The sequence below is a fragment of the Chiloscyllium plagiosum genome, unplaced genomic scaffold (genome assembly GCF_037043375.1).
Source record: "Chiloscyllium plagiosum isolate Xiang-an unplaced genomic scaffold, Cpla_swu_hap1 HiC_scaffold_11, whole genome shotgun sequence".
NCBI lineage: Eukaryota > Metazoa > Chordata > Chondrichthyes > Orectolobiformes > Hemiscylliidae > Chiloscyllium > Chiloscyllium plagiosum.
The window spans coordinates 8,640,440-8,712,528 of record NW_028270149.1 but is presented as its reverse complement, the minus strand read 5'-3'; positions in this window follow the sequence as shown (position 1 = coordinate 8,712,528).

Genomic DNA, 72,089 nt, shown 5'->3' with positions numbered 1-72,089 from the left:
GTTTAGCCCTGATGTGAGGTTCGGAGAGATGATGCAGTTAACATACACAAGAATGATCACAATCAGAAGGGGAGGCAGTGGTGCAGTGCTCATGTCATTGAGCTGGGAAAGGCTATAGTTCTGGGCACATGATTTGAAACCACCATTGCAGGTAGTGCAGATTCATTTATGTAAAACTTTGGAATTAAAAGCTAGCTTAACAGTGGCCACGTAACCACTATCATAACAGCAGAAGAACTAAGAGCAGGAGTGATCCATCGAGCCTGCTTGGCCATTCAATAAGATCATGGCTGATCTTTTCATGGACTCAGCTTCACTTACCCGCCCTGTCACCATAATCCTTAATTCCTTTACTGTTCAAGAAATATCTAACTTAGCTTTAAAAACATTTACTGAGGAAGCCTCAACTACTTCACTGGGCAGGGAATTCCACAGATTCACAACCCTCTGGGTGAAGAGGTTCCTTCTCAATTCAGTCTTAAATCTGATCCCCCTTATTTTCAGGCTATGTCCTCTTGTCCTAGTTTCACCTGCCAGTGGAAACATCCTCTCTACTTCTATCTTATCTATTCCCTTTATAATTCTATATATTTCTTTAAGATTCTCCCTCATTCTTCTAAATTCCAAAGAATATAATCCCAGTCTAATCAGTCTCTCCTCCACAAGCCAATCCCCTACCACCACCCCCCACCCCCATCCCCTAACTCTGGAACCAACCTAGTGAACCTCCTCTCCACCCCTTCTCGTGCCAGTACATCCTTTCTCAAATAAGGAGATCAACACTGCATGCAGTCAATCATTTTGTAAATACTCCAACATCTCACATTTTATAAACTTTACCATGAAAACTGAAATAAAACTTGAGTAGTCGGTAGACTGGGGAGAGCATTGACAAATGGAATTTAATCCTAGTAAATGCAAAGTATTGCATTTTGGGAGGTCTAATAAGGGGAGGACATATACAATGGGTGGTAGGTCTTGAGGGAGTACTGAGGAACAAAGGGATCTTGATGAACAAGTCCCTGAAGCTGTCAGTACAGGTATGATGGTGATGAAGGTATACAGGATGCTTGTCTTCATCAGCCAGGGTGTAAAATATAGGAGCAAGGAAGTCTTGTTACCAATTTATAAAACATCAGTTAGGTCACAAATGGAATACTGCACATGGTTCTGGTCACCACACTATTGCACTGGAGGGGGTGCAGAGGAGTTTCACCAGTGTGCTGCCTGGAATGGGAGGTCTCAGTTATGAGGAGAGACTGGATAGGCTGGGTTTGTTTTCCCCGGAGCAGAGGAGGCTGAGCAGGAAGTCTGCTTGAGATATACAAAATTATGAGAGGCACAGACAGAAATGAGAATCTTTTTTCCCATGGCAGATGTGTCTAGACCAGAGAGAGTATGTTTAAAGTGAGAAGTGAGTTGGCTAGAGGGGATCTGATAGAAATATATTTCACCCAGAGGGTGGTAGAAATACAGAATGTGCTGCCTGAGAGGTGGGAGCAGGTACTCTCACAACATTTAAGAAGCATTTGGATGAGCCCTTCAAATGCCAGGGTGCAGGTGGCAATGGACAATGTGCTAGTAAATGGGATTAGTGTAGTTTGGTGTTTGTTGGTCAGCATAGACATGGTGGGCTGAAGGGCTTGTTTCTATACTGTCTGACTCTACTAACTCCATGATTCTATGACTCTGTTTTCTTTTTGATAACCTCTTTATTTTTGAAAATATCACAAATGTCTTGCCTCTTTCTACTTTTCCAACTGAAAAGCCCCAATTTTGTGATATTACCTTTTCCTTTAAGTAAACACTCTATTAACCTAAACCAAGTGAGTCACAAATCTGAAGTGTTTATTTCTGTTCTTTTTCTAAATGTGTAAGTTTTCCCAGCTTTTTATTAAATCTTCACCAACTCAGTCTCTGCATGTAGTGATAGGTGATTTTTCTCTTCACCTTTCAGTTGGATGCATATCTTACAAGCCAAGATAGCAAAATTCTGGAAGCACTTTAGCCTTGGATCAAAAGAGAAATGCAATCAGTTAACTCTCTTCAAGTCGGGAGGTGTCAAGCTTCTTGAGTGTTGTTGGAGCTGCCCCCATCCAGGCAAGTGGGGAGTGTTCTATCACACTCCTGACTTGTGCCTTGCAGTTGGTGGGCAGGCTTTGGGAGGTGAGTTACTCACTGCAGTATTCCCAGCCTCTGACCTGCTCCTGGTGCACTGTGTTTATGTGATACTCCACTGAGTTTTTCGTTAATGGTAACCCCAAGGATGTTGGTAAGAGGGAATTCAGGGATGGTAACACCATTGAATGTCAAGGGGCGATGGTTACATTGACTTGTAAAGGAGATGATCATTTCCTGGCATTCATGTAATGCGAATATAACTTGTGACTTACCAGTCCAAGTTTGGATATTGCCCAGATGTTGTCACATTTGAACATAGGCCACTTTAGTATCTGACAAGTCCAAATGACCCTTCTTCAGAAGTGACATGAAACATTAACTCTATTTCCTGCCCACAGCTGCTGCTCGACCTGTTCAGTTTCTTCAGCATTTTTCAGCTTTATTTCAGCTACTCCCTTTCTGTTGCCATTTCCCCATCTCCCTGCATTTTTTAAAAAAATATTTCTTTAAAAATTCTTCTTGAATTCTCTTGGATACCCTTGATTGTATCTGTCCTCAGTAAACCTTTGGGCAGTGCAGCACAGATCATATCCATTCCCTGAGTCAGAATATCTTGTTTCTTGGTGTCAGTGGTCTTTTATTTTTGCAAATCACATTAAATTGCTACCTTCTGCATCCTACCTTTTCCACCAGTGAGAAAAGCATTTTTCTCTGTCGATTCTGTGTCAAACCCACCTAATTTTGAAAACGTCTATCAGATCTCCTCTCCACTTTTTCTTCTTCCAGCTGAACAACACTTTCTTTCCAAGGCATTCATATAAGTGAAGCTCCAACAGTTTTCCCATCAAAGCCATAATACAACAGTCAGTAACTGCTTGTGTTAAAAGACATTTTACACAGCAAGGGAAAGAAGTAAAATTATTTCCCTCTGGTGCTAATTTCTCTGTCTAAAAGATACTTAACAAGTCCAAAGTCATGCAAAGTTGGACCGTAGGTCAAATTCTTACTTTCTCATGCTGCGCATGACCTACAACAGCCCAGCTATTATAGACACTTCAGGTAGTCTCAGTAGCAGATTGTATTTTCTGATTTTGGCGTAATATATTGACAAATGTTTAAGATTGATGGAGTTAAAAACAACTTAAGCACTAATGCGTGGAAGGAAGGAGATTCAATTAACTTAAGTACTGCAGTTCACATCTAAATTTGAAATGGTATATGCCATCAGCGCTGCAGCTTTGCTTAAGAATAGTGTCCAGTAGTGCCAACAGATATATCAATATGTTTCAAACTGTTTGTGTAATGACTATCAGTCTAATCAATGCTGCGGAGAGTGCTGGTCTTATTTTGAGTTTTCATGCAGTCATTCTTCTTGCTGTTCAACCTGCTTTTGTATGAGATGTATTTCTCTACGTCAGACAATGCTAAAAAGGGAAGATTTTGCATTTGTGGGTTGTCCTTCATGACCTCAGCATGGCATGAAGGGATTTACAACTGATAAAGTTGTCACTGTGTCGATGGAGGTAACCTGGCAGCCAATGTAAACACAGCAAATTCCTGCACGTGGCAATGAGACAAGGGATAAATTAACTGTTTTAATGATGTTGTATCAGGCATCAATATGAACCAAAACACCACAGAAAATGCACAGCTTTTCTTCTGTATAGTGCCATGGGATTGTTCATGCCCCTTCAACATGACCTGCGCTCCCTCTATTCTGACTCTTATATATTGCCTCACTGGTCAACTGCTTAAACTCGAACTCTGATACTTCATCTCCCTGCTCGTCATCTCTCTGCTTCTCTCTCCACCTTCAAGATGGTCCTTAAAAGCCTAATTCTTCGAGCCAGCTTTTGTTATCTGTTCAAATTTCTCCTTAAGCATCTAAATTTTTGATGTTAATTGTTCCTGTGAAATCCTTTGGGAACAGCTGGTCCAGGAAAGTTAGCACTCCTAACGGGTATGAAATTTTCGGTGTCTATCTAGTGAGCAACATGGTTGATTCAGGGGTGGATGACTCGAGGGAGAAACACAGGACCATGGTACACAAGGCTACTCCTGGAAAACACAGGCAGGTTGGTAGGCAGATTAGAAAGGTAGTCGTTGTGGGTAACTCAATATTTGAGGGATAGACAGGCTTGTTTGTAGCCTAGATCGTGAGTCCTGAATGGGTGTAAGTGTTTGGGACATAACAGAATGACTAGATAAACTGCTGGAAAGGGAGGGTGAATAACCAGTGGTTGTGGTTCATGTAGCATCCAATAACATGGGGAAGGAGGACTTGCAGGATCAGTTTCAGGAGTTAGAGGAGCAGATCGAAATGTAGGCCTTCCAGGTTGGTAATCTCAGACATACTACTACTCAATCAGGCAAAGGCAAATCAAGTGGGGGAGGGGTCAGTGTGAGGCTTGACGGATGATGTAGAAAGGACAGTTTTAGATTTTTGGGACATTGAGATCACTGCTGGGAAAGGAGAAAGCTGTTGGGTAGAGATGGGTTTCACCTGAGCCAAAATGGAACTAATCTCCAGGCTGAGAGAGTAAATAGTGCAGTGGGAATGGATTTAAACTTGTAAGGCAGGAAGTGACTAATGGGCCTTGTTTTGGAATTACCAGTGAGGGCAAAGAGATAATATAATAAACAGGTAACGAAAGCAAGGGAAGGCTTGAGTGTTGACAGTGAATCAAGAAATGGTGGCCTTCCAATAGGTTGGTAAGAAAAAAAGGTAAGGTTATATTTTATGAATGCAAATTCATGGAGTGTAGTGAAATGATTTGGGGAACCAGAACGTCCAGGGGGATATGACATAGTAGTACTGACAGATATGTAGCTCAAGCCAGAACCCGTCTGAACAATTAACATCACAGTTTATTAGGCTTTTAGGAGAAATATGATTAAAGAGGGAAGACGTGTAGCTGTCTTGGTCAAAGATTGTACTTTTTTTTTACATTCACTCATGGTAGTGGGTGTCGCTGGCTGGCCAGTATTTACTTCCTGTCCATAGTTTCACATTGACAAGGTGGTGGGGAGCTGTTTTTTTTGAACTGCTGCAGTCCATGTGCTGTAGGTTAACCCACAATGCCATTAGGGAAGGAATTTCAAGGTTTTTACCCAGTGACACTGAAGGAAGTGCTATATATTTCCAAGTCAAGATGGTGAATGGTTTAGAGGGGTACTTGCAAATGGTGATGTTCCCATATATCTGCTGCCCTTATCTCTAATGAAACTGGTTGTCAGCTTGGAAGGTGCTGTCTCAGGAACTTTCCGCAGTGCATCTTGCAGATAATTTACACTGCTGCTACTGAGTGTCAGTGGTGGGGGGAATAGATTCTTGTGGATGTGGTGCCAATAAAGTGGACTGTTTTGACCAGGATGGTACCAAGCTTCTTGAGTATTGTTGGGGGTACACCCATCCAGGGAAGTAGGGAGTATTCCATCGCACTCCTGACTTGCGCCTTGCAGATGATGGACAGGTTTTGTGGAGTCAGGAGGTGACTTACTCTTTGCCTCTAACTTGCTCATGTAATCACTGTGTTTATGTGGTGTGTCCATTTGAGTTTCTGGTCAATGGTAACTGCCAGGATGTTCTCAGTGGGGGATTCAGTATCGAGAGTGTGGTGCTGGAAAAGCACAGCAGGTCAGGCAGAATCCGAGGAGCAGGAGAATCCATGTTTCGAGCATAAGCCCTTTATCAGGAATCCCGATGAATGGCTTATGCTCAAAATGTCGACACTTCTGCTCCTTAGATGCTGCCTGACCTGTTGTGCTTTTCCAGCATTGCACTCACAAATTCAATCTCCAGCATCTGCAGTGCTCATTTTCTCAGAGTGGGGGAGTCAGTGGTTGCAACACCATTTAATGTCAAGGGGCAAGAGTTAGATTGTGTCTTATTGGAGATGGTCATTGTCTTGCATGTCTGTGGTGTAAATGTAACTTGGCACTTGTCAGCCCAAGCCTGGATATTGTCTAGATCTTGATGAATTTGAGCATGGACTGCTTCAGTATCTGCGGAGTCACGAATTGTGCTGAACATTATGCAATCATCAGTGAACATACCCAAATCTGACCTTATAATGGAGGGAAGGTCATTGATGAAACAGCTGAAGATGGTTGGGCTAAGGACACTATCCTGAGGAACTCCTGCAGAGATGTCCTGGAGCTGAGATGACTGATCTCGAACAACCACAACCGTCTTCCTCTGTGTCAAGTATGACTCCAACCACCAGAAAGCTTTCCCCCGATACCCATTGATTCCAGTTTTGTTAGGACTCCTTGATGCCACACTCGGTCTAATGCAGCTTTGATGTCAAGGACTGTCACTCTCCCCTCCCCTCTGGAATTCAGCTCCTTTGTCCATGTTTGAACCAAGGCTCTAATGAAGTCAGGGAGCTGAGTGGCCCTAGTGGAACCCAAACCGGGTTTCACTGAGCAGGTTATTGCTGAGCAGGTGCTGCTTGATGACACTGTAGGTGACACCTTCCATCACTTTACTGATGATCGAGAGGAGACTGAGGGGGTGGTAATTGGCTGGGCTGGATTTGTGTTGCTTTTTGTGTACAGGACATACCTGGGCAATTTCTCACAGTGTCATGGAAATGTCAGCGTTGTATAACTGGACTGGAACAGCCTGGTTAGGGGAGCAGCAACTTCTGGAGCACAAATCTTCAGTATTATTTCTTGAATGTTGTCAGGGCCCATCGCCTTTGCGGTATCTAATAAGACGGCAGTTCCAGCCGGAGCTCATTCATTTTCTCTTTTCTTTCTCCTTCTTTTCCTAGCTTCTGTAGTTTTCATCTCCTGTTCTGTCTTCTCGGGCTCTCAGCCTCGGACACCCACCCCTGGCCTCTGACTCTCACCCTCGGAAGTGGGGTTGTCAGCAGCCCAGTGTGGAACGTGGCAGCAATCAGATCACGTTAAGTCCCCTTGTGCTGGTCTGCCATGGAGAGCCCTTGGAGACAGACTGATGTTTGCCTTTTTTAACTTTGCTTCTTGTGTTTTTGACCTATGGTACAGCTGTAATGTAACTTTGTTTCTTCATTTCTCTACTCTGAAACTAGATATTGTACCTGGATACTCTAGAGCTATGATGGTGCCATGTGTTAGTGCCTTTGTTACACTGTAACAGATCTATAAGTGAAGAAGTTGTGCCTAGGTGGCATTTGTTCCTAAGGTGGCATTGTAAGTAATGACTTAGAAACTTTTCACTGTAGTCATTGGAGTACAAGTGACAATAAAGCCAATTAGGTTCAATCCAGCCTCCTACTGTTTCTGGATATCAAGTGGAGTGAATCAAATTTGCTGAAGATTAGTATCCGTGGACCAGAGGAGGAGGTCAAGGTAGATCATCCATCAATCCATCCTCTGATTGACATTTATTGCAACTGCTTCAGATTTATCTTTATTTTTATCCCAGCCCTGGAAGGGGACACAGTCTGTATGGTTACAGAGCAATACAGTCCCTGAGCTAGCATCTGTATGGTTGGAGGTAAGAAGCAGGAAGGGAACAGTGACCTCGGTTGGGTATTAATCTCCAAATAGTCGGGTGGAAGTAGAAGAGAGCATTTGAAAGCAGATTACGGAAAGTTACAAGACAAATAGTGCTGTGATCGCTGGTGATTTCTATTCCTCTTAGGTAGACAACTGAAAAGATAGCATTTAGGACACGAAATTCCCATAAGATGTGAGGAGAACTTTCTGGAACATTGCATTTCCAGTAGTACCAGGGAGGGAACTGTGCTGGATCCGATTCCAGGAAATGAGGTAGACCAGGTGAAGAATGTCAAACCGGGGGAGCTTTTGGGAAATAGTGATCATAACATGTTAAATATGCAAAATTATTTTAAATATCAGTCAATGATTAAGATCCAAGACTAGAAAACAGCTGAGTTTTAGGGGCTCTCAAAGTTGAACTGGAGCAGATTGGATGGAAACGCATTTTGGTGGATCAAACCACGAATGAAAAATGGGAGACTTTCAAAAGCGAGGTAAATAGGGTGTAAGCCAGGTAAACATTCCTGAGAAATAAATATGAGGTACCCAGTACCCTGGATGGCTAAGGGTATTGATGAGAAGATAAGGATGAAAAAGAAGGGACCCAATGAATTCCAGAATAGTAGCAGTGACAGAAATCAGGAAGAGTATTTCAAATTCAGGAGAGTGGTTAAGGCTGGAATAAGGCAGGCTAAGACGAAGCATGAAAATTGGATGGCAAGCTGTGCTGAAACAAATGCAAAAATATTCTTCAAACATATTTATAGCTTTAAATTAAGGGGGGATAGGTATAGGACAGATGTTAGGGGTAGGTTCTTTACTCAGCGAGTCGTGAGTTCATGGAATGCCCTGCCAGTAGCAGTGGTGGACTCTCCCTCATTATGGGCATTTAAGCGGGCATTGGATAGGCATATGGAGGATAGTGGGCTAGTGTAGGTTAGGTGGGCTTGGATCGGCGCAACATCGAGGGCCGAAGGGCCTGTACTGCGCTGAATTCTTCTATGTTCTATGTTCTAAAGTTAGTGAGAGATAGAATGGGCTGAAAATGCGTTGCTGGAAAAGCGCAGCAGGTCAGGCAGCATCCAAGGAGCAGGAGAATCGACGTTTCGGGCATGAGCCGTTCTTCAGCCCTTCTTCGGGCTCATGCCCGAAACGTCGATTCTCCTGTTCCTTGGATGCTGCCTGACCTGCTGCCCTTTTCCAGCAACACATTTTCAGCTCTGATCTCCAGCATCTGCAGTCCTCACTTTCTCCTAGGGATAGAATGGGGCCCGTAAAGAACAATCAGGGTAGGCTGCTCACTGAAGTAATGGGTATGGCAGAGGTAGAAATTAGTACTTTGATTTTTGTCTTTACCAAATCAGGAAATGGTGACAATTGCCCGTTTGAAAATGTAGTGGTCAACAACTGAGCAGTATGGTTATAGATAAAGAAGAGGTACTAAAACAGGTTGGTAGCTCTCCAGGTAAAGAGCTCTCTATTCCCACATTGTTGAGAGAGGTAGGGGAGTGAATTGTGAAGCCATTGACAGAAATTTTCCGGCCCATCTGAACACAAGTTTAGAGCAAATGTGATACCATTGTTTAAGAAAGGTACTACAGACCTGTCAGCTTAACATCAGTCATGGGACACCTGATGGAGACAGAATACAGAATAAGGTAAATATACAGTTAGACCATCAACATGGCTTTGTCAAAGGCAGGTCGTGTCTGACAAATTTAATTGAGTTCATTGACAAGGTGACACAGGCAGTGGATAAGGATAATGCTGTTGACAGTGTATATTTGGAATTTCAGAAAACATTTGATATGGTATCACATTTGCTGTTGGTCAGCAAATTTGGAGTGTTTGGGATTGATGGCTCCTTTGCAGCATGGGTTCAAAGATAAATAGAGACAGAAAACAAAGGGTAGATATATTAGGTATTTCTCAGACTGGAGAGGGGTTGAGAGTGGGGTGCGTCAATCTTGGGACCTGTGGTTTTTCTGGTTAATATAAGTGATTTGGAGATTGGTATTTAGGGCAAGCTTAGTTTGGTATTGCCTCTTGGCATCCCTGATGGCCTTGCTAAGGTCATGCCTGGATTGCCTGTACAGGCTAGAATTGCCAGACTTGTAGGCCTCAGACCTTGACTCTAGTAGGGAGCTTATCATGGCTTCCAGCTGGGGACCATTTGGATTAACTTCTTAATCATGAGGTCTTCTACATACTTACTAATGAAGTCTGTGATGGTAGTGACATACTTGTTTCGGTTTGCCACTGAGTGTTTGAATATGGACCAGTCCACCAACTCTGAGCCATCCAGTAGAAGCCCTTCCATTCCCTCAGACCAACTTTCTGAGCCTGGTCGCCAAGCTTCATTTCTTGCTTCAGAGTCAGGAGGAGGAGAACAGCATTGTGATCTGATTTTCCAAAATGTGGAGAGTGGATGGAGGGTAGGCATCTTTGATGATTGTATAGGAATGGTCAAGGATGTTCGGATTTCTGTTGGGACAGGAGATGGGTTGATGGTGTTTGAGTAACACATTCCTGAGATTGGCCTGGTTGACTGGCTCTGCTGAACAAGGTATTCTGTTTCCAGTAGCTGGTAAGTCAGTAACGGGGGGTTATGATTTCAAGATTGCCAGCAAGAGAGTGAGGAGTGGAACGAGGAGACACCTCTTTAGATTAGATTACTTACAGTGTGGAAACAGGCCCTTCGGCCCAACAAGTCCACACCGACCCACTCCCCTAAATTTACTCCTTCACCTAACACTACGGGCAATTTAGCATGGCCAATCCACCTAACCTGCATAAATTTGGACTGTGGGAGGAAACCCACGCAGACATGGGGAGAATGTGCAAACTCCACACAGACAGTCGCCTGAGGTGGGAATTGAACCCGGGTCTCTGGCGCTGTGAGGCAGCAGTGCTAACCACCGTGCCGCCCCTTGCTTTACTCAGAGTATTATTCAGGTTTGGAATGTGCTGCCTGAGAGAGTGGTGAAGGTGGATTCCGTAGGAAGTTTTAAAAGAGAGCTGGATATGTATTTATGGGCGGCACGGTGGCACAGTGGTTAGCACTGTTGCCTCACAGCGCTAGAGACCTGGGTTCAATTCCCACCTCAGGCGACTGACTGTGTGGAGTTTGCACATTCTCCCCACGTCTGTGTGAGTTTCCTCCGGGTGCTCCAGTTTCCTCCCACAGTCCAAAAATGCGCAGGTTAGGTGGATTAGCCATGCTAAATTGCCCGTAGTATTAGGTGAAGGGGTAAAATGTAGGGGAATGGGTCTGGGTGGGTTGCTCTTTGATGGGTCGGTGTGGACTTGTTGGGCTGAAGGACCTGTTTCCACACTGTAAGTAATCTAATCTAATCATATTCGAAAGTGATGATGTTAGAGGGCCAAGGGGACAGGGCAGGAGAGCTGGGTAGCTCTTTTGAAAGTCTGTACAGACACAATGAGTCAATTGGCCTTCTTCTGTTCTGTAAAACTCGCTGAATTTAAAGAACTTGACGTTGTTTTCCTTGGAAAGGAAAAGGCTGAGATGAGATAACGCATTTCAAAATCTTGAGGGGTCTGGAGAGAATGGATTGGGACAAATTGTTCTCATTCATAAATGGATGGAGAACCAAGTCACAGTGAAAGAAGCAAATGGGAGGTGAAAGAAAAAAAAAACATTCACTGAGTGATTCATCAGGATATGGAATACATTACCTGGAATGTGTGTTATATTTATTGAATCTGAGTTAACCTCGCTCTCTTGCCAACATTCACTCTGAAGACTGTCCTCAACAAGAAGAAAGGACATGGGTGTCAATGTCAGGGTCAACCAAATGTGCTCTCTTCCACCCTGCTGCCATAAGATTAGCACAGCAATTCAGATAGAAATGGATTCCCAATGAGATCGACTTCCTGTCGAATCCGGAGACAGAAAGTAACGAATGAATGTGTTGGTAAATAAACTCCGCAAAGTGGCTGAAATATTGGCACAGTTGCAACTGAGTGGAAATTGGATGTTGTGAAAATTTACTTGTGTGAGGAAATTAGCAGAATGAAAAGTGCTTATCTAAGGGAAAAGCAATGTGCTAAGGATGCTGGAAATCTGAAATAAAAACTGAGAGTGTTGGAGAAACTCAGCAATATCTGTGCAAGGAGAAATCCTGGAATTCCCGCTCCTCTATCATGGTGGGTCTACCTACAACACATGGACTGCAGTGGTTCAAAGACTGCAGCCCTTCTCAAGGAACAATTGGGGACGGGCAATAAATGCTGTCCCAGCCAGAGATGCCCACATCCCATGTGTGTATATAAATAGAGTTACCAATTTGAATCCAATACAAATTTTCTTCAGAACTGGAGGAAGCGGGAAAACATTGTTTATTCAAATCCCTTCAGTTCTGAGGAAGGATCATATTGAATTGTAGCATTAACTCAGTTTTGCTCTCCACAGATGCTGCTGGATCTGTTGAGGTTCTCCAACAATTTCTGTTTTCATTTTGTGTTCCACACGGTTACAGCAGGATAGATTCCTGTGTTATATAAAACTAAGAGACAGACAGAGAGAAGGCTTGGTGCCTTATCACCAAGAAACACTCTTGCTTTGAATCCAGAAACCCAAAATTTCCAAAACAATGTAAAGCAGCATATAAAACAGTAATTGGTGCTCCTGGAATTTGAGGAAATCACCTCCAACACCCGAAATACCTCAAAAAAAAGAAGCAGCTGTTGCAGCCAGAAATTTTTCCTGTCCTCCATCTTGTGAGTTAGTGACGGGTAAGTTGTTGTAGAGAACCCTGAGGGATTGGATGTACATGTGTTTGGAAAAACAAGGACTGATTAGGCATTGTTATCATGGCTTTGTACATGGGAAATCATGTCTCACAAACTTGATTGAGTTTTTTGAAGAAGTAACAAAGAGGATTGATGAGGGCAGAGTGGTAGATGTGATCTATATGGACTTCAGTAAGGCGTTCGACAAGGTTCTTCATGGGAGACTGGTTGGCAAGGTTAGATCTCACGGAATACAGGGAAAACTAACCACTTGGATACAGACAGAGGGTGGTGGTGGAGGGTTGTTTTTCAGACTGGAGGCCTGTGACCAGTGGAGTGCTACAAGGATCGGTGCTGGGTCCTCTACTTTTTGTCATTTACATAAATGATTTGGATGTGAGCATCAGAGGTATAGTTAGTAACTTTGCAGATGACACCAAAATTGAAGGTGTAGTGGACAGCGAAGAGAGTTACCTCAGATTACAACAGGATCTTGATCAGATGGGCCAATGGGCTGAGAAGTGGCAGATGGAGTTTAATTCAGATAAGTGGGAGGTGCTGCATTTTGGGAAAGCAAATCTAAGCAGGGCTTATACACTTAATGGTAAGATCCTAGGGAGTGTTGCTGAACAAAGAGACCTTGGAGTGCAAGTTCATAGCTCCTTAAAAGTGGAGTCACAGGTAGATAGGATAGGGAAGAAGGTGTTTGGTATATTTTCCTTTATTGGTCAGAGTATTGAGTACAGGAGTTGGGAAGTCATGTTGCGGCTGTACAGGACATTGATTAGGCCATTGTTGGAAAATTACGTGCAGTTCTGGTCTCCTTCCTATCGGAAAGATGTTGTGAAATTTGAAAGGTTTCAGAAAAGATTTACAAGGATGTTGCCAGGGTTGGAGGATTTGAGCTATAGGGGAAGGTTGAACAGGCTGGGCCTGTTTTTCCTGGACCATCAGAGGTTGAGGGGTGACCTTATAGAGGTTTATAAAATATGAGGGGCATGGAAAGGGAAAATAGACAAGGACTTTTCCCTGGAGTCCAAAATGTACAGGTAGCACAGAGAGTGGTGCCAATTTGGAGAGGTGGGCGGAGGGGAGATTTGGAAACTGGTGAAGTCGATGTTGATGCCATACGGTTGAGGGCTCCCTTAGAGAGAGGTGAGGCATTCTTCCTCCAGTTAGTGGGAGGCTTTGATTTGATGGTGGAGGCGACCCAGGACTTGTATGTCCTTGGAGGAGTGGGAGGGGAGTTGGAGTGGTCGGCCACAGGACTGTGGGTTACTTGGTGCGTGTGTCCCAGGGATGTTCTTTGAAACTTTCCGCAAGTTGGCATACTGTCTCCCCGATGTAGAGGAGACTACATAGGGAGTAACAGACACAGTAGATGAGATGGGTGGATGTGCAGGAAAATCTCAGCCTGATGTGAAAAGATCTTTTGGGGCCTTGGATGGAGGTAAATGGAGAGGTGTGGGTGTAGGTTTTGCACCTCATTTGGCCACTAAGGAAGGTTCCCAGAGTGGAAGGTGGGTTGTTGGGTGGCATGCACCTAAAAAGGGAGTGGTGGAGGGAATGGTTTCTGCAAAATGCAGATTGGTGTGGGGAGGTAAAAATATCCTAAGTGGTTGAAATGGCAGAGGATGATCCAATGTATCCGGAGGTTGGTGGGGTGGAAGGCAATGACTGCGGGGGGTGTCCTTGTAGCAGTTGAGAGGGTTGGGCTTCAAGGGCAGAGGTGCAGGAAGTGGAGGAAATGTGTTGGAGGGCATTATTCATCATTCGGGAGGGAAAATTGCAGTCTTTGCAATAGGAGGCTATCTGGAATGTCCTGGGGCAGAATTGCTTCTCCTGGGAGCAGATATGGCAGAGGTTGAGGAATTGGAAATAAGGAATCACATTTTTCTTGGGGTGCGTGGTAGATATAGCCCAGGCTACTGTTGGGGTTGTTGGGTGTAAAATAGATGTCTGTGTTGAGTCGGTCGCTGGAGATGGAGATGGAGATGGAGCGGTGCAGGAAGGGGAGGGAGGTGTCTAAGATGGTCCAGGTGAACTTGATGTCAGAGTGGTAGATGTTAGTAAAGTTGGTGAACTGTTCAACCTCCTCATGGGAGCACGAGGTGGAGCCGATACAGTCAGCAATGTAACGGAGAAAAAGGTGCCGGTATAGCTGTGGAAGACGGACTGTTCCACGTACCCAACAAAGGGGCAGGCATAGCTGGAGCCCATGCAGGTGCCCATGACTACCCCTTTGCTCTGAAGGAAGTGGGGGGATTTGAAGGAAAGGTTTTGAGGGTGAGGATAATTCAGCTGATCGAATGAATGTGTTGCTGGAGGGCTACTGGTTGGGTCAGCAGGAGAGAAAGCAACAGAGGGTTTGGAGGTCTTTGCCATGGCTGATGGTAGTGTATATAGACTGGATGGTCATGATGAAGATGAGGTGCTGGGGGCCGGATAAATTAAAGTCATGGAGGCGGTGGAGGGCATGGGTGGTGTCCCAAATATATGTGGGGTGTTCCTGGACCAAGGGGGATAGGATGAAGTCAAGACATGAGGAGATAGGTTTGGGGGGAACAGGAGCAGGTGGAGACAATGGGTCGGGTACAAAAATCTGATAAAAGCAGGGAAGAAACTGTTCTTGGATATGTGCGTATGTGTATTCAAGCTTATATATCTTCTGCCCAACCAAGGAGGATAGGAGGGGCCTTTGATTATATTGGTTGCTTTCCCAAGGCAGTGGGAAATATGTATGGAGTCAATGGATGGAAGTTAGGTTTGAGTGATGGACTGGGCTGTGTTTACGACTCTCTGTATTTTCTTGCTGTCTTGTGAAGAACAGTTACTGTACCAAGTTGTGATGCATCCGAATAGAATGCTTTCTAGTATGCAATGATAAAAATTGTTAAGAGTCCTTGTGGAATTTTCTGAATTTTCTTTGCCTCCTGACGAAGTAAAGTTGTGGGTGAATCAAGACAGATCGTTAGTGATTGTCACTTCTAGGATCTTGACACCCTTGACCATCTCCACCTCAGCACCATTGATACAGAAAGGGGTGTGCCCTCCACTCTGCTTCCTGAAATCAATGACCAGTTCCTTTAATTTGCTGATGTTGATGGAGAGATATTTGCCTTTACACCATCCCGTTAAGCACTCGATCTCTTTCCTGTATTCCACCTCGTCATTATTTGAAGCCTGACATACAATAGTGGTGATGTCAGAAAACTTGTAAATGGTGTTGGGGTGGAACTTGGCCACACAGTCGTGAGTGAATAAGGAGTATAGTAGGGGGCTGAGTATGCAGTCTTGTAGGGTATTGGTTTTGAGGATTATGGTGGAGGTGGTGTCATCACCTATCTTTCCTGATTGTGGTCTATTGGTCAGGAAGTTGAGGATTCAGTGACAGAGGGGGCAGCGAAAACTTATGCTTCAGAATTTAGAGATGAGTTTGTTTGGAATAATGGTGTCAAACATGGAACTGTCGTCAATATGTAAGAGCCTGATGTAGATATCCTTGTTATCCAGATGTTTCCAGGGATGGGTGTAGGGCCAAGGAGATGGTGTTGCAGTGGCTGGCGAATTGCAAGGATCAAGACAATCTGGGAGGCTGGAGTTGATGTGAGACAAGAACACTCTTTGAAAGCACTTCATAATTTTTTTATATTTCAAAAATATACTTTATTCATAAAATAATTTGATGGTCTGTACAGTTGGTCATGCCATACATATGTAAACATGTACATACAGAGATCAAAACTTATCATTTTTATACAGGTCTGTACATTTTTTGATCATACGCCCATATGATTAGCTGAGGCGTCAGCGGAGCCCAAATGACTGCGCGGGCCCCCTGTTCTTCGTTAGGCAGGCAGACTTTACACAGTGGTCTTTCCCCACCGCGCCTTGGCGGCAGCTGCCCCAAGCTTCAGCGCATCCCTCAACACGTAGTCCTGGACCATGGAATGTGCCAGTCTGCAACACTCAGTCGGGGTCTACTCCTTCATCTGGAAGATCAGCAGGTTTCGGACCACCCAGAGAGCGTCCTTCACCGAGTTGATGATCCTCCAGGCACAGTTGATGTTCGTCTCGGTGTGCGTCCCGCGGAACAGACCGTAGAGCACGGAGTCCCGCGTCACGGCGCTGCTCGGGACGAACCTCGACAAACACCACTGCATTCCTCTCCAGGCTTCCTCTGTGTAGGCACATTCCAGAAGGAGGTGTGTGACAGTCTCATCCCCCCCGCAGCCGCTTCGAGGGCAGCGTGCGGTGCGGCAGAGAGTCCGGGCGTGCATAAAGGATCTCACAGGCAGAGCCCTTCTCACCACCAGCCAAGCCATGTCTTGGTGCTTGTTGGAAAGTTCTGGCGATGAGGCATTCTGCCAAATGGCTTTGACAGTCTGCTCAGGGAACCGCTCGATAGGATCCGCCCTCTCCTTTTCCCAAAGGGTCTCAAGGACACTACGTGCTGAGCACTTTCTAATGGACTTGTGGTCAAAGGTGTTTTTCTTCATAAATTTCTCCACGAAGGACAGGTGATACGGAACGGTCCAACTACTCGGAGCGTTCCGCGGCAGCGAGGCCAGGCCCATCCTTCGGAGGCCCATCCTTCGTAGTGACACTTGGCGTTTGCGTACCGGGGATCCACGCACAGCTTGGTGCAGCCACACACAAAGGTGGCCATCAGGGTGAGGGTGGCATTGGGTGTATTTTTTCCCCAGTTGCCCAGATCTTTATACAGTGAGTCCCTTCGGACCCGGTCCATCTTTGACCTCCATATAAACTGGAAGATGGCCCGGGTGACTGCAGCGGCACAGGTTCTGGGAATAGGCCAGACCTATGCAACGTATAACAGCAATGACAGTGCCTCACACCTGATGACCAGGATTTTTTCCCACGATAGAGAGCGACCGTAGCTTCCATCTGCCCAATTTCTGCCTCACTTTGCTGATACGCTCCTCCCAAGACTTGGCGCACGCCCCAGCCCCTCCGAACCAAATACCCAGCACCTTCAGGTGGTCGGTCCTGACGGTGAAGGGGATCGAGGATTGGTCGGCCCAGTTCCCGAAGAGCATGGCCTCGCTCTTGCCTCGATTTACCTTGGCCCCCGAGGCCCGTTCGAACTGGTCACAAATGCACATGAGTCTGCGCACGGACAGCGGATCCAAGCAGAAAACGGCGACGTCATCCATGTACAGGGAGGCCTTAACCTGCAGGCCCCCACTGCCAGGAATAGTCACCCCTCTCAGGCTCGCATCCTTCCTGATAGACTCGGCAAATGGCTCTATGCAGCACACAAACAAGGCAGGAGAGAGGGGGCAGCCCTGTCTGACTCCAGATCTGACTGAGAAGCTATCTGATTCCCACCCATTGATTGAGACTGACAATGTTGGTGTAGAGCAGTCTGATCCAATTGCAGATTCCCTCCCCAAAGCCCATTTTGGAGAGAACATCTCTCATATACGTGTGTGATATCCTGTCAAAGGCTTTCTCCTGGTCCAGGCTGACCAGGCAGGTATCCAACCCTCTGTCCTGCACGTAGGCGATCGTATCCCTGAGGAGTGCGAGACTCTCAGCGATCTTCCTGCCCGGCACAGCACAGGTTTGGTCAGGGTGAATCACCGACCCTAGAGCAGACCTGACCCGGTTGGCGATTACCTTTGACAGAATTTTGTAATCTGCATTCAACAGTGAGATTGGTCTCCAATTTTTGAGTTACTCCCTCTCCCCCTTCCGCTTGTAGATGAGGGTGATGATGCCTTTCCTCATGGATTCACTCACGGTACCTGCCCGAAGCATACTGACATACACCTCCAGCAGGTCCTGGCCAATCAAGTCCCACAGAGCGGAATAGAGCTCGACCGGTAAGCCGTCGCTTCCGGGAGTTTTATTCTTTTCGAAGGACTCGAGGGCCTTGGTCAACTCGTCCAGAGAAAGCGGCTGGTCCAGCTTCTCCCGTGTTCTGTCGTCTAAGACCTCCGTGATAGAGGACAGGAACGACTGGGAGGCCGCGCTGTCGGTCGGCTTCGCGTCATACAGACTGGCATAGAAGGATTTACTGATCCTCATGACGTCAGCCTGAGATGACGTTACCGAGCCATCTTCTTCCTTCAGGCTGCTGAGCACAGAGCTCTCTTTGTGCACCTTCTGGAAGAAGAAACGTGAGCACATCTCGTCCTGCTCCACCGAGCGGACCCTGGACCGGAAGATTATCTTGGAGGCCTCCGAAGCAAAGAGCGAGGCTTGCTGGCCTTTCACTTCCTTGAGGTCCTCCGTGACATCCACCCCCATCGTCTGCAGCAGGAGCAGGTTCTGCATACTTTCCTGGAGCTGGGACAGTTTTCCCCGCCTCTCTCTCGCCTCCTGAACACCTTTGAGGATGAAGAACCTCTTGATGTTCCCTTTTACTGTTTCCCACCAGTCCGCTGGGGGACTCAAAGAGGGGCTTCACGGTTCTCCAACCTCATTTTTTTTTTATTTCAAAAATATACTTTATTCATATATATTTAATCTATACAATTGGACATGTCATCATTCTGTAAACATTCCATTTCTTTGCGTGTCGAAACAGGGTGATCATTCATATTCACAGGTTGGTGCGATTACATTGAGCTGAGGCGCCAGCGGAGCCCAAATGACTGCGCGGGCCCCCTGTTCTTCTTTAGGCAGGCAGATGTTAGACAGTGGTCTTTCCCCACCGCGCCTTGGCGGCAGCTGCCCCAAGCTTCAGCGCGTCCCTCAACACATAGTCCTGGACCATGGAATGTGCCAGTCTGCAACACTCAGTCGGGGTCAACTCCTTCAGCTGGAAGATCAACAGGTTTCGGACCACCCAGAGAGCGTCCTTCACCGAGTTGATGATCCTCCAGGCGCAGTTGATGTTCGTCTCGGTGTGCGTCCCGGGGAACAGGCCGTAGAGCACGGAGTCCCGCGTCACAGCGCTGCTCGGGACGAACCTCGACAGACACCACTGCATTCCTCTCCAGACTTCCTCTGCATAGGCACATTCCAGAAGGAGGTGTGTGACAGTCTCGTCCCCCCCGCAGCCGCTTCGAGGGCAGCGTGCGGTGCGGCAGAGAGTCCGGGCGTGCATAAAGGATCTCACAGGCAGAGCCCTTCTCACCACCAGCCAAGCCATGTCTTGGTGCTTGTTGGAAAGTTCTGGCGATGAGGCATTCTGCCAAATGGCTTTGACAGTCTGCTCAGGGAACCGCTCGACAGAATCCGCCCTCTCCTTTTCCCGAAGGGTCTCAAGGACACTACGTGCTGACCACTTCCTGATGGACTTGTGGTCAAAGGTGTTTTTCTTGATAAATTTCTCTACGAAGGACAGGTGGTACGGAACGGTCCAACTACTCGGAGCGTTCCGCGGCAGCGAGGCCAGGCCCATCCTTCGCAACACCGGGGTCAGGTAGAACCTCAGTACGTAGTGACACTTGGTGTTTGCGTACCGGGGATCCACGCACAGCTTGATGCAGCCACACACAAAGGTGGCCATCAGGGTGAGGGTGGCATTGGGTGTGTTTTTTCCCCCATTGCACCGGTCTTTGTACAGCAAGTCCCTTCGGACCCGGTCCATCTTTGATCTCCACACGAAGTGGAAGATGGCCCGGGTGACTGCGGCAGCACAGGTTCTGGGGACAGGCCAGACCTGTGCCACGTATAACAACACTGAGAGTACCTCACACCTGATGACCAGGTTCTTACCCGCGATGGAGAGCGACCGTTGCTTCCATCTGCCCAGTTTCTGTCTCACCTTCCTGATCCGCTCCTCCCAGGTCTTGGCGCACGCCCCAGCCCCCCCGAACCAAATACCCAGCACCTTCAGGTGGTCAGTCCTGACGGTGAAGGGGATAGAGGATTGGTCAGCCCAGTTCCCGAAGAACATGGCTTCGCTCTTGCCTCGGTTTACCTTGGCCCCCGAGGCCCGTTCGAACTGGTCACAAATACACATGAGTCTGTGCACGGACAGCGGATCCGACCAGAAAACGGTGACGTCATCCATGTACAGGGAGGCCTTAACCTGCAGGCCCCTGCTGCCAGGAATAGTCACCCCTTTCAGGCTCGCATCCTTCCTGATGGACTCGGCAAATGGCTCTATGCAACACACAAACAAGGCAGGAGAGAGAGGGCAGCCCTGCCTGACTCCAGATCTGACTGGGAAGCTATCTGATTCCCACCCATTGATTGAGACTGCACTGACAATGTTGGTGTAGAGCAGTCTGATCCAATTAGCGATTCCCTCCCCGAAGCCCATTTCGGAGAGGACATCCCTCATATATGTATGCGATATCCTGTCAAAGGCTTTCTCCTGGTCCAGGCTGATGAGGCAGGTGTCCACCTCCCTGTCCTGCACGTAGGCGATCATATCCCTGAGGAGTGCGAGACTCTCAGCGATCTTCCTGCCCGGTACAGCACAGGTTTGGTCAGGGTGAATCACCGATCCCAGAGCAGACCTGACCCGGTTGGCGATGACCTTTGACAAGATTTTGTAGTCTGTGTTTAACAGTGAGATCGGTCTCCAATTTCTAATTTCTTCCCTCTCCCCCTTCTGCTTGTAGATGAGGGTGATGATGCCTTTCCTCATGGATTCACTCATGGTACCTGCCCGAAGCATACTGACATGCACCTCCAGCAGGTCCCGGCCAATCAAGTCCCAAAGAGCGGAATAGAGCTCGACCGGTAAGCCGTCGCTTCCGGGAGTTTTATTCTTTTCAAAGGACTCGAGGGCCTTGGTCAGCTCATCCAGAGATAGCGGCTGGTCCAGCCTCTCTCGTGTTCCGTCGTCTAGGACCTCCGTGATAGAGGACAGGAACGACTTGGAGGCCGCGCTGTCGGTTGGCTTCGAGTCCTACAGACTGGCATAGAAGGATTTGCTGATCCTCATGATGTCAGCCTGAGATGACGTTACCGAGCCATCTTCTTCCTTCAGGCTGCTGAGCATGGAGCTCTCTTTGTGCACCTTCTGGAAGAAGAAACGTGAGCACGTCTCGTCCTGCTCCACCGAGCGGACCCTGGACCGGAAGATTATCTTGGAGGCCTCCGAGGCAAAGAGCGAGGCTTGCTGGCCCTTCACCTCCTTGAGGTCCTCTGTGACATCGACCCCCAACGTCTGCAGCAGGAGCAGGTTCTGCATACTTTCCTGGAGCTGGGACAGTTTTCCCCGTCTCTCTCTCACCTCCTGAACACCTTTGAGGATGAAGAACCTCTTGATGTTCCCTTTTACTGTTTCCCACCAGTCCGCTGGAGACTCAAAGAGGGACTTCACGGTTCTCCAACCTGCGTAATCCCTCTTGAGCTCCTCAATATTTCCCGGGGTCAACAGCTTGGTGTTCAGTTTCCACGTTCCCTTACCAGCCCACTGCTCGTCCTGTAGGTGACAGTCGGCCAGCAGGAGGCAGTGGTCAGAGAAGAACACCGGCTTGACGTCGGTGGATCTGACCGAGAACGTTCGGGACACAAACAGGTAATCTATCCTTGAGCGGATAGACCCGTCTGCCCGTGACCAGGTGTATCTACGCTGCGCTCCGTCTGCAGGGGTGCTGAAGACGTCGTGCAGCTTGGCGTCTTTGACCGTGTCCATCAGGGCTCTGGACGTGGCGTCCAGTTTACTGTCCCCCCGCCGGATCGTCCATCTGCATCAATGATACAGTTGAAGTCTCCGGCCAGAATGACCGGCCTGGACGTAGCCAGCAACAGTGGAAGCTGCTGCAGGACGGCCAACCGTTCACTCTTACCCACTGGGGCATACACGTTGATTAGTCTCAGGGGAGCGTTTCTGTCAGTAACATCAGCAACGAGGAGGCGCCCGCCCACTACCTCCTTAACCTCGGAGATGGTGAAGTTGCCTCCTCGCAACAGAATACCCAGGCCCGAGGAGCGGTTATCGTTACCCCCCGACCACACTGACGGCCCATGGGCCCACAAGCTCGACCATCTCCTGTAGCTGCTGAGGTGCGGTATCCCACACTCCTGCAGAAACAGGACATCAGCTTTCACGTTGGCCAGGAAGGCCAGAGTTGAAACACATCGCGCAGCAGATTTTATGCTGCGCACATTGATAGTTGCAATTTTAAACCCCATTTTGTTAACAGGTTGTAAGGTTACCCATGTCCGATTGTCGCCGGTCCTGCCCCTCTGGGGTAGCTGTCTGCATCCCCATGCAGTACTCAAACTGCTGGACCCTCGCGGGGCTGAGGTAGCTGTCCAGTTCCTCACTCGGCCCATTTGCCCGCTTCGGTGTCATCGGGCCGAGACCAGGGTCCACGCTGTCTGTTTCTATATCTGACAGCGGGGCTGTCAGAGGGTCGCTGCTCCCAGTGACCTGGAGCTGTGGGGCGGTGGGACCCTCCTGCCTTTCACCTGGTGGGGGGTGGTGGTTTCCCATTTCTTCAGGAGGCTCGTCCCTTGGTTGGCAGTTGCTGCTCTCCTTTCTCCTCGCAGCGCTCTGTCTCTTCTTTTGGTGACGACCCTCCTTTCTTCCGTCCTCACTCTCCGAAGAGCTGTCCGTGTCTTCCACCTGCAGCTGCCTTTTCCCCTTTTTCTGGGAGGTCTTGGTGACCGGGTGGGTTTTCCTCTTCCTGTTTTTCACCACGGTCCATTCCTCTGCCTCCTTCTTTCCCTTCTCCGCCTCCTCCTCCTGTCCTGTCGGAGCTTCGCTCGGCAGCTGTACCTCTCCAGTAGCTGTCATCTGCTCTGCTCCGGCCTGTCCTTCCTGTTGCATGCCTCCTGCCACCATTTCCTTGCCGGTTTGCGGTGCCTTGCTGTCCTTTTGTGGCCCACCCCCGGCCATCTGTGCGTAGGTGGCGGCACCTCGTCTTGGGCAGGCCCTGTACACGTGGCCCGCCTCCCCGCACAGATTGCAGTTCTTTTCCTCCTTGCATTCTTTGGTCGGGTGGCCCTCCTTCTTGCAATTGCGACAGATCGTGACCTTGCAGTCCGCCGCCATGTGGCCTGACCTCCCACAGGTTCGGCACACTTTCGGCTGCCCTGCATAAGTCAGGTACCCTCTGCTCCCTCCGATAGCAAAGCTGGAGGGTGGGTGGAGGATATTCCCGCTGGCGTCCACCCTCAGGGTTACCTTGACCTGTCATTTGCTGGTCCAGATCCCGAAAGGGTCAACCACGTCGGTGCTTTGACCCTCGACCTGCACATATCTTCCCAGGAACGTCAGGACATCGGTTGCTGGCACGTAGGGGTTGTACATGTGGATTGTAACAACCCGGCTCCTCTGTGCAGGAAGCACACACAACGGGACGGCCGACAAGATGGAGAACAGCGGCTCCCCTTCCTTTTCTTTGAAGACCTTCAGGAGCTGCTCACATTGCTTCACGCTCCTGAAGGTGACATCGAAGTAGCCTGCCCCAGGGAAATCCTGCAGGCAGTACACGTCTGCTGCGGCGAATCCACAGCACTCGAACAACACCTTCTTGACGAACACCGTCCGATCGACTGGTGTACGCTCCTCCACCTTCTTGACAGACACCCGGACGGTGTTTCGAACCTCCTGCCCAGGGCTGCGTGCAGCTGTTGAGGCCATAGCTCTGAGGTTGGCTGGTCTCTGAATTGGCGTTAGGCCGAAGCCAGCATGAAGATCCACCAATAGCAGGTCAGCACAACCAAACGATCCTCCAACGTCCAATCACGATCCAGCGATGATCTCCACTAGCTCTGATGACTCACAACTCGACCCCTGTCCTAATAAGAACAGACACTTGATCTTAGCCAAGAGGCCGAGAAGCCAACCTCATAATGATGGAGGTCAGAACCACCAGGCAATAGTCATTGAGGAAGGCTGGGTGATTTTTCTTTGGTACTGGGATGATGATGGCCTTCTTGATGCAGGTGGGGACTTCAGATCATACTAAGGTGAGGTTAAAGATGTCAGCAAATACTCCCACCAGCTGGTCCGCGCAAGAGCTGAGTGCACTGACGGGACCACCATCAGGGCCAGACAGATTTAACATGGAGCTGACACTGAGAAATGTGTGTTCACCTTCCGGAAGGCCAATCCGATCCCTGCAGCGGTAACCATGGATACAGGTGCACCTGAGGCTGTCAGGGTAGGTGACATTATTCAACTGATACATTTCACTGCACGAAAGATACGTTGAGACCTTCTCTGTCCTCTTTGATGGGTTAATTAGATTCCATGTAATCCTTAGGAAGAAGAGAAGGGAAGCTATCTGCTATCTATCCTTCAATTAATGCGACTAAAATACATTGTCTGACCATTAGGACATTGAGGTTGTGGGAGCTTGCTGTATGCCAATTGGCTGCTACATGTCCTACAGTGTAACAGTGACTGCACTCTAAACATATTTCATTGGGTATAGAGCACTTTAGGTCATATTGAATTTGGGAAGAGTGCTATATAAATGCAAGACTTGTTACCTTTAATTCTCAAGTGGGCAGTACTTAAGAAGGGTAAATTGAAATATGCAGGCAGCCAGTAAAACATTCACCAACTCTTAGATCAGGACCTGCAAACACACTGAACTATGACTAGTTCGATGTTACTGGCAGATAAAATGATGACAGACTAACATTGTAGCAGCAGCCTAATATCCATTGGGGGGATATGTCAGCCAATTTGTGCTGCTCTTTGCCTTTGAGGAAGTGAAATGTGCTAATTTATTTTTGATTATGGCCAACTGTATCTGATTCACTGTTCAGTTGCAACACAAAGAGCAAAGACAGTTTGGCTGAGAGCTGGGATCCTCACAGCACAGGAGGTGATTGCTTGCACCTTAGATCGCACCATATCAACATTTGCATCTGAAACACAAGCAAAGAGCAGTTCAGCCTCTGAAGATGACAGTCAGTGACTTAATGAGGGCACCCCTTGTTGACAAACTGGACAGAGAGATTTAACATGGAGCTGACACTGAGAAATGCGATTCATATTGGGAGGTGGGGAGAGAGAAGAAATGTGCACGAGAAAGAAAGAATACCTCGGGTAGAGGTGGTTCAAAGACCCCGATTTCTCTTCAAACAGGAATAACAAATATCACAGGAAAAGCAAATGCAATTTTATGAATTATCGCTGAAGAAAAAGCAAATTTCATCAAAGCATTTCATCATGCACTTAGGGGCAAGAGTGCAAAATGAAAAACTCTTTCCAGCAAGATTCAAGTGCTGAACAAACCAAATAATTAATTTATAAATGGAGAGTGGGGGCGGTGGGATTAGAGAATAAAACCAATGAAGAGAGGCTAATCAGAATCAAATCACTTGTCCAGCTATAATTAGAATATTAGCCCTCCATCCTCACCCAGTACAAGAGGTCATTGTAGGGCAGGTATAGATGAAGGTTTTACATGGTCGATACAATTGTGTGTGTGTGTGTTAAGGCATGTGTATGCAAGCATGTGCTCATGTGTGTGCATGTATATATTTGTGTACGTGTGTGTGTGTGTGTCAGAGTTGATGAGGATTATAGTGTTGACACAAGGCCTGGCCTATTTTAATTCCCCGTATATGACCCTAGTTTAAATGCATAGAGGAGTGAGCAGGTCTATCACGAGGAAGGCAGAAGGTCATTTTGATGCTGTTGACCTGACTTGAACATTGTCCTTCAATTCTTACACTGTAAGTAAGGCCATGCTTTCCATACAGGGCCTGGAAGAGGGGCACTCCATCACTACTGGCCCTCAAGGCACACCTTAAAAAGTTAAAAATCACACAACACCAGGTTATAGTCCAACAGGTTTAATTGGAAGCACTAGCTTTCGGAGCGACACTAGGGTGCTTCCAATTAAACCTGTTGGGCTATAATCTGGTGTTGTGTTATTTTTAACTTTGTACACCCCAGTCCAACACCGGCATCTCCAAATCTTAAAAAGTTACAAATACATAATTCACAATCTGTCTGAGCCCTCAGGGTGCAGCATTCCTGGTACAACTGCTAATGGACATAACACATGTTCCAAATGGTTAAGCAGCCCCTGGTGAGGGCCAATAACAAAAACACAATCAATTGTTTCATGGAAATTTATAAAAGGTAAATGGAAATTTACTCAGTTAAAGAAAATGTCCAGGTGTTAATGATACATCCCAGCCCCTGTGGTGCGCACAAAGCATTTCTACCATGCTTGCAGACACAATATGCTCCCTCCCAATGGACACCTGAGTACAGAGATAACAGGGAAAGAGAGTCAGATGGACGTGTACTATGACCCCATCCATGGCCAGCTGCCTGGACCTGTTCATGGCCACTCTGGCTAAGCCCTGGAGCAAACCAACAAGAATGCTTCCCACCCTGTGCCTGCCCCTGCTACACAGGATACCCCGAGATTAGGAGCATGGGGCTGAAGTGCAGCCATAGATTTCAGAAGGGATGCAAATGAAATCGCTAACAATTAATGTGAAGAAACGGTTTCGCTGGTCACAAAAACTACAGGTGGTTTGGTACCCATTACTTCTCTGAGAGAGCTTGTCTAATTATCAGTGATACAGGATTGGATTACCTACAGTGTGGAAACAGGCTATTTGGTCCAACAAGTCCACACTGACCCTCTGAAGCGTAACCCACCCAACCCATTTCCCTCTGGCTAATGCACCTAATACTAAGGGCAATTTAGCACGGCCAGTTCACTTGATCTGCATATCCTTGGACAGTGGGATACAGAAACACAGGGAAAATGTGCAAACGCCACACAGACAGTTACCTAAGGCTGGAATCAAACCCAGGTCCCTGGCACTATAAGGCAGCAGTGCTAACCACTGAGCCACCCATAAGTGAGTCGTAACAGGAAGAAGCATTTGTTTCATGAAACAAGATGTTGTTTCTAACATCATGGCAGTGGCTCTGATTAACAATAACTTCTTAGACATAATTACACCAAGCAGGGATCTGTGATATATCTGTCCCTGTTTGCAACCTTACATAAGTCTTGCCCATTCTCCAGAGAGATCTTTTAAGATTGGGTAGAGCTAATGCAACATTTAGTCTTTCAGAAATACTGCCTTGTATAACAGGTATAGTCTAAAATCTAGAGTGAAAACATTGAGGGATAAAATCAAGATGTTTTCCATGGAAATGGGGGGGGGGGAATGGAAATCCCACACCACCTCTACTCCTGCTGCCCCAGCCCCACCCAAAGGCTGCAGCAAAGTGTAGCACCATTTCTTTCAGGGTGAGGTCAATGTATTTTCATTGGGAATGGGAAACGGAGCGAAGGTGAGTAAATGGAGTTAATGTTCTGATCAATCTGTGATGATCTAATTCGATAATGGGACAAGTGAATCAATAGCGTCCGCATTTTGCTACATTCCATCTCCATTCCATTAGCATTGTTTCCTTTTGAGATCCAACTTTGGCAAAACAAAGGGAGGACATATTAAGTCATCACTTTGTCTCTGGCATTGACAGCTTCAGCTTTGTGCTGGTGTGTGCAAAGTACATGTTTTATCTTGATTCTTACTTCACCATCCTCATTAGCAGCATCTTGTGTCTTGATATCCTGCATTAAACAGTCTCTCTATATTCTGCAAGGCAGGTACAGAGCTTAGTGAGGACTGCACTGTTTGTGTGTGTGTTAATAAGAGCCAGATGTTAATAGGTCACCTAGCGAAGAATCATTGTTCTCTCTACATACAGTCACCAGTTTGGTACTGGTGATGACATTTCATGCATTCCTGATTTAGTTTCTGTGCAAAAAGATTCCCCAGCTTGTTCTGCACTTGCTGAATCACTTCTGACCCTTCCATAAATTCCTGTGAGCCGCAGATGCTGTTTATGGTAAATCAATGCTAATCCCTTTGCTTACTGCGTTGTTTTTCGAGGTTATCTGTGTGACAGCTCCCAGACACAGCACTGACACTGGCAGTGACAGCCTCATGGGTTCTGCTGCCTTCATTGCATTATTATCATCCTGAATACAATGACTGTACACTTCAGGAACAAGGTCAGATAGGTTTCATTGGAGCAGCAGGAGCTGGATCACAGCTTCTAATCCATTCCTTTCTTGGGATGTGGGCACCACTGGAAATGTTGATACTTACTGCCCATCACTAGTTACACTGAGAAACTTGGGATGGGCTTTCCCTACAGAATCCCCACAGTGCGGAAAGAGGACATTCGGCCCATTGAGTTCACACCGACCCTCCGAAGAGCATCCTATTTGGACCCAGCTCCCCAACCCTATCGCCGTAACCTACATTTCCCCATAGCCTCCTAATCTGTACTCCTTGGACTGTGAGAGGAAACCAGAGCACCCAGAGACACGGTTGGGGGAGGGGGGGGGGGGGAAATGTACAAACTCCACACAGACAGTCATCCAAGGGTGGAATCGAACCCAGGTCCCTGACGCGATGAGTCACTATGCTGCCTCCTGGAATTCTGTGAGGAATTCTCCTTAGGGATTTAGTAATAACTTGAGTGTCTTATGAGGCCACCTCCAGGGTTAGATGCAGGAGATCTTGATGAGTACTGCTGCCCATAACGTAGCAGTACCAGTCTCACAACCTCTTCCAGGGTTTGTGGGTGACAGAAGGAGCCTGGTAGAGTTCAACAAGTTGGAAAACAGGCTGCCATTCCTTGCAACTTGATTCTTCAAGTTTTTCTTCAACTGAATGAAAGGGAATATGATGGCCTAATGGCATTATCACCAGGCTATCAAGCCACAAAATGTGGTGGGGGCCCAGGTTCAAATCCTGCCCTGGTAGGTGGTGGATTTTGAACTTCAATAAGAAGGGAATCTAGATTAAGAGCTGTATATTGATCATTAAATCATTGCCAACTGCTCTGGGGAGTAAATCCCATCCAGTTCATTAATGTTCTCTTTTATTAATTCATTCACTGGCCAGACAGCATTTATTGCCCATCCCTATTTGCCCAGAGGGCAGTTAAGTATCAACCACATTACTGTGGGCCTGAAGTCACATGTAGTGCAGACCAGTTAAGGATGGTAGTTTCCTTCCCAAAATGACCTGAGTGAGCCAGATGGGTTTTTCTGTTTAATCCTCATTAGACTCTTAATTCCAGATTTTCTTTTTATTGAATTCAAATCTGTCATAGTGGGATTCAAGCCCAGGTCCCCACTACATTATCTGTGTCTCTGAATGAACAATCCATTGAAAATCCCACCAGGCTATCGCTAAGGGAAGAAATTACTATCTTTACCGAGTGTGGCCTACATGTCACTCCAGACCCACAGCAATGTGACTGATTCTCAATAAATTCTGGCCTGGCCTGTGCCAGGCACATCTTGTGAATTAATTTAATAAAAACAGTACAGGATCTTGGATAGACTGCTCCAAGATTACTGTTTACAGCTTGGGTCTCCTTATCTCAGGAAGCATGCTATTATTTTAAAAACTACTTTCTAATCAACCTGTTCAGAGATGTACAAAGTTAAAAATCACACAACACCAGGTTATAGTCCAACAGATTTAATTAGAAGCACTAGCTTTCAGAGCGCTGCATGTTCAGAGATGATGTTACATACCCCTGGTTCTAGATTAGAGTGGTGCTGGAAAAGCACAGCAGTTCAGACAGGATCCGAGGAGCAGGAAAATCGATGTTTCGGGCAAAAGCCCTTCATCAGGAATAGAGGCAGGGAGCCTGAAGGGTGGAGAGATAAATGATAGGAGGGTTGGGTTGGGGAGAAAGTAGCAAAGAGTACAATGGGTGAGTGGGGGTGGAGATGGAGGTGATAGGTCAGGGAGGAGGGTGGGGGAAGGTAGCAAAGAGTACCGTGGGTGAATGAGGGTGGAGATGAAGGTGATATGTCAGAGAGGAGGGTGGAGTGGATAGGTGGAAAGGAAGATAGGCAGGTAGGACAAGTCATGGGGACAGTGCTGAACTGGAAGTGTGGAGCTGGGGTGAGGTGGGGGAAGGAGAAATGAGGAAACTGGTGAAGTCCACATTGATGCCCTGGGGTTGGAGTGTTCCGAGGCAGAAGATGAGGCATTCTTCCTCCAGACGTTGGGTGGTGAGGGAGCGGCGGTGAAGGAGGCCAAGGACCTCCATGTCCTTGGCTGAGTGGGAGGGGGAGTTAAAATGTTGGGCCACAGGGTAGTGTGGTTGATTGGTATGGGATAGGGACACTACCACTGTGCCACAATATTATTGCCAAAGAGAGATTGCAATGAAATTTCACCAGACTTGTTCCAGCGCTGACAGGACTGTCATAGGAAGGGCAATGGGATCCTTTAAACCTTTCCTATTCATGTACCTACCCAAATGCTTTCTGAAATGTTGTAATCCTACCTACAATTCACTACACAGGAGCACAAGTAGGCCATTCAGCCCATCAAGTCTGTTCCACCATTCAATGAAATTGTGTCTGATCTGATCAAGCTCAGTTGGCTGGATTGCTGCTTTGTAATGCAAAAACACCATGTGCTGAGTTCCCACACCAGCTGAGGATATCATGAAGGACTCTTCATCTCAATCTCTCACTGCCCCTGAGGTGACCCTTCGATTAAAGCATTACCATCTCTCAGTAATGAGAGAGCAGCCCTAAGGTCTGGTAGGACTATTGAGACTTTACCTTTGTTGGTCTGCTAACATTTAATTCATTGTCCTGCTCTTTTCTCTGTAAAACTTGATTCCCTTACTGATTATACATTGATTTAAAACTTTCCCAAACTTCTGGCTTAACAATAATCTTTGCCACATTTTATATATTTTTCTTTCAATCTGGTATTTCCTTAATTTTTGTGGTTAACCATTGTTGACTTATCTTAAAATTGTTCTTTCTCATTGGAATAAATCTTTACTGTGCATCATCAGCTATTTTCCTAGAGGTATGCCATTGTCCCTCAACCATCTTTGCTGCTATACTGCTCCCTAACCCACCAGAGCTAACTCTGCCTTCATACACAGAGTCACAGATGTCTACAGCACCAAGAAAGGCCCTTTGACCCATCAAGTTGAAGAAGGCCCATCCAGCAGAAAGAAGATTAATGGTAGTTAATGGCAAATATTTATCCTGGAGTTCAGTTACTACTGATGTACTGCAAGAATTGGCTCTGGAGCCACTGATGTTTTTAATTTTTATAAATGACCTGGTTGTGGGCGTAGAAGGATGGGTTAGTAAATTTGCGGGTGACACTAAGGCCTGTAAAGCTGTGGATAATGATGAAGGATGTCGTAGGCTACAGAGTTACATAGATAAGCTGCAAAGCTGGGCTGAGAGATAACAAATGGAGTTTAATATGGCAAAGTGTGAGGTGATTCACCTTGGAAGGAGTAACAGGAATGCAGAGTACTGGGTTAATAGTAAGATTCCTGGTAGTGTAGTGAGCAGAGAGATTTTGGTGTCCAGGTACATAGATCCCTGAAAGTTGCCACTCAGGTTGATAGGGTTGTTAAGAAGGCAAATGGTGTGTTAGCTTTTATTAGTAGAGGGTTTGAGTTTTGGAACCATGAGATCATGCTGCAGCCGTACAAAGCTCTGGTACGGCCGCACTTGGAGTATTGTGTACAGTCTGGTCACTGCATTATAAGAAGGATGTGGAAGCTTTGGAAAGTTTTCAGAGGAGATTTACCTGATTTGGAGGAAAGGTCTTACGAGGAAAGGCTGAGGGACTTGAGGCTGTTTTCGTTGGAGAGAAGAAGGTTGAGAGGTGACTTAATTGAGACATATAAGATAATCAGAGGGTTAGATAGGGTGGATAGGGAGAGCCTTTTTCCTTGAATGGTGATGGTTAGCACGAGGGGACATAGCTTTAAATTGAGGGGTGATAGATATGGGACAGATGTCAGAAGTACTTTCTTTACTCAAAGTAGAAGGAGCGTGGAATGCACTGCCTGCAACAGTAGTACACTTGCCAACTTTAAGGGCATTTAAATGGTCATTGGATAGTCATATGGATGAGAATGGAAAAGTGTAGGATAGATGGGCTTCAGATTGTTTTCACAAGTCGGCACAACATTGAGGGCTGAAGGACCTGCATATGCATTGTCATGTTCTATGTTCTAAGTCTGTGCTAATCAAAAACAACCCACAACTTTCCAGCTTGTGGCCCATATTTAGGTACACCTAGGCATTGCAAGGGCACATTGGAGTGCTGCTTAAATGTTTTGAAGGTTTCTGCCTCTCCCACCCTGACAGACAGTGGGTTCAATATTCCCAACACTCTCTGGGTATGAATTCTTTCCTCACATCTCATCTAAATCCTGCCCCTTATTTTAAGTCCATACTTCCTCCACCATTGATATATCACTCATCAAATATCATTAATTCCTCCATCAATGAGCACTGGTTTCTCCCTGTTTCCACTATTTGTGCCTCTTTTAATTTTATACATCTTAATCATGTCCTATCAGTCTTTTCCGTTCCAAGGAAAATTCCCATGTCTGTCCAATTTCTCTTCATGGATAAAACTCTCCAGTGCAGGCAACATCCTGGTAAATTTTTTCTGCATCTTTGTTAGTGTAATCACATCCCTCCCAAAATGTGGATTCCATAAATGTATAAAATACACTGGCTGTGGCCTAACCAAAGATTTATACAGTTCCTGCTCTTAGATTCTATGCTTTGGCTAACAAAGGTCAAGCATACCAAATGTCTCCTTAAAAGACGCGTGGATATGCGCACCAAGGTCCCGCTAATCCTCAGTGTTGCCCAGGGTCATACTGTTTATCATGTAGTCCATTTCTTGTTTGTCCAGCTCGTGTGCATCACCTCACCAAATGGAATCAGGATTCCGTTGTTATCACCTTTACTTAAACTTAACACACAGTTGGCATTTCCAGCTTAAGTTCCTCCCCTTCAAACTGAAATAATGTGATATATTTCCAAGTCAAGACATTATGTGGCATGGAGGGGAATTTGCTGACGGTGATATTCCCATGCATCTGCTGCCAATGTCCTTCGATATGGAGGAGGCCCTCTGTTTAGCTGAACCACTAAAGGAGCCTTGGTTAGTTCCTGAAGTGAACCTTGTAGATCGCACACATACTGCTGGCACCTTGCTACTCCTGAGAGATTGGAATGAGCTTCCTCCTTAGCCATTATCACAAATGTGTCAGCATTAAATAGTGGCAACTGTTTTACCACTCGTTTCATAACTAATGCACACAATGGTTTAAATAAACCATTTCTCTCTTTCCCCACCTCATATTGGGTGGGTAAGTGGAGATGAGAACATGAAAAGACCAGCCCTAACCTTACTGAGTCACAGAGCAGGCTCGAAGGGCCAGATGGCCAACTGCTGCTCCTAGTTCTTATGTTCAGTAGTTGCAAAAGACCAGCATACAAATATTTAGATGAGTTTTATATGTGTTTGAAGGAGTTGAAGCATTAATGTGTAAGTTATTATGTAGTCATGGTGATTTACTTTAAAACAAAGTGTGAAGTAAAGTCTCTCTGAAGAGTAATGGGTTTTCTTTACTTTGGGAGAATTTTACAAACCTATAAAGTCAACAATTATGCCTGAGGTTCCAGTTTAGAAAGTCAGGGCTTGATATTTCTTTTCTTTTTATTTGTGTGAAACATCCATAGCTTGATAAAAGGGTATGGCAGTATAGATAATAGGATAAGATTACAAAGCCATATTGATAATCGAGGTTAATGGACAAAACTATGGCATCAGAAATGGTGGAAGACATCTAAATGACAGGACAAGAGGAATTAGTCAATTCAGCCTGTCCTACAGTCTTTGAATAATTAAACATCAAGATCCTGAGATGAGTGTACAATTGGAACTGTGGTTTAACGGTATTGTTTTGGCTTTTGAGACACAAGATTGTTAAATGGGTCAAAGCCCATTTCAGAAGTTAAGCAGAAAATCATGGCATTTTAATGAGCCCCCAAGTCTCCTTGGACATCCACAGTATTTAACTTCATACCATCTGGGAAATACTCTGATCCTGTCCTTTCTCAGTCCAAACAAATATTGTCACACTTATTTAGATTTTAAATCCATCTGCCGTAGTTTTGCCCAATAACCCATCCTGTCAATGTCACGTTGTAATCGTATCCTAACATTTGTACTGCTGCACCCTTTTTATCAAGCTATGGATGTTTCACACTGATATAAAAATAAAATCAGGCATTGACCTTGTAAACTGGAACCTAAGGCATTGCCTTAGTTGACTTTGTAGGTTTTTAAAATTCTCCCAAAGTAAAGAAAACCTATTACTCTTCAGGAACTCTTTACCTCACACTTTGTTTTAAAATAAATCACCACGACTACAGAACTACTTACACATTAATGATTCAACTCCTTCAAATACATAGAGAAGTCATTTGCCATGGGTTCAAATTCAAGAATGCGAACTCAAGAACAAATAATCTTAACCTACTTAAAAGTCACAGACCTTACATTGCAATAGTCATGTAGATATGAGGCTGACTGAGTAACTAAACCAGGATAAAACATAGCTGTGTCCATGAGTAAAATATTTTTACCTCATAGCACCTTCGCAATTGTCAATCAGAGTTTACATTTTACTTAGGCCATACAGACAACTGTAAATCAGAACCCGACAATCTGAACCTCGGCCTAATGGCTATACTTCCTTACACAGGTGTTTCTATGTGATTGCAATCAAACCGAACAAAATATAATTCCTCACTGGCATACTCAGGTCAAAATTATTGAAAAAGAATTCAGTGCTACAAACTGCTTTTTTTTTACACTGATTAATGCTTACCGTGGGGTCAAATTTGCGACCCTTATCTTTTCTTATTTATATTAATAGTCGAGAAATTTGAGTAGAGGGTACAATTTTAACATTTACAAATAACATAAAACCAGCAAGCAGTGTGAACTATGAAAAGCCTGGTGTTCAACTTCAAAATATTGGTGGAATTTACAGGCATCCGGGAGATTAAATTTAATGTAGATCAATGTGAAATCATTCATTTTGGGAGGGAGAACATGAATGGAACACACAAAATAATGGTACAATTCTAAAAGAACTGCAGGAAAGAGCAGAGGGAAATGGGTGTAATGGTGTATAAATCATTGAAAGTGGTATGGCAAGTTGAGAAAGTGGTTAATAAATCATCTGGTAACCCGGCCATTTGCAATAGGCTCATATAGTACAAAAGCGAGGAAGTTATGACAAACTTGTATAAAACACTGGTTCACCCTCACATGGAGTATTGTGTCTTAGCTGGGAGTGACACTTCAGGAATTGAGTAGAAACATTCAACAGGATATCAAAATGATTGACCCAAATGAGTGAAGAGCTCCCGTTTTGTTTGGAAAGACCGGGGTTGGTTCCGTAGAGGGGATTTGATCAGAATATTCAAAATCAACAGAGGTCTAGACAGGGTAGACATGAAACAATATTCTCATTGGTGTAAGGCTAGAGAACAAAAAAATGTTGATTTGAATGAAGAAACAATAGTGATTTGTGGAAAATGTGCTTTGCGCATTTAGGTTGTTAGGATATGGTACACTGCCTGAGTGAGTTGTTGTGTTGCTATAGTCTTACCAGACTATAGGTGCTGCTCTCTCATTGGAGAGAAAAGCAACTGATGGTGATTTAACCTGATGGCCACCAGACCTCAAGCAAGGGAAGAGGTTGAGACGAAAAGTCCTTCAGGGTAACCTCTAACCAGTGATTAGAATTGAACCCATGCTGTTAGCATCACAGTGGCCTGTAAACAAACAATCCAGTCAACTGAGCTAAACTGGTGCTGCTGAATGTGTAATGGAGGCAAATTCAATCATGGGAGCAATCATTTTGGGACCATTATCTGACCAGAAAACACTTGCACAAATTCAACATTGTACATTACGAACAACCTATAGATCATATGATAAGAGGCATCAGTGGGCTTTCATTCTTTCAAACAGAAAATGGTGATGAAGGAAGCTACTGATACCAAATATTGTAATTTGAAACTTGATTTTGTGAAAAGAAGTCTTCTTTCTATTAATGTTTTGAATCTGGTGATCCTTCTTCACAGCTAGGAAAAAGGTGGTTTATATTCTGATGACATTGAGTTTGGGGGAACTGAATGAGTAGGTAGGTAGAGACAGAACGCGGAGAGAGAGAGAGGGAAAGAAAGTTAGGCAGACAGAGGCATGGTTGATAGTAAGTTAGGGAGGATGAAGAGATGATAAAGGGAACAATGAGTAGGTGAAAAAGGGTTGGTTGTGATGAAAACAGCCCATGTGATGACTAGACCTGGGTGGGTAAAGGACATGGAAGAATGTGTTCAGGCTTTCACATTGCTGAACTTGATATTGAGTCCTCAGGCTGCAGAGCCCCTAAGAATAGAACATCTAGTTTGTGCTGAATCTGACTGGAATGGTGCAGCACATCTGAGACAGAGAGGTTGGTCAAGGTGGATAGGGTTACATGTTGATGTGATCTGTTTTTGTTCCAGATCTTCAGCATCTTTGTTTAGTTTTCCTTCTGTCATCTAAATTACCTCCAACAAATTATGAGCCATAAAAGCTGGCCTTCCCAGCAACATATTCCAGATGAAGGGCTTTTGCCTGAAACGTTGATTTTCCTGCTCCTCGGATGCTGCCTGACCTGCTGTGCTTTTCCAGTTCCACTCTAATCCAGACTCAGGTTTCCAGCATCTGCAGTCATTGTTTTTACCCTTCCCAGCAACACAGACATTCCAATGTGAAGACCACATTTATGAGTTGGACTGTGCACTTAAAAATAGGAATAGATATTGCTTTAGACCAAGAGATTGTAAAAGAAGATATTGTGTGTGGGCCCAGAACACATTGTGTTTAGTATCGGCAACATCACTGTTTAAAGAGTGGAAGAGGATGCTAGACATATCAGGTCTAAATGTGCATTTCTAGAGGCAGTTTTACCCAGTGACAGACTTTTGATTGATTTTTTTAAACCAATTTTAGTGCAAGTTTCAGAGTACCCAACATAGTAACTACTTCTTGATTGATTCCTGGGCAAGTGGCTACAGCTTTGTGCTTCGACAACACAGGACTAAATGTCCAGCCTGAGAGGATAAAACATCTCTCTCTCTCTCTCTCTCTGTCCCTTCTGTATAGTGAGAAGAAATGCCCAAGCAGCTAGCTGTCCTCCCTGTCTGTAAGTTCCCTGACTGGAAAGGAAAAATAAAACACTGGAAGGGTGAATTTTCAACCAGTGAATGCAAGACTTTGAAATGGTGTGCCTGAAAAGTGGCTACTCATTAAAGAGTCTAAAGAAACCAGATAGGAACTGAATGACAATATCTCACTGAGGAGAAAGTGAGGACTGCAGATGCTGGAGATCAGAGCTGAAAATGTGTTGCTGGAAAAGCGCAGCAGGTCAGGCAGCATCCAGGAAACAGGAGAATCGACGTTTCGGGCATAAGCCCTTCTTCAGGAATGAGGAAAGTGTGTCCAGCAGGCTAAGATAAAAGGTAGGGAGGAGGGACTTGGGGGAGGGGCGTTGGAAATGCGATAGGTGGAAAGAGGTCAAGGTGAGGGTGATAGGCCGGAGTGGGGTGGGGGCGGAGAAGTCAGGAAGAAGATTGCAGGTTAGGAAGGCGGTGCTGAGTTCGATGGATTTGACTGAGACAAGGTGGGGGGAGGGGAAATGAGGAAACTGGTGAAATCCGAGTTCATCCCCTGTGGTTGGAGGGTTCCTAGGCGGAAGATGAGGCGCTCCTCCTCCAACCGTTGTGTTGTTGTGGTCTGGCGATGGAGGAGTCCAAAGACCTGCATATCCTTGGTGGAGTGGGAGGGGGAGTTGAAGTGTTGAGCCGCAGGGTGGTTGGGTTGGTTGGTCCGGGTCCCAGAGGTGTTCCCTGAAACGCTCCATCTCACTGACACCTGTAATCCAGACTGGTGCCAGAACAGTGCTGCACTGACTTTTTTGTTGTTCCTGCTCTATTTGTAACATTTGTGTCTTGTTTATTTGTATCTGTCCGCATGTGTGTGGGAAATTTTTAAAAAGCCACAGAATTTAAGTTATAGAGATCTATACGTTAATAAGCTTCAATTTGCAATTTGAGAGGGAGAGGGTACAATCGGAAGTGACAATATTTCTGTTGAATAAATGGAACTATGGAGCTATGAGGGAGGAGCTGGCCAAAGTTCAATGGTGCAATACCCCAGCAGGGATGGCAGTGGAGGAACAATGGCAGATATTTCTGTGTATAATGCAGAAGATGCAGGATCAGTTCATTCCAAAAAGAAAGAAAGATCCTAAAAGGAGGCAGGCGTGGCCGTGGCTGACAAGGGAAGTTAAGAAACATATAAAGTTAAAAGAGAAAAAATATAACATAGCAAAGATAAGTGGGAAAACAGAGGACTGGGAAGCTTTTAAAGAACAACAGAGGATTACTAAGAAGGAAATACGCAGAGAAAAAATGAGGTACGAAGGTAAACTGGCCAAAAATATAAAGGAGAATAGTAAAAGCTTTTTTAAATATGTGAAAGGCAAAAAAAAAAGGGTTAGGACTAAAATTGGGCCCTTCAAGACAGAAATAGGGGAATATATTACGGGGAACAAAGAAATGGCAGAAGAATTGATTTGGTACTTCAGATCTGTGTTCACTGGGGAAGACACAAGCAATCTCCCTGAGGTAACAGTGGCTGAAGGACCTGAACTTAAGGGAATTTTTATTTGCCAGGAATTGGTGTTGGAGAGACTGTTAGGTCAGAAGATTGATAAGTCCCCGGGGCCTGATGGTTTACATCCCAGGGTACTGAAGGAGGTGGCTCGAGGAGTCGTGGATGCGTTGGTGATTATTTTCCAGAGTTCGATAGATTCAGGATCAGTTCCTGCGGATTGGAGGGTGGCAATGTTATACCACTTTTTAAGAAAGGTGGGAGAGAGAAAGCAGGAAATTATAGACCAGTGAGTCTGACCTCAGTGGTGGGAAAGACGCTGGAGTCTATTATAAAGGATGAAATTACGACACATCTGGATAGCAGTAACAGGATAGGTCAGAGTCAGCATGGATTTATGAAGGGGAAATCATGCTTGACTAATCTTCTTGAATTTTTTGAGGATGTAACTCTGAAGATGGACGAGGGAGAACCAGTAGATGTAGTGTACCTGGACTTTCAGAAAGCTTTTGATAAAGTCCCACATAGGAGGTTAGTGAGCAAATTTAGGGCGCATGGTATTGGGGGCAAAGTACTGACTTGGATTGAAAATTGGTTGGCTGATAGGAAACAAAGAGTAGTGATAAACGGCTCCATTTTGGAATGGCAGGCAGTGACAAGTGGGGTACCGCCGGGATCAGTGCTGGGACCGCAGCTTTTTACAATATATATTAATGATTAGAAGATGATATTAGTAATAGCATTGGTCTATACTAAACTGGGTGGCAGGGCAAAATGTGAGGAGGATTTTAGGAGATTACAGGGTGACCTGGACAGGTTAGGTGAGTGGACAGATGCATGGCAGATGCAGTTTAATGTGGATAAATGTATGGTTATCCACTTTGGTGGCAAGAACAGGAAGGCAGATTGCTACCTAAATGGAATCAATTTAGGTAAAGGGGCAGTACAAAGAGATCTGCGTGTTCTTGTACACCAGTCAATGGAGGTAAGCATGCACGTACAGCAGGTAGTGAAGAAGGCTAATAGCATGCTGGCCTTCATAACAAAAGGGATTGAGTATAGAAGCAAAGAGGTTCTTCTGCAGCTGTACAGGGCCCTGGTGAGACCACACCTGGAGTATTGTGTGCAGTTCTGGTCTCCAAATTTGAGGAAAGACATTCTGGCTATTGAGGGAGTGCAACGTAGGTTCACGAGGTCAATTCCTGGAATGGCGGGACTACCTTACGCTGAAAGACTGGAGCGACTGGGCTTGTATACCCTTGAGTTTAGAAGACTGAGAGGGGATCTGATTGAGACGTATAAGATTATTAAAGGATTGGACACTCTGGAGGCAGGAAACATGTTTCCGCTGATGGGTGAGTGCCGAACCAGAGGACGCAACTTAAAAATAAGGGGTAGACCATTTAGGACAGAGGTGAGGAGAAACTTCTTCACCTAGAGAGTGGTGGGTGTGTGGAATGCTCTGCCCCAGAGGGCAGTGGAGGCCCAGTCTCTGGATTCGTTTAAGAAAGAGTTGGATAGAGTTCTCAAGGATAGTGGAATCAAGAGTTATGGAGATAAGGCAGGAACAGGATACTGATTAAGGGTGATCAGCCATGATCATATTGAATGGCGGTGCAGGCTCGAAGGGCAGAATGGCCTACTCCTGCACCAATTGTCTATTGTCTATTGTCTATTCTTTAATTTGTGTTTCTGTTCTGCCAGTGGTTAAAAACAATGTTTTTAAATAACTGACAAATGTTCCATTCTATCTGAGTTACAGAGTAAGACAAATTGGGGATTTGAGATATTTTGATTACATTTTTCACATTTTTAATGATTACCAGCGCACTGCCTTGTGGACTGAGACAGCGTGAATGGACAAATATTATTGAAGATTGTGATGTTCCTTCTGACTAGAATTTACTTGCTTCCTGTGAGTAGTCTGAAGGTTGAGGGCATGGAGGTGAGGAGTGAGGGTTGGTGGGAATGGAACATTGATTTGCATTGTTGGGATAGATTTGCCTGGCACTATCCCTCTGCTGGTACTTTATCAACTGTAGGATAGATGTTGCTGGCAGGCCTCCATGTGGTTAGCACAATCGTTGCCACCATTAAGTTCTGTTTCCAAAGCTGCCAATGGTTTGACAAGAGTTGAGACAGCCACAGTACTAGCTGTGGCACCTAGAAAAACCAGGCAGCAACCTTGAAGATTTGGGGTGTGGTGTGCCTCTGAATCAGCAATCCTGCATTTCAAGAGAGGGTGCTCCCAATGGAAAAGGGAGATCCATCCAGAAAATTCATTATCATGGTTGTGGGTATGTTTGCTGAGCTGGGAAATTGATCTGCAGACATTTCGTGCCCTGTCTAGGTGAATATTGTGTGCAATTCTGGTCTCCCTCCTATCGGAAAGATGTTGTGAAACTTGAAAGGGTTCAGAAAAGATTTACAAGGATGTTACCAGGATTGGAGGATTTGAGCTATAGGGAGAGGCTGAACGGGCTGGGGCTGTTTTCCCTGGAACGTCGGAGGCTGAGGAGTGACCTTATAGAGGTTTACAAAATTATGAGGGGCATGGATAGGATAAATAGACAAAGTCCTTTCCCTGGGGTTGGGGACTCCAGAACTAGAGAGCATAGGTTTAGGGTGAGAGGGGAAAGATATAATAGAGACCTAAGGGGCAACGTTTTCATGCAGAGGGTGGTATGTGTATGGAATGAGCTGCCAGAAAAAGTGGTGGAGGTTGGTACAATTGCAACTTTAAGAGGCATTTGGATGGGTATATGAATAGGAAGGGTTTGGAGGGATATGGGGCCGGGTGCTGGTGGGTGGGACTAGATTGGGTTGGGATATCTGGTCGGTATGGAGGGGTTGGACCGAAGGGTCTGTTTCCGTGTTGTACATCTCTATGACTGTGAGTCTATGACATCTTCTGGGCTTTGGAGCATCCTGTGAAATGCTGCTGTACTGTGCTTTCTGGAATTTATTTGGTTCCATTCCTGCTGCGTCCGGTTGCTGGTTCTAGTAGTTCGTTGAAAAGGCCGATATATTGGGTCTAGGTCCATGTGCTTATTGATGAAGTCTGGGGATGAGTACCAGGCTTCTAGAAATTCTCTAGCTGTCCTCTGTTTAGCTTGTCCTGTGATTGTTGTGCTGTCCCAGTGAATTTGTGGCCGTTGTCTTCTGTGTGTGTGGCTACCAGGAAGATTCACTCCTGCCCTCATGAATGACATCATCCCCCCACCCCCCACCTTTATTTTCCACAGCACCATGGTCAACCTAATTTGCCTCAGAGAGTCCTTTCCCCACTTAACTGCACTGTGGGTCTGCTCTTTTGAAGCTGGTCCAGAAGTGGCTGCAGTCCCCTTGATGTCCATCACTCTGGGTGGCACTGCTGAGACTGAAGAGCTATCAGCCCTCCAATTGGTTGGCCACTCCTGGAAATGACAAAATCCTGTTTCAGAGAGTGGAAACTGTCCCGGCCAGCAACATGCCGTATTCTGGGAATTAATCATTTATTAAAAACTAAAAGTATTAAATTTTTGATATTTGTACGTGAGAGCTGCTGTTTGGAATTGAAACTTCTCTGTATGACTTTGCTGCTTAATGCCCCATTTCAGAGTAGGTTTCCACATAAATCAACTCAACTGTCAAAGGGCTAATTTGCCAATCTTAATGTTTTCTTAATGAGGAGAGAGGAAATAGCTAATGGAGCAAAGTGAAATTCGAAAAGGCTTACCTCACCTGAAACTAACTTCATAGTGAGATAGCAACACTGGAACAGTTCGGTCAGAAAGCTTGAAACCTTTCTTTATAAACCATCTGGATTCAGGTGAAGGGAGTGGTGTTTATGGTGAGGTTTCAGGATAATATACAAAGGATGACCCGTTAGGAGCATGACAGTCAGAGTTCAACATGATGAAGTGGGATGTGATACATTCTCAAATGGCTAATACACCTTCAATAGCATAACTTTTAAAATGTGTTGATGAGCAGAGAGTACCTTGTGTACAAATTCCTGAAAGTGACCGAGCAGAAGTTTTGAATCCCTTCAGTGTGGAAACAGGCCCTTCAGCCCAACAAGTCCACAATGACCCTCAGAAGAGGAATCCACCCAGAGCCTTACCCTATTATCCTTTATTTACCTCTGATTAATGCACCTAACCTACACATCCCTGAACACTATAGGTAATTTAGCTTGGCCAATTCACCTAACTTTCACATCTTTGGACTGTGGGAGGAAACCCACGCAGACATTTGGAAAATGTGCAAACTCCACACAGACAGTTGTCAGAGGCTGGAATCGAACCTGGATCCCTGGCACTGTGAGGCAGCAGTGCTAACCACCAAGTTCCCCCCACCATCACCACCCCCCCCAAAAAAAAAGTTTGCCAGAGAACACAAATTACGCAAGTTTACAAATGGAGAATTCAAAAGCAAAGAAGATCACACATTGATTTTATGAGTCACTGGTCCAGCCTCAGCTGGTGGACTGGGGACAACTCGCAGCTCCACACCTTAGGAATTTTATCTCAGCCTCAGAAAAGCTTCTCCAAGATGTTACCAGGAACGATAGACTGTGAGCAGGCGTTGGAAAAGTTTGGAATGAAAGTTTAGAGATGGGATGACCTCACTGAAGATTGGAAGCTGATATGAAACTTTGATAAAGTTGAACAGGAAAAAACAATTCAACTTGGTGATAAGGAGCAATAAGCAGAGGTTACAAGCTCAAAACTATTGGAAACACATCTAGAAGGGATTTTATTTTATTTGATCATGAGACATGGGCATCACTGACTTGGGTACAAATACTGCCCACCCCCTAACTGAGAGGATTGTTAGGCCATTTCAGAGAGCATTTAAGAATCACATTGCTGTCGGTCTGGTGTCACATATAAACCAGACCAGGTTAGGATGGCAGATTACCTTCTTCTGAAGATTATTAGTGAAGCAGATGGACTTTTTAACAATGATCAACAGTAGTAACATGGACACCATTGTGTGAGTTTTTAATTCACAATCTATTACTGAATTCAACTCTGGCACTTGGAGTGGGGTGCAGCCAGCTCTCCAGAGCATTAACCTGGAGTTCAGGTGTAGTAATTCAATAACTTTACTATTGCGTCACAACCTCCCCGAAGTAGAATACTCGACTTAAAGAGGAGATGGAAGCTAACTCAACACATTATTTCATTTGAGAGTAAGGATCTTAGTGTTACTGAAAATAGACAATGGTAGGATGAAGAATGACTGTTCTTACAAAGGATTGGCACAGATACAATAGCCAGAATGGCCACCACTTTGCCGAATGTTTCATTGATTCCATAAAGGTGTCAGGGAAAGGCTTTAAGAGGGAACTTAAGAGGGAGTTGCAGAGTGGAAGTGATATTTCAGGAAAGGATTCTAGTGCTTGGGAGTTCAAACTGAAAGAATAGTTTCGCACAGGTGAAATGAATCAGGGCTGACCAACAATTATCTTTATTTCATTTCACAATTCTTGTCATTCATGAATCAGTTCAGTCTCTTTTAGACAATAGACAACAGACAATAGACAATAGGTGCAGGAGTAGGCCATTCTGCCCTTCGAGCCTGCACCACCATTCATTATGATCATGGCTGATGATCTTAGTCAGTATCCTGTTCCTGCCTTACCTCCATAACCGTTGATTCCACTATCCTTGAGAGCTCTATCCAACTCTTTCTTAAACGAATCCAGAGAGTGGGCCTCCACTGCCCTCTGGGGCAGAGCATTCCACACACCCACCACTATCTGGGTGAAGAGGTTTCTCCTCATTTCTGTCCTAAATGGCATACCCCTTATTCTTAAGCTGTGTCCTCTGGTTCGGCACTCACCCATCAGCGGAAACATGTTTCCTGCCTCCAGAGTGTCCAATCCTTTAATAATCTTATATGTCTCAATCAGATCCCCTCTCAGTCTTCTAAACTCAAGGGTACACAAGCCCAGTCGCTCCAATCTTTCAACATAAGATAGTCCCGCCATTCCAGGAATTGACCTCGTGAACCTACGCTGCACTCCCTCAATAGCCAGAATGTCTTTCCTCAAATTTGGAGACCAGAACTGCACACAATACTCCAGGTGTGGTCTCACCAGGGCCCTGTACAGCTGCAGAAGAACCTCTTTACTTCTATACTCAATCCCTCTTGTTATGATGGCCAGCATGCTATTAGCTTTCCTCACTACCTGCTGTGCCTGCATGCTTGCCTTCATTGACTGGTGTACAAGAACACCCAGATCTCTTTGTACTGCCCCTTTACCTAAATTGACTCCATTTAGGTAGTAATCTGCCTTCCTGTTCTTGCCACCAAAGTGAATAACCATACATTTACCCACATTAAACTGCATCTGCCATGCATCTGTCCACTCACCTAACCTGTCCAGGTCACCCTGTAATCTCCTAACATCCTCCTCACATTTCACCCTGCCACCCAGCTTAGTATAATCAGCAAATTTGCTAATGTTAGTATTAATACCATCTTCTATATCATTAATACATATTGTAAAAAGCTGCGGTCCCAGCACCGATCCCTGCGGTACCCCACTGGTCACCGCCTGCCATTCCGAAATGGAGCCGTTTATCACTACTCTTTGTTTCCTGTCAGCCAACCAATTTTCAATCCAAGTCAGTACTTTGCCCCCAATACCATGCGCCCTAAATTTGCTCACTAACCTCCTATGTGGGACTTTTTCAAAGGCTTTCTGAAAGTCCAGGTACACTACATCTACTGGATCTCCCTTGTCCATCTTCAGAGTTACATCCTCAAAAAATTCCAGAAGATTAGTCAAGCATGATTTCCCCTTCATAAATCCATGCTAACTCTGACCTACCCTGTTACTGCTATCCATATGTTGCAATTTCATCCTTTATAATAGACTCCAGCATCTTTCCCACCACTGAGGTCAGACTAACTGGTCTATAATTTCCTGCTTTCTCTCTTGCTCCTTTCTTAAAAAGTGGTACAACGTTAGCCACCCTCCAATCCGCAGGAACTGATCCTGAATCTATCGAACTCTGGAAAATAATCACCAACGCATCCACTTTTCTACTTTTATCTTATACACTAAGATGCGTAGTTTACAAACAAAAACAGAAATTGCTGGAAAAGCTCAGTAGGTCTGACAGAATCTGTGAGGAGAATCAGAGTTAATGTTTCAGGTCCCGTGACCCATCTTCAGAACTTGACTTGAAATGTTAACTCTGATTTCTCTCCACAAATGCTGCCAGACCTGCTGAGATTTTCCAGCAATTTCTGTTGTTGTTGCTGATTTCCAGCATCCGCTGTTCTTTTGGTTTTGATTTCTGTAGTTTATATACAATTCTGCCTATTGCATGTGTTCATCGTGTTGCATTACTCATTCACCCACACACTCATGTGTGGGAATTCAATATAATGCTTCTGAATAAGGTTCTGGATTCAAACTCCACTCAAGTGAATGTCTGATTTATTGCATCTCCTTCCTTTGTTAGGTGTATTTTTTTTAAATAGAGGAGTGCAGGAGTTTCTAAATGATCTTTCAACAGGTTTTTAAAAAATGCTCCCCTGTATATCCTTCACAGTTGATGAAGCATCCACAGTTAGAACATTAATTCACTTATTATACCTATAAATGTTGACTGCCTTGTTTCTCACTGCTTCTGAATCCCAGCATCTTATATGTTTAAAAAATGCACTTTATTAAATCAGAACCTAAAACAACTAATCTACAGTGAAAAAAAAATCACTCTGACAATGTTTTAACGTAATTAACTGTGATAGAAGGAAACACTAATCCACCAATTCCACCCAATGTAGATCAGAACAATTTGTATTAATGAGACCACATTTCCGACTCCCCACATGAACAAGAAAACGGTTGCTTCAGGAAGAGGTAGATTTATTCAGACATCAATAAGAATAGATTAAAGTTCTCAATGTAAGAAGGGCTTGATGCATCATGATTCAGGACATGAGCTTTTGATAGATTTATACAACAGCCTTGTATAAACTACTAACAGGTTTCTAAATCTCATGCTGCATCAAACCAAAAGTGTCTGTGATACATTTTTTTGTACTTTGACCGATAAATCACACTCCTGACAAGCAAACAAAAAAATAATAAGGTTTAGTTTGAAATAAGAAGCGGACACTTGGAAAGAATAGGTTTGAATCTATCTTGCGCCTTTCATAGCCCAAGACGGTTGAAAGAACATTACAGGCAATAAAGTGCAGTTGCTGTTGTAATGTAAGAAACATGGCAGCTGTTTCACGCACGGCAATTTGCCACAAGGCAATGAAGTAAGTTATTGGATGATCTGATTTAGTGATATTGGTTGAGGGAGTGAGAGCCAAGAGTCAGGGGAGAACTTTGTCTTGCAATTTGACTGCTTCTGTCCATCATTCTCTTTCCCCAGCTTTCAAACGGGAGGTCTCATCAATCTAATTGCAAACTCAAGGCTATTATCACGACTGTTCTGTGACCAGCTCACGCAGTTCTGTGATATGAGTTTTCCTTATTACTTCTTGTTCAATAAAATGCAAAGTGTTACTTTCTAATTTCCCTGCTGGGAACTGGTGGAATTTGTCTTTGAGACAAGTCAAGTATGAAAGTCAATCAAGACTGGAATTTTAACTGAGGTCTCTTTATTTCAACCATAAACTTCTCAGTTTTCAACCAACTGAATTGGGTTTATTTCTGTTTCTGTTAGTACATATTCTAATATGAAATAAATTATTAGGTCAACATTTTTTGGAGATAAAACACTTCAAGTAATCAGAACACCTTGGATTCAGTATTTAAAAATCTAACCTTTGTGTACCAGACCTTATTATGTATTGTTTTATAGTAACAAATCTAATCTTTAAACAACTCCTTTCATCACACAGCTTCTATTTTGCAACCGATTTGCACCTCAGGGTGAAACCATGCTGTGTGGTATTAGTGTACCAAGGCTTAATGAGTTTCTATGAAATTGCTACATTCACATTTTTACTGCGAGCCATTTAAGATAAGTGGGTTAGCACATCACATTAAAACTGCTGCTGAAAGGGGAATTTCATACAAGTGCTTTTGACCCTTATGTCACTGTGATTTTCATTCAAAATTTGACTTCTTGTTGCATCTCTCTCTGTTCTGAAAAGAACAAGTTGCACATCTTCACTCGACCCAGTTATATCAATTCTGAAATGGCGATGGTAGATGAGTGCCATTTTGCTCTCATGTTAATTTCACACCACAGAAAGATCAGTTTCGTACTGAAACTTTCATCAGTGAACTAAACATTTATTTTGTTTTTAATGGAACAAGCAAAAAAGTGTCGCTAAGGCTTAGAGAACAACCTCGCTCTCAATGCTGGCAAAACCAAACAACTCATTATTGACCTTCGGCAGGATGCCCTCCCTCTACACATTAACAGCACAGAGGTGGAATGAGTGGAGAGGGTCAAACTCCTGGGAGTAGTTGTCCACAACAAGCTTTCTTGGACTCTTCATGTGGATGCACTGGTTAACAACGTCTCTTCTTCTTCAGTCAGTTGAGGAAATTTGGCATGACAGCAAATAGCCTTGCCAACTTTTCTAGGTGCGCCATTGAGAGCATTCTATCTGGATGTATCACTACCTGGTATGGCAACTGTACCATTCAAGATCGGACACAGTTACGGAGAGTGGAGAACTTGGCCTGGGAAATCACAAAGGCCAACCTCCCATCTATAGAATCCATCTACCAGGCCCGCTGTCAAGGAAAGGCTGCCAGCATTCTCAAAGATCCATCCCACCCTGGCAATGATTTTCTACAACCTCTACCATCAGGGAGAAGGTACAGAAGCCTGAACACATGCACCAGCCGATTTCAAAACAGTTTCTACCTTACTGTTGTCAGAATACTGAATTGATGCACAAACCCTTAACATTCGCCTATACCTGCGCTTTTGTTTTTGCTGCTGTTAACCTATTATTTATTTATCTATGCTACTTAGTTCTGTGATCTGCCTGTATTGCTCAAAAAGCAAAGCTTTTCACTGTGCCTCGGTACACGTGACAATAAATTCAATTCAATTCAATTACTGAGCACCTTTACACAACATCGGTAGTGCAGTCAGTAGATGGTGAGACTGTTGTCCCAATCATTTCACAAAACAAAAACAAACAGCTGCCAATGTTGGAAATCTGAACCAAGAGCAAACATTGCTGGAGAAATTCAGCAAGTCCTGCAACATCGTGGGAGAAAGAAACGGAGTCAACATTTTGGATCCAGTGACCTTTCTTCAGAACTGATAGTAGCTCGGACAAGTGTAAAAACCCACAAATTCTGCAAATCAGAGACAAAAAAATAGAAATTGCTGGAAAAGCTCAGCATGTGGGCTGCATTTATGGGCGGCACGGTGGCACAGTGGTTAGCACTGCTGCCTCACAGCGCCAGAGACCCGGGTTCAATTCCCGCCTCAGGCGACTGACTATGTGGAGTTTGCACGTTCTCCCCGTGTCTGCGTGGGTTTCCTCCAGGTGCTTCGGTTTCCTCCCACAGTCCAAAGATGTGCAGGGTCAGGTGAATTGGCCATACTAAATTGCCCGTAGTGTTAGGTAAGGGGTAAATGTAGGGGTAGGGGTGGGTTTCGCTTCGGCGGGTCGGTGTGGACATGTTGGGCCGAAGGGCCTGTTTCCACACTGTAATCTAATCTAATCTAATGTCTGGCAGCATCTGTGGAAAAACATCAGAATTAACATTTTCAAATACATTAACTCTGATTTATCTCCACAGATGCTGCCAGACCTGCTGAGCTTTTCCAGCAATTTCTATTTTTGCAGCTAGGCAAAGGTTGTTTTTTTTAAATGCATAAGATAGGTTGGTGGGAGAAAGAGAGGAATGATAGGTGGAGATGGAGCCCAGAGAGAGAAAACTACAATAAAAATAGAAATTGCTGGTAAAATTCTTCAGGTCTGGCAGCATCTATGGAGAGAAATCAGAGTTAACATCTCAGGTTGAGTGACTCTTCATCAGAATTCTTCATCAATTCTACTGAAGAGTCACTGAACTTTCCACAGATGCTGCCAGGTCTGCTGAGTTTGTCCAGCCAATTCCTATTTTTGGTTCAGATCTCCAACATCCACATTTCTCTGTTATATTTGAGAGAGAACAGCAGTCAAAGGGAATGGGTGATGCTGATCTGGGGAGGAAGAGAAGCTGCTAATAAGGATCATCAATGGCTAACAATGGGTTGTGCGTAATAGGAGATCATGTGATAACAACTTGGCATGGTGTATTGGGGTCAGAGTAAGGGCATGGGCGAAGGTGACTCTGGCCCTAAAATTGTTGAATCGATATTGAGTCCAGGGGGCTGCAGGGTGCCCAAGTGGAAAAATGAGATGCTATCCTTTTAAGTTATGCTGAGCTTCGCTGGAGCACTGCAGCTAGCCTGAGACAGGGATGTTGGCCAGGGAACGGAGGGGAGTGACAGGCAGCAGGAAGCACAGGGTCATTTTTGATTACAGAATGTAGATGTCCGCAAAGTGATCATCCAGTCTGTGTTTCGTCTCCCCATTGTACAGCAGATCATATTATGAGCAGCAAAAACAGTAGATTACATTGAGTGAAGTGCAGGTTAAGCATTGCTTCACCTGGAAGGTGTACCTGAGCCCTTGGATACTGAAGAGGGAGGAGGTGAACAGGCACCTTTTGCAAATGCAGGGAAAGGTGCCGTGAGGCTGTGAGGGCGGGGACCGGGTTGGGGTGGGGGGATGTTGCTGGGCGTGGAGGAACATAGGGACCAGGGTATCCCAGAGGGAATAGTGCCTGTGGAAGGCTGACAAGGGACAGGAGGACAGGAGGGGAGGGGACTATGTGTCTGGTGGTGACATCCCACTGGAAATTATGGAAATATCAGCTAATGCTCCTCTGGATTTGGGATGTTGGTGGGATGGCCGGTGAGGACAAGGGGGATCCTATCACTGTTATGGGAGGGAAGAGAGGGAGTGAGCGCCAAAATGGGGGAAATGGGTCAGATATGGCTGAAGGTCCTGTCAACTACGATGCTGCGGAAACCCCGGTTGAGTAAGAAGGTGGACATTCTGGACGCCCCCTTGTAGAAGATGGCATCATCAGAACAGGTGCGATGGAGATGATGGAACTGGGAGAATGGAAGCAGGGTATGAGGATGCATAGTTAAGGTTACTGTAGGAGTCGGTAAATATTAGTGCCCAGTCTATCCCTAGAAAGGGAATAGAGACATTGAGGATGGGAAGAGAGGAGTCAGAGATATACCAGGTGAAGGTGAGAGCAGGATGGAAGTTGGAAGTGAAATTGATGAAGCTTTCCAATTCTAAATCAAAGAGGGAAGCAGCACCAATTGTGTTATTAGTGCAGTGGAGAAATAGTTCTGAGTTGGAGCTAGAGTAGAACCGGAACAAGGAATTTCTCACATTCCCCACAAAAAGACAGGCATAACTGGGGCCCATGCGGGTACCCAAGGCCACATCTTTGACATGAAATGATGGGTCTGCCCGCGCAGTCCTGCTTGTGGATTTGGGAAGAAGGTAGAAGCGGGCTGTGTGGGGTTGAGAGACTATGACCTTGGAAGCTGTGGAGGGGATGACAGGCAGAAATGAGATTAGTAACCATTATGGACATGGTAGCCTGGTGTTCCATAGTGGGACCATGGTCAGGGGGACACAGGACATAACATCTGAGAGTTGGCCCTCGGCCTTTGCAATGTGGAGATTAGAACACCGGACAACAATGACATCAACCTCGTTGGCAGGCTTGATGATAAAGTTAGGGTTGGATCTGAGACAATGGAATGCAATCAGCTCAGAGGGAGATCGGTGGGGGTGCAGAGAAATTAAGGTGATCAATGCCACATCGACAGTTCTGAATGAAAAGGTCAAGTGCAGGTAAAAAGGCCAGATGGAGGAGTCTAGGTGGGGGGAGAGAATATCAGAGGGGGATGAAGGGATCTGTGGGAAGGGGTGAGGACTCTGGTCCAAAGAAATCAACATGGAATCACAGGTGATGGAAGAAGACTTCAATGTCATGTCGTGCCCACACACCATTGAGGTGGGGACACAAGGCGATAAAACTAAGAACTTTGCTGATTACAGAAAGTTCAGCATCAGAAAATGAACAGAAATTATTTCAAGAGCAATATTTGATTTTTAATTTTTATCTTCGGTATTTTGCTCAGAGTAACATTTTAGAAAGACTTTTTTCCAATGTGAAATTCCAGAATGAGGCGAATATAGTTTTGAACTCCAGCTCTCACCCAAAAGCAATTGGTTGCTGGGAAGGACCATCATTTAAGGTGAGGAGCTGGAGGTTTACAATGGGACTCGGGGAAGTGGTAGGGTTTGGACTGCACCGCCTGGGAGTTGAGGTGGGCAGCCTCACATCCTTTAAAACGTATTTGCATGAGGGCATGTAATATTACAACATTCAAGATGCAGAGAGTGGTGTGTTTATGGTATGTGCTGCCGAAAAAAAATGGTTGAATCCGGTACAATAGCAACATTTTAAAAACACTTGGATAGGTAACATGAATGGGAAGGGTATAGAGGGATTTGGACCAAATACACACAATTGGAACTAGCTGAGTGGGTGCCGTGGTCAGCATGGACCAGTTTGGGCCGATAGGCTTGTTTCCATGCTGTATTACTCTATGACTCTATGACACTCTGACTCTGTAAGACTATGGGCCAAGTGCTGGAAAATGGGATTAGTGTAATAGTTCAGTACAGACTGAATGGGTCTGTACCGCATGACTCTATTTACCTGTCACTTCCATGCATCTTTGGTTCACTCCTAGGATAAATATGAAAGACAATATTGTTTTATTCACAATTATTAGACACTAGCTTGCAGGTAAGTTCATAGCTTAGCAAGGGAAAGTGGGTTATATTTAAAAGCAGAAAAATGCAGTTAGAACTCTGACAATCTTTAGGTGGTGTCACTCCTGCCAGGACATAAGGTCAAAGGTTCAGGCAAAGTATTTAAAGATCACTCAGGAACCCCTTCGGCTCATTGCAAACCAAAAGCTTGACAACAGATTTCCACTATTGGCAATATTTCACACTCAGTGTCTTGGGACAACAGAAGTTTCTGAACAGAAACTCTCAGTTGCTTGTGAGAGTTTTCTTGGACACACATTGGCTGGTGTGTTTCTTCACATGACAGTAGTGATGACACTACAAAGGTGCTCATCGAATGTGATATGTGTTGCAACATCCTGAATTCATGGAAGGCGCTATTGAAATGCAAATTGTGCACCACTTCCAAGTATTTTGTAAAAATACAAATGAGTCACTGTACATATTTCCATTAGCCTTTGTAAGTAATGCATGTCTCATCACGACAGAGTGATAAGTCACTGTTCAAATCACTTACACTTTGTATTTGCATAAATTACACCAGTAATGCAAAACACCATTCTACATTCTACAGATTTGACCAATTTTTATAGGAATTCTGACAGAAGATTAGTGCTGTTGTGTCATTCTGTATGTTTTGTTTATTTTTCATTAAAAAAGCTGTGATCGCTGCATGCATATTTAAATAGGCTACAATCTCAGGAAAAGTAGCTTAAGCAATCTGTCATTTGCAAACAATGATACTTTGTTGGATCTTAACATCCCCCTCTTTGAGACATTGGCTTTCCATCTCATGACAGTGAAACACGGTGTTTCATAAATTCGTACAATGGTTATGACACAGAGCAGGCCATTCAGCCCATCAAATCCATGGCAGCTCTGTGCAAGAACAATTTAGCTACCTCAATCCCCCCTGCTTTCGCCATAGCCCTGAGATTACCTTCAGATGTTTGCCACATCTCTTTTGAAAGTCAGGATTGTTGTCCCGTAATTTCAGTGCAGGTCGGAACTACACACTGCATTACAACAACACTTCCTTCGTGTTTCCTCTGTTCCCTCAATTGGAGCAGCTTTTTATCCAGTCTGTTGAGACTCATCATGATTTTGAAACTCTTCAACGGAGGATTACGATGGATTTTATAGGCATCTTAGGCTTTTTCTGCATTTTCCCTCATTAAAACTGGCATTGTAACTGTCTAATCCCTTCTCCCTCACCTTATCAAACTTTCCCTTATGTGTGTCATTATTATTTGACTCAACCACACTCTTGAGAACTACTACTACTACTTATGAATTGAAAACTTGTTTTATCTATTGCACCCACGAACATCACAATAGAATAGAAAATCAGACATGCTATAAGATACCTTTTACCTCTTATGAATTACCACTGCAATACCTTCTGGTTGAGACTGCAAACTATTTATCTGACTTGTGAAAAAATTATTCCATGGGATGTTGGAATACTGGCATTTTTTCTCCTTTACTCATTCACGGGATGTGGGCATTACTAGCGAAACACCATTTATTGCCCATCCCTAATTGCTCAGAAGGCAATCATGAGTCAACCACATTGCTGTAGGTCTGGAATCGCAAGTAGGCCAGACCAGGTAAGGATGGTAAATTTCCTTCCCTTAAGGACATTAGTGAGCCAGATGGGTTTTTCGAACAACTAATTCATGGTCATCATTAGACTCTTAATTTGAGTTTTTTAAAGGTTGAATTCAAGTTCTACTATCTGCTGTGGTAGGATTTAATTCTGGGTTGCCAGAACATTACCTATGGCTCTAGATTAACAGTCCAGCGATAATACCACTAGGCCATTGCCTCTCCCAGGAAGATGCCAGGCAGCATTATTGCTCATCCCAGAGTGTAGTTGGGAGATAACCGCATTGCTGTGGATCTGTCATAACTACAAATTGAGGGGTGATAGATTTAAGACAGATGTCAGAGGCAAGTTCTTTATGCAGAGAGTCGTAAGGGCATGGAGTGTCCTACCTGCTAAGGTAGTCAACTCAGCCACATTAGGGAGATTTAAACAATCCTTAGAAAAGCACTTGGATGATGATGGGTAGTGTAGGGGGACGAGCTAAGGATAGTTCACAGATCGGCGCAACATCGAGGACCGAAGGGCCTATTCTGCACTGTATTGTTCTACGTTCTATGTTCTATGGAGTCAGTGGTAGGTAGGTAAGGACAACAGATTTCTTTCCCTGAAGGACATTTGAGAGCATTATAACAGCAATCACTGTTAGACCATCTTTTTATTCATATTATTACTGAATTCAGATTTTTCCATTGCCATAGTGGAATTAGTAACCACGTCTACCAAACACTTGAGCCCAGGACTCTGGATTACTGATCTAGTCACATTAACACTCGTCCCTACCAAATGCTGAATTTCTCAGTATATTTAGGACACCATTAAGTGAGTAGAATTAATGAACCACATCAAAACGCATGTAGGATTGATTATATTGTACCATATATATCATAGAAGGAAGCAGAAACTGGGATCAATTTTACCTTTGGCATGACTGAATTAATAATAATAGCTGCTGCAGTCCACCACCTCTCTTACTTTAGATCATTCCTTTAGAAGCCGGGTGTATAACTGAACACTGAGAACCTACCTGGGTGAGTGCAGCATCAACAAGACTCGATCCGGAACAAATGCACCCGTTTGATTGCCACTGCATCTACCAACTTCAGCATGCACTTCCTCCACCACTGACAGTCAGTAGCAGCAGCGTGTACCACCTACAAGATGCACTGCAGAAATTCACTGAGGCTCCTCCTCCAATAGCAGCTTCCAAACCTGCGACATCTACTGTTGTAAATTTGGTTAAGTGTGTTGGACTGTCACTTTAAGAGTCTAATCACATGATATCATGATGATGCTGTTGGCCAGTTTGGGTGGAAAATGGTTCCGCCTGAGCTTGCTGTTTGCTGAGTAAACACATCCTTGGCAACGCTTCTGCTGTTGTTATACCCTTCTGCCTCCTGGTCCTTTGAAATGTAAGCACGTTGGAGCCGTTGCTGTTTGTAGAATTTGTAACTGATTTAGAATTGAATGTAGGAGGGTTGATCAGTAAGTTTGCATAATAATACAAAAATTGGTGCACACAGACACCCACACACACCCTTATAGACACACACACTGCCACACATGCACCCCCTCACAGACTTAAGACACTCTGCACTCACTACACACACACACTCACACTTTCTCACATTCACAACCCCCACCCCAGACAGACAAAGACCCACATGCACACATATATTTTGTGTGGTGAATTTGTACTTGCAGAGTTACATTGCACTTTGCTCAAAAACTGCATACATTCATGTAGAACTCTGAGCTCAAAAACTGCATGAATTTATGTAAAACTCTGTTATCTCACTTTTTAGATTAGAATCAATCTAAATATCAGGTCATAGACAGAGAACACAGGGGGCTAACACCTTCAACATATTGTCTAGCTATCACCATTGTTAACAGCTAACCCGAGAATACAATTTAAAAAAAAAGGGTTTTGTGATTTACACATGAAAGAAGTGACAATAGACAATAGACAATAGACAATAGACAATAGGTGCAGGAGTAGGCCATTCTGCCCTTCGAGCCTGTACCGCCATTCAGTATAATCATGGCTGATCATTCCTAATCAGTATCCTGTTCCTGCCTTATCTCCATAACCCTTGATTCAACTATCTTTGAGAGCTCTATCCAACTCTTTCTTAAACGAATCCAGAGAGTGGGCCTCCACTGCCCTCTGGGGCAGAGCATTCCACACAGCCACCACTCTCTGGGTGAAGAAGTTTCTCCTGAGCTCTGTCCTAAATGGTCTACCCTGTTCGGCACTCACCCATCAGTGGAAATATGTTTCCTACTGCCAGAGTGTCCAATCCTTTAATAATCTTATACGTCTCAATCAGATCCCCTCTCAGTCTTCGAAACTCAAAGGTATACAAGCCCAGTCGCTTCAGTCTTTCAGTGTAAGGTAATCCTGCCATTCCAGGAATTGACCTCGTGAATCTACGCTGCACTCCCTCAATAGCCAGAATGTCTTTTCTCAAATTTGGAGACCAGAACTGCACACAGTACTCCAGGTGTGGTCTCACTAAGGCCCTGTACAGCTGCAGAAGCACCTCTTTGCTTCTATACTCAATTCCTCTTGTTATGAAGGCCGGCATGCTATTAGCCTTAAGTGAAACTATCACTGTATTCTAGCAGCTGAAAGGCTTGACAGACAATCAATTTTTCAATGTATAATTTCAGTTACATCACACTGCAAATTTTTGCTATAAATTCTGTTACGATCGAGCCCTCCACAATCACCTGATGAAGGAGCGTTGCTCCGAAAGCTAGTGTGCTTCCAATTAAACCTGTTGGACTATAACCTGGTGTTGTGTGATTTTTAACTTCATCTATTTTTATGTATCTATAAACTTGGTGATTGCATGTTCACTTTCTTCCTCCATGTCATTGATGTTTATTGTAAATATTTGTGGCCCCAGCACACTGATCCCCTGTGGCACTCCACTAATAACAGGTCCTCCATTAGTAATCCTGAAAATTCCACTTTATCCCAACTCTTTGTCATCTATGAGTTAGCCAATCCTTGATCTAAGCTAATGTACTGCGACTAATACCATGGGCTCTTACCTTATTAAGTAGTCTAATGTGCAGTGACTGATAAAATATAATTTACTTTAGTGTTTGAATTTTGAACTAGTGGCATGTGAATTTTAGTCTGTGGCTGTGAAGGGATAATACTAAGTTGTCAGTCTTTGTGGAGCCAATTTTACACCAGTGTACCAGAGAATAGCTGACTAGAGGCTCTTGGGGTATATGATGTGTTTGTTTGTAATGTGAGAGTTTTACAAATGGAAAGAGCAAACATGAGGAGACATACGTTTTTTTCTTTCAGTTTAGAAGAACCAGCAATTGCTTTGAATTTGCTAGGTGGAAGCCCCAAAGCATGTGAAGCTTTTGTTTTCAATTCATTGAAGTTCTGGCTACAATCAGATGTTAGAACAGTTAATCCTGGGGGAAAAAAAGTAATTTTAGAATAATTAAGAAATAAGTTATCTCAGTATAAAAATTTTAGTTTGAACACTCCAGACCAGATGTGTTTGGTTAGAAACCTGAAGCAGTTATTTGAAAAAAAAAGTAAAATTAAGTTCAATTGTATAAATATCCCAAAAAGAGAAACCCCCAAAACCAGGATGTGGTAGAGAAGGAACTCTCTCTCTCTCTCTCTCTCTCTCATATTTGAGTACTATAAAGTGATGTTATTGGGGAATGAATAGGATTTAGTTCTGCTATGTATTGTAAAATCTTTCAAATTTTATTATATGTAAATAGCTTGGTGTGTTCTATTTTATCTTCATTTATTTTTTGTAATACATTTCTGCTTTTATTGTTGAAAACAAGTCTGAAACATTGTGTGCTTGTATTTCAGTGGAAGTTCAGCATAATAAATAAATTTTAAAAAGGATATATCAAGCCTGATCATAACACTCATCACTGTCAATCTTGTTCAGGGACTGAGGAAATTTGATCAGAAGGTAATTTTCCTACAGTTTCTTGTCCATGGTTCTTCTCTGAACTCTTGTGCCACAGATTGGTTTATAGGGTTTTGTCTCCAAAATTGATAGCAGCAATTGCAATGACAGAGAAGATGGCATTCCAGAGAACAAAAGTACCTGAGGACCATAGATAAGCATGTGGGAACTGGTGACAGAGTTTCTAGTGAGAGAAGGACCCTGAGGGGAAGTGCTGCATTAGTTAGGAAAAGCAAAGAGATAGCCTGGGGGAAAAGCATGCGAAAGGATTACAGAAATCAGAAGAGAACTGTAAACAAAAGTTCAATAAGAGGGAAGAAAGCAAGCCTGAAGGGAAATGATGGGAAAATAAGTGAGTGTGAAGATAGATCCTGAGAGTTACGAAGCCCAAGCATAATAAATTGGAGTCTGAATGAGAAAAATCTCATGGCAATCTGATTAATCTGGAAGAGGTTAGTATTAATTTGTCATTTTGTTTGCTTAAGTTGTTTTCACTTGACTATTGGTTTAGTTGTATTTCAGATTAATGGATATCATTTTCCAGTTTTTCATTACATTCTTGTGAATTTAGCATCTCAGTTACTGAGTGCTCAGTTTCTCAGACTGTTACAGATCAATTCCATGGGTTATTTTGTGTTTTAGAGTTCAGTGAGAAATGGGTAGTGGTTAAGGTGTCAGGGATTTGCTCCCTGCTAGTCATCATTGCAGGTTTATCCTATTCCATGTTCGAACTCCAGGGTATTTTATGTATCAGGATTAACCACATATGGGCTGAAAATGTGTTGCTGGAAAAGCGCAGCAGGCCAGGCAGCATCCAAGGAACAGGACAATCGACGTTTCGGGCATAAGCCCTTCCTGAAGAAGGGCTTATGCCCGAAACGTCGATTCTCCTGTTCCTTGGATGCTGCCTGGTCTGCTGCGCTTTTCCAGCAACACATTTTCAGCTCTGATCTCCAGCATCTGCAGTCCTCACTTTCTCCTTAACCACATATGGGGTTTGTGTTGCCAGTTTCTCCAGTTCCTGGTCTGAAGACAAGCTATACAAATTAATTTACCTGTACTTGGTTCATAGCCAATATGTCCTGCTCTTCTGAGTGTTCATCCAGGTACTGCCCCAAAGGTGATGCAATTTCCAAAGATGGAGGTAGTGAAGTAGGCAACACCTAGGCTCCTGTGGCCAGGAGTTGAAGATTCTTGCCTGTGCTTCTTTCCTTTTTTCTCTTTTTTCTTTCTGTTTCTTGACAGAACTTGGCAGCTTCGTCGGGGTCCAGAGCGTGATGGCAGTTGGTGAGGTTGGAGTAGGACCCTGGTGGAGGGGCGAGCACGGAGAGCCGGTATTGGCTGCTCCATCAATGGGGATGGGGTCGGCAAGGCAGAGAGAGGATGCTCCAGACGGTTGCAGTGGTGGTTGCAGCGATTCCTCACGGCCATTGCAGCCACATCCGCTGGTAGTCTGCTTCAGCAGCATGGCCCGGGATTCCATCGGACGGGGGTCAGTGCCGGCTTTGACAATGAGCTGGTTTCAGTCAGGCATCTGGCAGCCTGGGGTTCCTGGGGTCAGCTTAAGTGACGTTTTCCTTTCTGAGATCAGCGACGAAGTGGTCCTTGAGGCGACTTTGGGATTCTGCAGAGATGTGCAGCCCAGTTTTCCAGCGTCTGGTGGGAGAATCATGCAGCTGTACTCTCCTCCCAAACTAGGGAGCCATGAATTTAACTAAGATGGACTTTGTCTTAATTTTCAAAACGTTTTCTTATCTCTGCCTTCTGTTATTAATATAGGTGCTGTGGTATGCTAACTTCGACACTTCTCAATTGTTTTTAATAAAAAAAGACAAGTGGCAACAAGTGACTATTCTTGAATGTTACAAGAGTACCTACCATCCTCTCAGGCAGTATGTTCCATATTTCTACCACCCTCTGGGTGAAAATGTCCTCATATCCCCTCTAAACCACTTGCTCCTTACCTTACATCCATTGCCTCTTGTCTTAGACTTCTCATAGAACAGTACAACTCAGGAACAGGCCCTTTCACGCATTATGTCTATATTAACCATGATGCCATTCTAAACTAATCTCATCTGTCTGCACATAGTCCATATTCCACTATTCCCTGCCTGTTCATATCTGTGGTTAAACACTTCTTAAACACCACTATCGTATCGGCTTGCTAATCATTTTCCTGTTTCAAATACTTCCTCAAAACGTGGCAGTAACAGGGTCTTTGTATATGTTTAAGGGTGCAGGTCGATAGATTGTTGACCAACAAGGTGGTTATTTATTAGTTATTAGTTTATTGGGGTTAAGTGGGAATGTGAAGTAATCAGATAAGCCACAATCTTATTGAAAATCAGAGCAGGGTCAAGGGGCCAAATGGCCGACTGTGCTCCTAATTTGTACCCTTGCAAGTACATTTTAAGATGAATATATTCAGAATAAATGCCCAGTACTGCAGGAGATTTGGCCTCACACCAGGAAAATAAAATAGCAATGGTCTTGAAGGGACACTGAAAGGCATTTCTTTACCATCAAATGGGATTGCGTTGTGTTGCCTCCAGGTGAAAGGATGAAGGATTCCAGGGTGACAGGCATCTGGGAGAATCAGTCCAAAATCATTGTCTATATTGGAGCCGATGACATTGGTCAGAAAGTGTTGGAGTCCTTCAGGAAACTTCAGGAACTAGGAAAATGTTTTAAGAAAGAACCACAAAATTAGTAACTTTGGATTATTCCTAATCCACAGACCAGTGCGTATACAAAGAACAGATTAGTGCAGAAAAATGCATAGCTGAAGAAGTGGTGGAAAACAAAGGGTTTTAGGTTTTTGGGATATTGGAACCATTCTCTGGGAAGAGATACCTGATAAGATGAAAGCATTGCATTTGAATAAAGCCAAGACTACTGAGAGATTGGCAAATATTTTTCCAAAGGGTTTAAATTAATCTGCTAGGGAGGAGATAAAGCACAAAATAATAACAACGAGATCCTTCGACAGTGATATACAAACAATAGGAATCCATAGAAGGAAAATATAAACGAGTCATGAAGGAAATATTAAGCAAGGTTTGTGAAGGTTTGTAGCTCAGATTGAGGTTTAGGGTGTAGGTTTGCTCGCTGAGCTGTAGGTTTGATATCCAGACATTTCATTATCTGGCTAGTTAACATCATCAGTGGCGACTTCCAAGTGAAGCTGTTGTCTCCTGCTTTCTACGTAGTGTTTGTGGCAATCCTTGCATGGAATTTTGTAGACGACGTTGGTTTTGTCCATGGGTTGTACTGGGTCTTTTAAGTTTGTTAGTTTTTGTTTGAGACTGTTGGTGGGTTTGTGTGCTACTAGAATTCCAAGAGGTCTTAGTAGACTGGCTGTCATTTCTGAAACTTCTTTGATGTATGGTAAGGTGGTTAGCGTTTCTGGCTGTGTTTGGTCTGCTTGTCGTGGTTTGTTCTTGAGGAATCTGCGGACTGTATTTTTTGAGTATCCGTTCTTCTTGAATACGTTGTATAGGTGGTTCTCCTCTGTTTTCTGAAGTTCGTCTGTGCTGCAGTGTGTGGTGGCTCATTGGAATAGTGTTCTGATACAGCTTTGTTTGTGTGTGTTGGGATGGTTGCTGGTGTAGTTAGGTATTTGGTCAGTGTTTGTCGGTTTTCTGTTTACGCAGGTTTGTAATTCTCTGTTGTCCTTCCTTTCGACTGTGACATCCAGGAATGCGAGTTTGTTGTCAGTTTCTTCCTCCTTGGTGAACTTTATGCTTGTGAGGGTGTTGTTGATGATGTTAAATGTTTCTTCTATCTTGTTTCGTTTTGTGATGACAAAGGTGTCATCTACGTAGCGGACCCAGATTTTTGGTTTGATGGTTGGTAGGGCTGTTTGTTCTAGTCTTTGCATTACCACGTCTGCTATGAATCCAGATAGCGGAGATCCCATGGGTGTGCCATTGGTTTGTTTGTAGATTATGTTGTTGAAGGTGAAGTGGGTGGTGAGGCACAGGTCCACTAGCTTCATGATGTTTTCGTTGGTAATGTGATTGATGGTGGTTGGGGTGTGTGTGATGGTCTCTTCTAAAAGTGTGGTAAGTGTTTCCTTTGCCAGGTCGATGTTGATGGAGGTGAACAGTGCTGTTACGTTGAATGAGATCATTGTTTCGTCTTCCTCTATTTTGGTGTTTTTAATGATTTTTAGGAATTCCTGGGTGGAGTGGATGGAGTGCTGTGACTCTTCTACTAGGTATTTCAGTCTTGCCACAAACACTGTGTAGGACAAACAGGAAGAAAGTTAGCCACCAGGATACACGAACACCAGCTAGCCACAAAAAGACACAACCCTCTCTCCCTCATAGCCCTACACACGGAGGGAAAAAAACTCACTATTTCGACTGGGACAACACATCTATCCTGGGACAGGCTAAGCAAAGACTTGCCAGAGAATTCCTAGAGGCCTGGCACTCCAACCACAATGCCATAGACAAACACATAGATCTAGATACCATCTATCAACCCCTCAGAAAACGATCAGGAAATGACATCACCACAAACCCCAGGAACCCCATCCAGGACAAACATTTAAATAGAAAGCAGGAGACAATAGCTTTGCTTCACTTGGAGGTCGCCACTGATGATGTTACCTAGCCAGGTAATGAAATGTCTGGATATCAAACCAACAGCTCAGCGAGCAAACCTACACCCTAAAGGAAGTATTAACTTGTATGATGAGTACCAAACTGGATTCATATTTTTTTTGACTCTGCAAAGATATAATAAAGGAGGATGAAGGGTAATATTACAGTTCCAAGTTGAAAGAAAGTAATAGATAGTTCAAGATTGAATCTATTTGATTAGAATTGAAGGAGTTGCTGGCACAATGTTTGGAGTTTTATCAGTGGTGCATTAAGCATGGAGGCAGATAGTTGTCAAATTTTAAAGCTGAAAATGTGTTGCTGGAAAAGCACAGCAGGTCAGGCAGCATCCAAGGAACAGCAGAACACAAGCCCTTCTTCAGAAATGAGGAAAGTGTGTCCAGCAGGCTAAGATAAAAGGTAGGGAGGAGGGACTTGGGGGTGTGGCATTGGAAATGCAATAGGTGGAAGGAGGTTAAGGTGAGGGTGATAGGCCGGAGTGGGGTGGGGGCGGAGAGGTCAGGAAGAAGATTGCAGGTTAGGAAGGTGGTGCTGAGTTCGAGGGATTTGACTGAGACAAGGTGGGGGAAGGGGAAATGAGGAAACTGGAGAAATCTGAGTTCACCCCTTGTGGTTGGAGGGTTCCTGGCGAAAGATGAAGTGCTCTTCCTCCAACCGTCGTGTTGCTATGGTCTGGCGATGGAGGAGTCCAAGGACCTGCATGTCCTTGGAGGAGTGGGAGGGGGAGTTGAAGTGTTGAGCCACGGGGTGGTTGGGTTGGTTGGTCTGGGTGTCCCAGAGGTGTACTCTGAAACATTCCGCAAGTAGGCGGCCTGTCTCCCCAATATAGAGGAGGCCACATCGGGTGCAGCGGATGCAATAGATGATGTGTGCGGTGGTGCAGGTGAATTTGTGGCGGATATGGAAGTATCCCTTGGGGCCTTGGAGGGAAGTAAGGGGGGAGCTGTGGGCGCAAGTTTTGCATTTCTTGCGGTTGCAGGGGAAGGTGCCAGGAGTGGAGGTTGGGTTGGTGGGGGGTGTGGACCTGACGAGGGAGTCACGGAGGGAGTGGTCTTTTTGAAACGCTGATAGGGGAGGGGAGGGGAATATATCCTTGGTGGTGGGGTCCGTTTGGAGGTGGCGGAAATGACGGCGGATGATGCGCTGTACATGGAGGTTAGTGGGGTGGTAGGTGAGGACCAGTGGGGTTCTGTCCTGGTGGCGGTTGGAGGGGCGGGGCTCAAGGGCGGAGGAGCGGGAAGTGGAAGCGATGCAGTGGAGGGCATCGTCAACCATGTCTGGGTGGAAATTGCGGTCCTTGAAGAAGGAGGCCATCTGGGTTGTACGGATTTGGAACTGGTCCTCCTGGGAGCAGATGCGGCGGAGACGAAGGAATTGGGAATATGCGATGGCGTTTTTACAGGGCGCAGGGTGGGAGGAGATGTAGTCTTTGTATTGCAATCATCAGGACACATACAAATTTCAAAGCAAGGAATAAATGTTAATGTATGAGAAAATGGTGCTGATTGATTGACGAGTTGATTTTGATTGTTGAGGCAATGCAATAGACCAATGGGTTTATCCCAACCTCCGAAAAGTTTATAATTCAATAAAAAGACAATGCCTGGACATGTTTCTTCCTTCTGCAGAAGACAGGTCTGCCTAGGAATTTATCTCATTGTCAGCAAGCACAATTGTGCCACAGTGAATGCTCTGAACAATGCAGAAAAAAAGTACAGCAGCAAAACTAATGGATTTTAATTAACTTGACATGGACTGGGGAATGAAGCATAACGGTAAGAGTAAAGAATGAGAAGAAACTCTGTTTTGTGTAACAAAGGACTTCTCTTGAGTAATACTTCAGATTAACAAAGAAGGAATCATAAGAGACATGCCAAAAGCCAGAAATACTCAGTGAGTCAGTCAACATCTGTGGAGAGAGAAGCAGAATTATTATTTCAGATATTCTGTCAGTGTGGACATAAGATCACAGCTGTTACAGGACTGCTGAGTATTTTCAGCACTTTCTGTTTCTACTCCATGGAACATAGAGCATCAAACATAGTACTGTACAGGAACAGGCTCTCTGGCCCACCATGTCAGTGTCAAGCATGCCATTCTAAACAAATCCATTTACCTGCGCATGGTTTTTATCCCTCTATTCCCTATTTGTACATGAGTCTGTCTAAAAGATTCTTAAATGTTTTTATTGCATCTGATTCGACCAACTCCCCTGACTGGCCATTCCAGGCCCGACTACCATCTGCACTAAATACTTTCCTCGCACATCTCCTTTAAACTTTTCCCCTCTCATCTTAAACCTCTGCCACCTAGTATTTGACATCTCTATCCTGGGAAAAAGACCCCTTACTATCCACCCTATGGATGACCTTCATCACTTTATAGGTTTCTATCAGGTTGCACACCCAACATCCCCTTCCCTCCCACCCCTCAGCCCCCACCCTCGCCAGCCTCTGAACTTCAGCGAAAACAATTCAGGTTTGTCCAACCTCTCCTTACAGCTAACACCCTCCAATCCAGGCATCATCATGGGAAACCTCCTTTCAAAGCCTCCGCATCCTTCTTCCAGTGTGGCAAACAGAACTGCACACGTTACCCCAAATGTGGCCTAATGGAAGCCTTGGACAAAGTCAAAAAGTATGATATTGGAAAAGCACAGTCGGTCAGGCAGCATCCAGGGAGCAGGAGAATCGACATTTCGAGCATAACCCCTAAGGTTTTATACCGAAACGCGACTCTCCTGCTCCCTGGATGCTGCCTGACTGGCTGTGCTTTTCTAGCGCCACACCTTTGATTCTGATCTCCAGGAATCTGCTGTCCTCACTTTCTCCTACCCAAACGTCCGAGACAGCTGCCTCAGGACTCGCCAATTGATAATACTCTGGTTTGCAAAACTTGTCATAATTTGCCTCTGCTTCAAGGGAAGAGGCAGCAATGCAACTAGTTCAACAAGACTGTTCCAGAGGAGACAATCATGTTCACAGTGACAACACCATAGTTCAGGTTGAAGTAAGAATGCAAAAAGACCAGAAAATATCAGAAGTAAAAATGTTCAAATGTGGGGAAGAATGAGTTTCAATGATTTAAAACAGGGACAGCAAATAGCTGGATAGAAAAAAGATCCTTATTGGATAAGGAAGCAAGAGAGGTCATTCAGAGTTCTGGCACAAGCTAAGTCTATTACTTTGAAGGGAAAGTGTACAGTGTGCAATGTTACTGTGCCTCAAATGACAAATGAAATAAAGGTTGAAATAAATCATCAAAAAGGAAGCTTATGACAAATGTCAAGGGATTCAGTGAATAATCAAGAACACGATGGAATGTACAAGAGAAAATTGAAAAAGTTAACATGGGAGGCAAGGAGAGGTTACAAGAAAACATTAACAGGCAAAAATTAAATTGAACCCTTAAACATTTTATGAAGATATAAACTATAAGTGGTTATCTTAGGAAAAGAAAAAAACTGGCCTATTAATGAGCAAAAGAGAAATCTTTGTGCTAAAGCAGAGGAGATGGCAAAAACATTGATCAGTATTTTGTATTTGTCTTTGGAAAGGACGTGGATAATGTTAAGCTCAGAGTAAAGAAGGAGGGGGCTTTGTGGAGAGGAAATAATTGGATAGGGACAATAGACCATAATTGTTAACATCTGTGAATGTTGATAAGTCACACGGTACAGATGGAATACATCTGAACAAAACGCAGGTAGAAATACCAGAGACATTTGTCAAAATCCGTTAGCCTTCATGGAATATGGGATTCAACTCTCCCTTGAAGGGCTGGGAGAGTTGTGCCACTGACTCCATTGCTGTGGTGAAGGACAAGCAGCTGACACGTGTGAATTTCAATCCTGAACTAACAAATTCATAAGAGGATTGTTGAAAAGCAGGTTGTGAAATATACTTGCCGATTTGCCCTTACTCGCATATTAAATCATGAAATTACGTCCAGCCTTCATTACTATAACTCATCTGGTTCACAAATGGCCTTTAGGGAAGGAAACCTCCCATCTGTACCTGGTCTGGCCTAGGTGATTCCAGACATACCGCAATGTGGTTGACTCTTAAATACCCTCTGGGCAATTAGGGATGGGTAATAAATGCAGCCAAGCCAGTGCTGTCCTCATCCCATAAATGAGTAGAAAAAGCTCTCTTCATCCTAATTGTCTTTTTTCTCTTATACTTTTCCTCCTGACACTTTCCCTTTCTTTCCTACTTTCTCCCTTCTGTTGTTTCTTTCTCGCATTTCCTTCCCTTCTTCACTTGCTTCGATTAAAATTCTACTTCCCTTCAACTTTTTAAACAATTTTCTGAGCTTCGAATTGTCGAACGTTAAATTTCACCAAATTTATTCCTGAGGTGTACAACTCCCTCTCACAGATTTATCAACAAGACCATATGTTCCCTTTCTCTAAGTGACCTTTACCTGCAGCCATGGCACCGTTCCGAGGCCATGAAACTATTGCTCAGGTTTCCAACAGTCTAAGAGAAACCAACAAGAGGGAAGGGGTGCTGGGGTACCTCTGTTGGTGAAGTAGAGTGCCCTTTCTGCCCATCGGGAAAATCCGTCCCACAATGGTACCTCATTGTCCCTCCACATTAGCCTTTCCAACCCAAACCCCAATCACACTCACCCCTGACCATGCGACAGTGACCCTGCCTGCGTGGAGTAGGGCTTCTTATCCCAGGGCTCATCCACTCCGTCCAATTTTCTTTTCTTTATCTTCTCTCTTCTCTTTTTTTTTCTCTCTTCTATTTTGTTTTACTTACATCTTGAGGAAGAGCTCAATCACAGCAATGGCATTGGTGGCAGTATTTAGACTCAACCGAGGTAGGCCCAGCTGAACGGACTGGAATAGGCCCAGCCGCGTGGGCTGGAGTGAGCCTAGCGCCATGACCTGGAGTGGGACCAACAGCACAGACTGAAGTGTGCCCAGCCCTGTGGACTCAAATGGGCCCAGCATGACCGGAGAGGGCCGAGCTGCATGACCGGAGTGGGTCCAACAGCATGGACTTGAGTAGACCCAGTGTCATGGACTTGAGTAGGCCCAGTGTCATGGACTGGAGTGGGCCCAGCAGCACGGACTGGAGTGGGTCCAACAGCACAGACTGGATTGGGCCCCATAGCATGGACTGGAGTGGGCCCAGCAGAATGGACTTGAGTGGGCCCAGCAGCATGACTGGAATGAGGCCAGCATCACGGGCTGGAGTGGGCCCAGCAGCATGGACTGGAGTGGGCCCAGCAGCACGGACTGGAATGAGGCCAGCATCACGGGCTGGAGTGGGCCCAGCAGCATGGACTGGAGTGGGCCCAGCAGCACGGACTGGTATGGGCCCAGCAGAACTGACTGGAGTGGGCCCAGCAGCATGGACTGGTGTGGGCTCAGCAGCACGGACTGGAGTGGGTCCAACAGCACAGACTGGATTGGGCCCCATAGCATGGACTGGAGTGGGCCCAGCAGAATGGACTTGAGTGGGCCCAGCAGCATGGACTAGTGTGGACTTAGCAGCATGGACTGGAATGGGCCCTGCAGCATGACTGGAATGAGGCCAGCATCACGGGCTGGAGTGGGCCCAGCAGCATGGACTGGAGTGGGCCCAGCAGCACGGACTGGTATGGGCCCAGCAGAACTGACTGGAGTGGGCCCAGCAGCATGGACTGGTGTGGGCCCAGCAGCACTGACTGGAGTGGGCCCAGCAGCACCCACTGGCGTGAACCCAGCATAGTGGACTGAGAGAGTCCAACAGCACAGACTGGAGTGGACCCAGCATAGCAGACTCGAGGGGACCCAGCAGCACTGAATCATGCTTGCTGGGGCAGAGGCAAGTGTGGTTTCGCAGTGTCGTCTGCGTTCAGCACAAATTCATTGGTGGCGGAGGCAGATATTTAAAGGGGAGGATAGGATTACTTGCAGTCCTTCCCCAAAGTGTGTATCCACCATCTCCTCACTGACAGGAAATCCTGTTGGCCCATGGTGATGGAGTTTGGGTCCAGTACAAGACCAGGTGGCATCAGCAGATGCTGCATTGGAGAGATGGGGCTGAAGTGGACTCATGGCAGAGGCGGAGTCAGGGTGGGACTGTGTGGTAGCCAGCAACATCGGTGCCATCTGAACTGGGGAGGTCCAGCCAGGACTCATAGTGGGGAGGGCTTTGGTGGAGGTGAGATGGCACCGAGGAGTGGTGACTTACATTCCGATGGTGGCCAAGGGGCCCATGGCCATAGTGGAGCTCTTAACAAGAAAGACTATAGAGTTGGACACTTCCTTTCCTTCTTCAACTTTCTGCCTTTATATTCAATGTTTTTGTTTATTTTTCTGTCTTTTATGATGGTGCCAGAGAGTGGTGACACTCTGCAACACGTTTCACTGTACTTTGTAAAATGATACACGTGACAATATATAAATCAAATCAATGCAAATCAAATCTTCTGATTTGTTGCTAATTCTTGGGACATTTTAACATCCTTGTGGGAACTGGTCGTAATACCAGTGGTGGCCATGACTGCTGTGGGGTGCTTTTGAGACTACAACACCGTCAGCCTATCAGGTTGGTCAATGGCTCTCTAGGGCAAAGATTCCTGGCTCTGACAGTAAGAGGTTCCATCCTGCATCAGTCAAGGCATCCCTCAGCAATTTATCATTGTGGGCCAACAGGATTTCCCATCATTGAGGAGATGGTGGATATGTAGTTTGGGGGAAGGTTACAATTCATCCTATTCCCCTTTAAATATCTACCATCCTACTACCAATTATGTTTCATTCTGTGAAATTCACACTAGTGTAACATTAAACTGAAAAGCAGTGATTGTGTTGTGAGTAAAACAAATCAGCATTCTCCACATGACCTTTAGTCCTTATTGAGATATTCTTATGCGAAGGTGGGAAATAAAATGTTATTCAATTCAATGTAATGAAACTGACAGGAGCAAAGAACATTACACACCACTGAACAATCCAGAAACATTAGCAGCTGAATGCAGAAGGGTAAAGAGGTAATATTATTAAAGGTTCAAATTTAACCATGAATGGAAATAAAACATTGTCGTTTAAAATAATGATATTCAAAATTAAAAAATAATAATTAGCAAGAACCTGAATTAACTCAATGGCAGGAAGATATACCTTACAGCGTGGAAATAGAGTTGACAAGGTTCCCCATGGGAGACTGATTAGCAAGGTTAGATCTCATGGAATACAGGGCAAACTAATCATTTGGAGACAGAACTGGCTCAAAGGTGGTGGTGGAGAGCTGCCTTTCCAACTGGAGGCCTGGGACCAGTGGTGTGCCACAAGGATCAGTGCTGGGTCCACTGCTTTTTGTCATTCATATAAATGAATTGGATGTGAACATGGGAGGTATAGTTAGTAAGTTTGCAGATGACACCAAAATTGGAGGTGTAGTGGACAGCAAAGGTTACCTCAGATTGCAATGGGATGTTGATCAGATGGGCCAATGGGCTGAGAAGTGGCAGATGGAGTTTAATTTAGATAAATGCAAGGTGCTGCATTTGGGAAAACAGATCTTAGCAGGACTTATACACTTAATGATAAGGTCCTAGGGTATGTTGCTGAACAAAGAGACCTTGGAGTCCAGGTTCATAGCTCCTTGAAGGTGGAGTCGCAGGTAAATAGGATTGTGAAGAAGGCATTTGATATGCTTTCCTTTATTAATCAGCGCATTGAGTATAGGAGAAAGTGAAGACTGCTGGAGATCAGAGTCAAAACGTGTGGCACTGGAAAAGCACAGCTGGTCAGGCAGCATCAAGGAGCACGCGAGTTGACATTATGAGTGATGAAGAGCTTATGCTCGAAACATCGGCTCTCCTGCTCTTTAGGTGCTGCCTGACTAACTGTGCTTTTCCAGTGCCACACTTTTTGGCATTGAGTATAGGAGTTGGAAGGTCATTTTGCGGCTGTAGAGGACATTGGTTAGGCCACTTTTAGAATACTATGTGCAGTTTTGGTCTCCTTCCTATAGGAAGGATGTTGTGAAACTTGAAAGCATTCAGGAAAGACTTACAAGGATATTGCCAGGGTTGGAGAGTTTGAGCTACAGGGAGAGGCTGAACAGACTGAGGCTGTGGTCCCTGGAGCGACGGAGGCTGAGGGGTGACCTCATAGATGTTTATAAAATCATGAGGGGCATGGATAGGATAAATAAACAAAGTCTTTTCCCTGGGGTGGGGGAGTCCAGAACCAGAGGCCATTGGTTTAGGGTGAGAGGGGAAAGATATAAGAGACCCAGACCTATTTTCACGCAGAGTGTGGTACATGTATGGAATGAGTTGCCAGAGGAAGTGGTGGACGCTGGTACAATTACAGCATTTAAAAAGCAACAGGATGGGTATATGAATAGGAAGGGTTTAGAGGGATATGGGCCAAGTGATGGCAAATGACAATAGACAATAATAGACAATACAATAGGTGCAGGAGTAGGCCATTCTGCCCTTCGAGCCAGCACCACCATTCATTATGATCATGGCTGATCATCCTCAATCTGTATCCTGTTCCTGCCTTATCTCCATAACCCTTGATTCCATTATCCTTAAATGGGACTAGATTAATTTAGGGTATCTGGTCGGCATGGATGAGTTGGGCCAAAGGATCTGTTTCCATGCTGTACAACTCTATGACTCTATGATTGAGTATTTATGGGACTGGTTTTGTTTGGGATTATGGTCGTCGTGGACGCTTTGGAAAAAAGGGTTGGTTTCCATGCTCTTTGATCCTATGAATATTTATAGAGTGTCATCATACTAGAGTGAGGCAGTCAGTTGGATACGTTCCTGCAATGTTCAGCTCAAAAGGATTTTGTGCCAAAAGCTTATGGACTATGATGTGACAATATGGTAGCCAGGGTAACAAAACATCTCAAGTTTACTTGATGGCCAGAATAACTACCTATCTTTTTAACCAATGAGGTTTAAGCATAGAAATAAACAGTCATAACAGAATAGGGCAATTAAGTGAATTTGAATCAAATTAAATGTAGAAAAAATATAGAAGCATTAAATAAATCAGGAGGAATTGAGGCCATTCAACCCATTGAACACATTTGGGCAGGATGGTGATTCAGTGGTTAGGTTATTGCCTCACAGCACCAGGGACTTAGTTTCAATTCCACTCTCGGGTGACTGTCTGTGTGGAGTTTGCACATTCTCCCTGTGTCTGTGTGGGTTTCCTCCGGATGCTCTGGTTTTCTCCCACAGTCCAAAGATGTGCAGGTTAGGTGAATTGGCCATGGGAAATTGCCC